Raw genomic sequence first — 55,976 nt, 5'->3', positions numbered from 1 at the left:
GCTATGTTTCAAAATGTCAATTCTATTCTACTCTACTTTGTGTTTTTTTTTATAAAGTTAAAACTTTAGCCATACTGCTTATGTTTATTTATGTATCCGGAATTATTACGAATAAATTCTAAATAAAAACATTTAAATTTAACGTGGAGTTTTTTTTACAAAATCACGAACTTGCGGCCTACAGAAGTTTGCCTCAAAATCACATTGCAATAGCTATATAAGCAATTAGCACTTATGTCGCAAAACAACTATCATTTCATAGCTGCAAAGGTCAGTTTTATATGGCGGTATATTTTAATGTTTGTAACGGTTATATCAATTATAGTATGCGCCAATGTTTACCCTACTGAAAAAAACTATATGAACCCATACGGCAAACCATATGGAATAGTATGGATCTATATGGTTCCATATGGCCAACCGTATGGCATGGTATGGATTCATACGGTTCCATATGGCTGAACCATACCGAGCCATACCATACACATATGGTTCCGTATAGTTGGATATGGCTGAACCATACGAAGCCATACCATACACATATGGTTCCTTATAGTTGGATATGGCTGAACCATACGGAGCCATACCATACACATATGGTTCCGTATAGTTGGATATGACTGAACCATACCGAGCCATACCATACGCATGTGGTTCCGTATGGTTGTATAGTCTAGCCCATACAAAACTATATTCATTCATATGGTCGCACCAGTACCATATACTCAACCGTTTACGTTCATATGACTGCAAACAATTCCACCTTATTGTCACGCGCGTCGCCGACCAAGCGCTCGTGGCCGAATGTTTATCATCTTTAAATCCTACGCAAGGGGCTCGAGGTTTGATGCCTGGGAGCGGGCGCGCCTTCTTGTTATTTCTGTAAATTTTGAGTTCTGGTAAATTCGAGAACCCTGTTGCTTATTTGTTGTTTGAATGTTCTATGGGCCGAACCTCCTACGCTGATTTTTTCAGGAGCCCACTTGTGTACATAAGGAGCTCCGTGTTGCGAGCCGGGGTCAGTCTCGCCCCAGCATTTGATTGGAAGTGGATATTCTGGTGGTAGCTGGCACACCAGGGAAAAAAAATGCCGGCCGTTGTCCCATATCGGTCTCGTATAAAACAAATTGTGAAAACAGCAATTCGAAGTTGTAAAGTGGCGCAGTGGTAAGGTGTCTGTTTCATAATCAGTAGAACACTGGCGACACTGGTTCAATCCTGTTACAGGTTCGGTGAAAAAAAAAAAAAAAAGATATTCTATGCAAACAAATTTATAATTTTGATAGGACCGCTAGCCGGACGATAGGTCTACGCCCTGGTGACGGACTCACAGTGAGGGAAGAAGGAACAACACAGACTCCTTTCTTTCCAATCACAGGATGGTTTACTGAAAATCCGATAGACATAAAACAAAACAAACAAAACTCCCGACAGCGAGGCACAACGGACCGCCCCACAGAGAAAGCGCTCAGGCGCGACTTATCATGGAAACACGGCGCTCGTTCAAAGAACATTTTCTGCAAACTCAAAGGAAGAAAAAAAAAACAATTAAAAGGGGGATAAACTATACAAAGTAATATGGGGGTGAGTGGCGCGAACCTGAGTCCGGTGAGTGATATGGGGGTGACGCGGCCTCTTGCGATGTCGACCGAACTCGGGAGGTCGATGTGCGCTTGGGTGCTGTCGGCGTGGCTCCTCGGCGCAGGCACTCACCCACGAACGCACACACACTTGGGCGCCCAAAGCAGCGCTTGGACCAGGGAGCCCAAACACCTCCCGCGCTCAGCCTTCCGTCGCTACCGCAGTCCCGCCCAAACTTCGCGTTGCGTTCACCCCCCGGCCAAGTCTTCGCGCACACTCCCTTGGCTCGGCTCGGAATCAAGCCGAGGTCCTCACTTTCCCAAATTCTAGCGGCAGACACCACTCTCCCTCGCCCCCCCCCCCCCCCCCCCAAAAAAAAAAAAAAAAAAAAAAAAAAAAAAAGTTTTTTCTGCAGTTGTAACAACAAAATACATTAAAAAAAAGAAAAAAGAAAAGAAAAGAAAAAAAAAACGTCCCAGGCAAGTTTCGCAGTGAGCCTACCCCAGCTAACCATAAAGCGCACCCCCACTCCGACATCTGGAAGCTATTCCCAACATTCCGGGAAGCGAGTCGCCCATCGCTACCAACTCTCCGTTTCACCTTCAGACCGAGCGCAGTGGACGCCACGAGCCATCCCAGCCGATCCAGCGCCGGGAAAAAGTCGCGTGACCTGCCGGTGGGGCGGGGCGACACAGGGAGCTCAAGGTCGCATGACACTCCCTCAACGCCACATTGGCTGGGATGGCTCCTAGCGTTCCCTGTGCTCGGGCGGAAGGTGAAACGGAGCAACCTCGCGAGAAATGTCTTCGGGACGAGGGAGGGGCCAGATGGCCATAAAACAGAAAGCGGGCGAGGCGAACGAGGCCCGAACCACCCTGCCGCTCAACGCGCGGGGCAAAGGAGCGTCCGGCGATCGGATGCGCTTCCTCGCGAGAACTCCAAAAAATAAATTAATAAATAATAATAATAATAATAATAATAATAATAATAGTCGAATTCTGTGACAAATCCCTATAACGCAGGGGTTTCCAAACTTTTTGGCCAAGGGGCCGGATTGGGGACCTCTCGCAGTCTCGAGGGCCGGAAAACAAATACATGTTATAAATCATTAAAAATATTATTAATAAGCCCTGATGAGCATTTAAATAGAGGAACTCAAGTTAGAGTAAAAACGAGAAGCAATCAAGGGTGGATTAATACATTTACTTTATTTCGAAATTCAGCATATAGGTAATTGTGACATACGATAAGTGTGACCCAGATAACCCACCAGGCACAAATCAAAGCGCATATGAACTCTGGAATATTCGCACAGATAAAAAAACTAACGAGAACGGTAAAACTGTGATGACAATATGCAATAGTTATCACACATGACTCATATCACAATATACACGCGAACGCAAAGAAATTTTAACGTAGTTACAGATATGAAGCAGGAGACTAAGCACGGTGAACCTGATGATGACAACATACGACTATATGCCACAAAACACTAAGCAGTATTTGAGCCGGAATGCATAAGATTTTCGACACATTTACTCGGACATGAGGTGCAGGACTAATGTGAGCGGTGTAGCTGATCCTTCGGCTTTATTATTTCGCTGAACTGCGGCTTCAAGCTTGATGAGCCAATAATTAGGAGGGACTTCAAGTGTTCAACAGACACGTTAGCTCTGTATTTGGATTTTACGTACTTCATCCTTGAAAATGTCTGCTCACAAAGGTATGTAGTGCAAAAAAGCAGTTTATTTCAGGTTTGGAAATTGCTCAGAGCCCAAGGATTTGTAAAACTGTATAAAATTTCCTACCTTGTAGTTTTCCTTCAGAATGTAGTTTGACTTTAAGTCAAACTACCATTCTGAATAAACTACAAACTGTAAGTCAAACTACAAACTAACTCTCCTATCGAAGTCAGAAAGCCGTTCGAAAATTTGCCTCTGAAGGTATCTGAGGATTTCCATTGCGAAGAATGAGGGGAATTCCACATCAGTCTCTGTACGGAGCTTTGCACAATAGGGGAAGTGATCCCAGGTCTGGTTTCACACTTGTCTTTCGAAGAGCTGTAATTTCACCCTGAATCCTTTAATATCCATGGATACGTCATGAATAAGACGTGTCTCGCCTTGCAATCTCACATTCAGCTTATTCACGTGCTCCGTCAGGTCTACACAGAACGACAATTTCCAAAGCCACTTACTGTTCGAAAGCAGCGGTTCGGGCCGCTTCTTGTCTGCGAGAAATTTCCTTATTTCTTCTCAAAGGTTGAAAAAACGCGAAAGCAGTTTACCGCAACTCAGCCATCGCACGCCAAACGTCTACAAACTCCGATTCACCATCTTTTAGGAATTCACGAAACTGGCTATGATTAAGCCCATGCGACCTTATGTAATTCACGGCTGAAACCACAGCTTTTAAAACACACGACATGTCCACATATCTCCACAGAGTGCCTGCTAAAGAATCGTACAGCCCCCCCTACCCCCCCCCCCCCCCCCCCCCCCCCCCCCAACGCACCGCTTGCGCGGCTGGAGCCGCGTTCGAGATTCTTCTATCCTCCGTCCTCCCCTAAGCTGACAGTGCACTGAAAGCTGCATACCCGCTAAACCAGTCAACTCCCGGTCTTTTGCCGCGTGATCACACCCTTTCGAGTGGAGAGCGAGATCTGGCGATAAGAGAAATGCAGTTGATTGGTCCAGCGAACACGCAGCTTCCACCGCACTGTCAGTTTTCGTGTGAACCGAGCATTCAAAATGCCTTTTTCGCTACGGCGTCGAGCGAGAAATACGATGAGGTGTTCTCTCTTTCCGGTATGTTCGGTGCTCGTCGCGCCTTCGCGTCTTTACGCGCACTTCTGCCCGCACTGGTAGCAGCGGGCCTATACTGGTAGCGGGCCGTGGGCCGGAGCTCAATATAAGCACCATGGCCAGCCGCGGGCCGGTCAGAAAGCCTCCGCGGGCCGGATTTGGCCAGCGGGCCAGGGTTTGGAGTCCCCTGCAACGCTTAATTTTCTTTCTTTCTTTCTTTTTTTTTTTTTTTTTGCTGAGGCATTTGGCGATATTTACAACATTTGTTTTCTACAATTAACAAAGAAAAAAAAAAAAAAAACGAATATTGTCTACGAAACTTTGCTGAACTAAACGGTAAGTGGAGGACAGTGGGGTAAGTGGAGGACGGGAGGCACTCACTTGATCGAATGACGTTTTAGCGAACGCCCACTAATGAGCAGCCGCAGACTGTCGCTGCGAAGCGGCGCGAACGCAGGCGGGGGGTTAACACGATCTCCAGTGATACACGCGCCGTCCGAAATTGCTGGCAATTTTTCCCCGGGCTGTTGTGCCAGCTGCCGCAAAATAGTCCCACCCGCGTTTCATCCTGCGGTTCTTCCGTCACCGCCGCCTGCGACGCTAGTCTTTTTCTATTTTGTTTTGGGCACAAGTTTGCCCCATTAATCGTTTAGTTTGCTTCTATTTTCATCGCCTCATCAATCGTCATTCGTGAAATTCTGGTGGAGGTGCGGGCTAACGCAGCCCATGAAGCGTACCCCTCCGAGGCTTCACAGCCAAAGCCCAGTCCCCCACTCAAGAGTACCATCCGCACAAACTACCAAGACCCAAGGAAGCCGCTGCACCCAAGGCCTAACCCCGGAATTCTGACTTTTGCCACTCAAGAACACGCAACCAACGAGGCCGACGATGGACAACCAGTTGTTGCAGACCCCGGTTGCCCCGCCGTCGTATACGTGCCTATCGCACCCCGGACTCCAACGCCTTTCTTCGGTGAGGTCCAAGAGGACATCAAGGATTGGCTGCAACACTATAGTGTTGCAGCCAATCCATTCGTTGTGGCGGGCTACGCTTTCATATATGAAAGCGTAGCCCGCCACAACGAATGGACGACTGAGCAGTGCCTCCACAACCTCTACCTCTCGCTTGAAGGCACTGCGAGGCACTGGTTTGATAACCACGAAGCCTCTTTCACTACATGGAAGTCCTGCCCACCGAATTGAAGCAAACGTTCATCAACCACCACCATCGACAGTGAACGGAGGACTTTCTCCAAATAGAAGGGTGCAGGGCCTCAACGATACCATGACCAGCTTTCTTGAAGGGGGCCTCAGTACCCGAGCCGATCCAGAGGCAGCTGAGGGAAAGAAACTTTGCGTCCTTAAGGATGGCGTGAAGGGTGAAATTTTCAAAGTCCTCGTTCGCAATCCCGACAGCCGTCGACGGTCTTGTGACTGCAGCCAGCAACATCGAGCGCGCGCTGTCGTCTTGTGCAAGCCATTACCATCGACTTGCTGGCGTGACTGCTCCTCCAATCGTAACATCTTTCCGACTGGACCTAACCAGTGCCGGTGCCGACAGACTTCGGGAAATTGTCTGCGACATCGTCCGGGAAGACCGCTGCTGATCGCCCGTCCTCTCTCTCACTCACCGAAGTCGTGCGAAAGGAGGTTTACCAAGCCTTCCAGCCTTAGGCTCCTGTCACCGTATCAGCACCGGAGGAGATCACTGATCAATTAGTTACGCCGCAGTGGTCCGCCGAACACCACCACCTCCGCGTCCGTACAAGGCAGCCCCCCGACATGAAGCTCCCTCGCCACGCAGTATCCCCGACACCAGGAAGCTTGGGCGCACGTCCGCCGAGAACAAGCTTTGTCAAGAAAGACTGACCTGTGGCGAACAGCCGACCGACGCCCGCTCTGCTACATCTGCAAGGAAGCCAACCACATCTATCGTGGATGCTCCTACTGCCGACTTGGGCTGCGTGGGTTCGACCTGGACGACCACGCCCGAGGTACGGCGAACACCCTCACAACATCGAAGAGTACCTCCGATGTTAGCCATCCTCACCTCTCTCTGTTGTGAATCCACCGCCTCTCTGTTGTGAATCCCGCTCACCATCACCAAGACGTTCAGCGTGTCCAGTGCCACGACCCCGACGACAGAGCCTGTATCCCAGGGACTCCGGGGCAGGGGGGGTCCAGATTCCCCCCAAGATTTCTCAGGACGGGGCTGAGGCCCCCCCTCCGACTTCGAAGAAACGCAAAGCTGTTTATTTATCTATTGTAATTACTCCAGTCAGCGAGGCGGCAGAAGAGGCCGGATCAACGCCAAATAACCTTCTTCCACTTTGCCCAACAAGGTGGACTGTCAGAATGAAGTCAATGAAAAGGTTCGCTGAAAACCTAGTTCAGGAGACACTGAACGAGCTGCTACAAACAGAATATTCGATTGCAGACAACAGCAGGGCCATTTTGAACGGTTATGGGAGGCTTCTGAAAATGTTTGAAACACTGCTAGGAATAAACATTTCTATAGCTATGTTCGGTCCATGCGAAGAGCCTGCGAGGGTACTGCAACGTTCAACGTTTTGCGCCGCAGGTATCAGAGGCAATGTCCCATCTGCGGTCTGATGTCGCGTTTGAAGAGTTGTGGGACTGCGCGAGCTCAACTGCAATGCGGCTAGTTTGAAGGACCTGCGCAGCGCAAAGCCAACAAAACCGCCAAAAAGGCTCAAAATGAGCAACAAACCTTCTTTACCAGTTGTGCTCGATTGCAAGGCAGCGTTACGGAAGGAGTACTTGGAGGCTATAGACTGCATTCCGAGTGAAACTCAACGGCGGTTTGAATAGCCTGGTATGAAGCAGGCTAGTAAAACTAGAGAGCATTTTAACGCTGATGGGGGAAGACAGTTCACTACAGATGACCTGAAAAAGGCCCTTGGAGCTGCATGCATGTGATTTTGACCTGGCCCGACTCTGCGCAGTTTTTACTTTTGCCGACTCTTTTAAGCAACCTTGATTCCCTCACAATTGACTTCATATTGAGGACACTACAGGCAAAATCCGACGAAATTCGTGACCTCCTGGACCAAGTCGTAAAATATATGAAACTTCTTCATTCTGAGCCTGCATCTGTCGCTTCGGGGGAGCGCTCGTTTAGTGCCTTATGCCGCATTAAAATGCATCTATGCAGCCGCATGATTCAAGGGAGGCTAACATGCCTCCTCATTTTGTGCATTCAAAAAGGAAGAGTGTCGAGCTCAACCTGGACGACATCATCAAAAAATTTGTCTCCAGGACCGCCGAGCGATGGGCGACCTTTAGTCTTCTTCGAGACGATCAACGCACGTGGCTTTGGGGCCTACATGTGGATCTGTTTCCTTCAGCACGCTTTTGTGCACATTTTCACAATATGCATTAAGATGTCATTGTATATATGTAATTATCTTGGTTTACTTGTTCATTTCATAGTGTGGATGTCTTTTTGAATGAGCATTTCAAGAATAATAAACGTGATTCTCTGCAAACTCAGTTTTGCAATGCTGTGTATCCCCGTAGGAATTTTTAAATTGTCTGAAGCACTGTGCGTAAGTGTTTTTGCCATATTAGTGAGTTTTGGTGGATCGTACCTAAAAGCTTTGAAGGTCAGAATGTGCATGCGCAAAAAAGCAGTACAGTTGAACCTCAATTTAACGAAACCCGATTTAACGAGCAAATTCGGATTCCCCGCGCAGCCTATCCCGAAGAATGTGTTTCTCGACTTTACGAAGTTCCCGATTTAACGAAATAATTAGGGGGTCCCGGCGACTTCGCTAAATCGAGGTTCAACTGTATTGCATTCTACGCGTGTGCATTTCTGACCCACAACTGTGTTGCGTACGAGCCATTAAAACTCCCTACTGTTGTTATAAAGCAGGAAGGAAAAGTGATTGCACATGCTAAGTAAGGAACTTCATGCAAATAATATTTGATATTTTAATAAACAGTAAGTAAAAATAAAATTACAGAAATTTGGCTGCAGCCCTTGTCTCCTATAATAAAATATGCAAAAACAAAATGCTGACTTCAGCCCCCCCACTCAAAATCTACTTCCGGAGCCAGGAAAACTAGCTGCGGCAACGCCTGAAGGTGGTGTTGCCGAAAACGATTGAAGTCAAGAGACTCCAAGAACGCAGGAGCACATCCACTCTTCCGAAGCCACGTATCGCAATGACGCTCCTGCAACAGTGCGCAACAACCTAAACGTTACTGAGGGCCACGACGCATCAGCACTTGTGGACACCGGAGCAGACTACACAGTTTTGAGTGGGAGACTCTCTCACCGCCTTCAAAAAGTGACGATGCTGTGGGATGGGTCACAGATACGAACCGCTCGAAGACACATCACGCCTGTCAAAAGATGAACTGCTTGCGTCAAAATTCACGGCGAGACGTGTCTTGTAAAATTCGTCGTTCTACAAGACTGTGCCAGAGACGTCATTCTCGGCATGGACTTTGTGTGAATACGGCGCCGTCATCGACCTTGGAGAGAACAGATTGACGTTGCGGACACCTGTTCCGCCTTCAGAAAAACCCCAAACAGCGTCAGCCACCGTCCGAGTATCTGCCGACCACGAAAACCTGCCGCCACAATCATGTTGTTGTACCCGTCGTAGCAGATTCAGCTATCTGCGGAGAAGTTGTTCTGGAAGGCAACATTCAATTGCTCCTGGGAAAACGAATAGGCATCACAGGAGAAATAACTGAACTTCAGGATGGGCGCACTGCGGTCCTCATGACGAACTTCCGACAAGAAACGCAACACCCCTTGAAAGATATCACTGTGGGCCATGTCGAGGAACTCCGGAACTAAGCCGAAATCACCGCAAGAACTGAAGAGTCCTCGTCACCTCAGCAAGACAGTATGTCTCCCGCACAGCTCGACATTGATCCGAGCTTCCAGACCCGAAACGACGGCGCTTGATTAACCTCCTCGCCGAATACCGGGATTGCTTTGCGACGTAGTCGAAGGTGAGCAAAACCACCACCGTTGAGAAGCACTGCATCATTACCGAGGATGACGTGCTCCCTGTGCATCGGTCACAATACCAAGTCTCCATAAACGAAAAGGGGGTCATTCAGGAGCAAGTACATGAAAATGCGGAACAACGATATAATCCAGCCTTCAAGCAATCCGTGGGCCTCATCAGTAGTACTGGTTAAGACGGAACGCTTTGGTTTTGCGGGGACTATCGGCAGCTGAACACAGTGACGAAGAGATATCTATCTACTTCCTTGCATCGACCAAATGCTAGACCGGCTGTGTCACTCTCGGTATTTTTCATAGATGGACTTGAAGAGCAGCTACTAGCAGATCGAAGTTGACAAACAGGACCGAGAGAAGATAGCCTTCGTCACGCCGGATGAACTGTAGGAGTACAAGGTAATGCCCTTCGGACTATGCACGGCGCCAGCAACTTTCCAGCGTGTCATGGACACCGTACTGGCGAGACTGAAGTGGCAGACCTGTCTTGTCGACCTCGACGACGTCATAGCGTTTTCAAGTTACTTCGACGTGCACTTGCGACGACTCCGAGCTGTTCTCCAAGCCATGCAGTCCGCCGGACTCGCACTCAAGCCGTCAGACTGTTCTTTCGCCTCTGACGAGTTGATGTTCCTAGGCCACATGGTTAGTAACATTGGCGTCTGCCCAGGCCCCAAGAAAACTCGTGCAGCCGCGGGACTTCCAGCGCAGACAGACAAAAAGGCCATGCAAAGATTCTTTGGACTTTGTGCCTACTTTCGACGTTTGTTTGGGATTTCGCAAGGATTTCTGCACCGCTCACAAACCTTACGAAAGATGCCGAGATGTTTGAATGGGCCGAGGAGCAACAGCAGGCATTCGCAGGCTGAAGCGAATACTCTAGACTTCTCCTGTTCTTAGACCCTTTGAATAGGACGCAGAAACCAAGATTCACACAGAAGCTAGTAGTGCAGGACTCGGGGCGGTACTGGGTTAAGTGCAAGGAGGCACTTAACCCAGTACCCTTTGGTACCGGGTTGCCCTTTGGTGAACACTTTCAACTGATCTTACAAGATAAACCTCATTGGAGTTTTGTATGAAGCTGCAGTACTCTAGGTGTTGCAGGACCAAGGCTGTGAAAGGCACCTAAGTGTGTTATGGCCTGTTCTACTAGGCATGCGAAGTACAAAATTCAGCGTTCCACACGTTTTGGACAAAATTGTTGACATGCTGTGAGAAGAAATGTAGCTGAATGTTTATTGCAGACCTTCTCAATGTTGTTCTGCAAACCCTCGTGGTTTCTGGGGTCACCTGATAAGCGGCACCAACATCCGGTTGTCCGTAACAGCAGTGGAGTCGATTGCAGAGAGGCATTATTATGATTAATAAATATGTTGAGAACAATTGGACTGGGCACACTGTCTCACGGAACTGTCCAGCACTTGGGCCACTGGAAATGATTCCATGGTATGTACTGCACTCTGAGCGACTCAACTTCAAGAGTTCTAGTATGCACACATTTAATTCGCGTTAATGAGCACCAGTGGCTCGCTGGGCAAGCCGTAGGACTCAGCTTTCACGAAAGGCGGGGCAGAACTCGCAGCATAACAGCACCTTGCCATGCTTGTGGGAGGTTCATACTCCAGGTTACGGCGTCGCCAAAAGGGTAATCGGAAAGGTACCAGGACCAGCACAGCTCTACACTTCTTAGAACGATCCTTTCTGTAAGCAGTGTTCTCCACTGTATCAATCGACAAGGTGACCGCCATAAACCGAATCGTGCATCCACGTTTTACGTACCGCTAGAACCGTCGTGGGATGAGTCTCGAGAGTGAGTAAAGGTGCATCAGCTTATTCGGGACCAAGTGCCCATTTTGAGAATTACACTGAGAGTTGAAGCAACACAGAAGGCTCGCGTCTCGCAGCGTCACCTGTAGAATGACCGTTCGGAGCGTCGGGACACTGTGAAGGTAACACCATTCACATCGAAGAGCTCACCACTGAAAGGGGGTTACCGAGTTTTTAAGAGCCACTAATCGTAGTAATCGCATTCCAAAGACGCCGGGTTGTCGTAGATTGTCTTTCACCAGCTAGGTCATGTAGGGCTGAGGCCAAGGCTGGGGGATCCGACGCCGGAAACGTGCAGGAACCAAGCAGACGACGTGAGGCTCGCGGAGTCCGAGCCACGATCCGAGAAGCCCTAGTTGCAGCCTTGCCTCCGAGAAGACTGGATATTCTTTCCGGCGGGCACACAATACTTAGACAGCACGCCTGCGGCTGATGCGGATCGCAAGAGGTGGATAACAGGACGATCAGTGAACAGCCAATAGGTCCAGCACGGCACAGAGCACAAACAGAGACGATTGTCGCCGCCATGTTAAAATAAAACGAGGCTGAGCCAGGCCAAGCTTTAGTTTAGTACACGCATACTTTATTACAAATAAATATATAAATGTTGAAACAGTTTTTATTTATGTTTAAAATTTGTAATGTAAGTCGATTAAAGCAGGAACATTTACGTTGCGTCAAATGAGTTTCGTCGTAACACCTGTCGTCAAACCAGCGAACGTCGCCGCATCGCCATCGCCATCGTCACCAAAATCAAAAACAAACCAAGCTGCAAACTCTCGGGCCACCGTATTTCGGGCGGTTTCAGGCCTTTAGGCTTACGGAAAAACATCGAAGAACGTTCTTGAAGAAACAAAGTGTCCCAGGTGCCGGCGTGCCCATAGAGCCAGCTGTGGGTTTCAGTCTACTTGGTGAGTACTTTTCCAGCCCTTTCTTTTCGGAGCGTGTATGGCGTGTTCTTGTGTGTGCAGGCAGCGTGAAAGCGGACGTGTGCGGTTTCTTGTCGCACACATTCTTTGCGCATTGGATGACCCTCAAGCTTTTTCCAAGCAAGTACCGGAACCGACCTGTCACTGAGCGAGCAGTCAAATGGCGGGAACGGACCCAGAGGCAAGTTCCCACGGGGGCGTGGGGCGCCGAGCGAGGCGCTTGGTGAGTGATCGGGGAGCTTTATCTCTTAGATCGGTGTTCAAGGCTTGAGTCCTGCAAATCGGGTGGCGGCTTGGTTTTGGTACCACCTAGCTAGGCGGTGTGTTTTGCGGAACCCATGACTGCTGAAGGTACCAGTTTGCGTCCTAGCGCTCGTATTTGCACCCCGTTTGTTTCCACTGTGGGAGGTCGGATCCAAGTTCGATTTTCGTCCTGGGAAACTACTCGAAATATTGCGTGACCTGCGCCTTTGGAAGTACCGTCTGTATTGGTGACGTTGCTTGCGAAGAGTATAAGGAGTTATTTTTCGACTGTGGCACGGACTTTTTATACAAAGTGCTGTATATGTAGCGCTCATTTACTAACCCTCTGGCAATACTTTATTGTGAAGGTCGGGAGAAAAAAAACGCGCATTGAGTAGTGCCAAAGAAAACAGAAAAAAAAGGTGTTCCAAACAACTTGAGGAGACCATGAGCTGATTTTCAAGCTACTGCCTCCTCAGTTCATAAGCAAAGTAAGAAATCACGTGGTCTTATTTCACTGGAACCCAAAGTTTTCGCAGCAGTCTGAGAGTCGGCGAGAACAAAGCCTTTGATAAAATTCACGCTTTACATTTTTGCAAGCACCAACAGCCAAAAAGTATAAATTACGTGTAAGCGATTGAGCGAGCGAAGAGACAAGCAATGGCAACCATTTTGCTATCACTCAGTCAGTCTCGCGACAAGGTAATCGCTTGAAAGCGACGGGAGCAAGCAGTCAAGTAATTGAGCGACATTTTCTAAAAATCCAAAAACCGAGCTACAGTGACAAGTCTCAGTTGCTCGTCTCGTTGCTTGCTAAGCCGCTTACATGCGTTTCAGCCTTTATTGTGCGAATGCGAGAGAGACGTGCCATGAGTGAGTGCTGTGTTGCCAATCATTTCATTTAATTTATTTTCACCTTAAGGGCATGGTCAGGATTCGTGCAGTGTGCAACTCGTGCACTGGCACTTACGTGCCATTGTTATACAAATAAAGACAAACAAGAAAAGGAAGCTCATTATTCATACACAGTGGCAATAAAATACTTTTAACAAGAAAAATGAATCCGTAAGCTTGCTAGAAATACTTCTGGGATTACGATGGTGGATGGTAGGCTGTTCCAGTTGCAGATGGCTTGAGAAAGGAAAGACTGATTGAATGCGTTTGTGGAACTGGAAATACAAGATGATGTTCATTCCGGAGGTGGTGATAAAGAGTTCTTGAGGTCGGGGCAATGATAGTCGACTTTATGAAGGAGGCAGAGGCGAGATAGCTTTATGCCGAGCTGCAAAGAATTCACTTCTAAGTACCTCTCCTTTCAGGGCTATATTGCCATTTGCTTACAAGTGCTGCATGGGCCTCGTGCACTGGCACTTACACGCCAGTTCCAAAACTAACACAAACACATCAGGGGGTTTTAGGCGGGTTAGCCATCCTACAAAATGGTGCTGCTCAGTTAATTTATATCAAGTTCAAAATGAACAGCACTCTTCATTGATGGCTGATTCATACGACGAACTGATCCACACAAAGGAGCACACTCACAAACGACAGGCAGGACGTACCAAACATGTTCGCGGCCCCACACTGCTGAGAAGCTCTAACATTGTGCGATCACACTGTGACACAGTTGTCACAAATCGAAATCAACATTTTCTACTTTAAAAAAAGAACTCTGCGCCACTGTTACGTGCAGAGGGAGACTTAACACAATGATAGGCTTAGTGCGAAGCACCATTAGCTTTACTAAACAAAGTCATGATAAAAACACAAGCGTAGTCCTACTCGAGGAGACTTTGGCGTAGAAGCGACGAAGTCCTGGGCTCGCCACGGGGCATTTGGAGACGCCTTCACTCACTCCGTGCTTGCGCCTTCAATACACCACAGCCACAAGAAAGTAGGGGTGCCGCGAACTTTTGGCAAACCGGATTTTTAGGTCGAGCATTTGGGGTTCGACTGTGTCAAACCGGTTCGACAAACCTTCGAAACTTTTAACCAGATTTGACTTGTTCGACTTTGTGTACAGCGTGGCAAGACCATGATACAAGCATGTCTAGGTCTACAAAAATTGTGTTTCACTCAAAAGGTTATTTTAATTTTATAAACAGTTGCAAATAAAATAAACTAACTCTAACTACTGAACAAGTTAATAACTTACTTTTTGTACTGTATTAACTGGAATAACCAATAGGTGCTGCCCTTAATTCATCCCTTAGCCATCACCATCCAATCCGAAGCCAACTGGCCAGCATGTCGCGCGTGCGAACAGCAGTCGAACATTTTTCTAACTTTTCGCAAGAAGTTGGAAAAAGTCGAACCTGGTCAAACTCGAATGTCGGCTGGTTTGTGACACCCCTACAAGAAAGGTCTTGCTGGCTGAACGGTTCATTGGAGATGCAAAGCGCTTCCGTCGTTCTAGACACGATTTGACAGGAGCTTTTTGACGCAGATGAATACCAGAATCTGCACCGTGTCAGCCCGGCAAAGTTCCTCATACCAACTTTTTTGATACGAGAAATGGAATGAAAGAATGTTTTGTGGCAATAGTTGGGGTCATTTTGCTTTAAAAGTCTTACTTCCAATTTTCAGAAAGGCACAAGCATTGGAGACCAGCTGCCTCCACGATCATGCCCCCCTGCTTTCCTGGTAGTTGCTGTCGGTGAGTAACCTGAGCCATTGGCTTTTCTACCTTTCTAATAGAAATGAATGGTTCTTCTACACGTGCTAAAGTGAGAAGTATGCTACTGCTATGTTTTTCAGTTTTGTAACCCTTTATTTCCTCAGACCAAAAATTTTTCTTCAGCTTGGTTCAGATGCCCAATACATTCATGGAATATTGTGTCCAGAAATTTCAATTGTGCATTGTGTGTATGTGTGGGGGGGGGGGGGGAGTTTACTTCGCTGGTCCATTTGGTAGACAGGACGTTGTGAGAAAGAGAAGTGTAGATAAAATACAAGTGCAAGTTTTATTATGAAAACCTTTTATTACGGGACTGATGAAAAAATTAGAATATGAAACAATATGATGTCCTGTCTTCCTTTTTCTTGTTACTTTCTGTAACCTAGTCTTGTGACTTAGAATCATATACTACTCATCATCATCATCATCATTTATTTTCCTTGAGGGCCCGTGGGGCATTATACAAGGGGGTGGCAATAGAACAAAAACAAATAGAACAGTAAACACAATTATAACACTGTAAGCTAGCTAGGTCGGTTAGATAAAAAGAGGGTAATGGCTTCAACAAATTTAGTAGTATCATTAATACAAACGATGTTATGAGGTAGCGAATTCCAATCCTCGATGGCCAATGGTAGTGTGGAAGTCTGGTGAGAAACAGTTGATGATCGAATTGGACGTAATTTACATAGGTGATCTAGACGCGGGAAAATACGATGGGGAGGTGATAGCAGTGATTCTTTGAGGTGGCTATTGTGATAAAAAATTCGATGGAGGAGAGAAAGGCGTGATACTCGGCGGCGAAGGGAAAGTGAATGAAGGTTAGCTGATTGGCGTAATCCTGATATGCTGGTATATGGTGAGTAGTTGTTATAAATAAAACGAAGGGCTCTGTTTTGGACGGATTCTAGATTATTTGCAAGGTAGGACTGCCATGGGGACCATATAGATGAGGCGTATTCTAATTTCGATCTTATAAGAGTAGTATACGCTAGTCGTTTTACGGAGGGTGTAGCAAGTTTAAGGTTACGGCGCAAGTATCCGAGAGAACGGTTAGTATCAGAAATAACAGAAGTTATGTGAGTAGTCCATGATAGGTCAGAGGTGAGATGAACACCCAGGTACTTATAAGATGAGCATGCTATTACTTGAGTGTTAGAGAGGTAATACGAAAATGGTGTGGCACGCGAACTGCGGGAAATCGACAGGGATCTACATTTATTGAAGTTTAATGTCATCTGCCATTTTTCACACCAATGGATTACAGACTCTAGGTCTTCCTGGAGAGCATGATGATCATGGTTTGAAAGAATGGGTCGGTAAATGACACAATCGTCGGCGAACAGCCGCACAGAAGAAGCGATATTAAGGTGGAGATCATTAATATAGATTAGGAACAGAAGGGGGCCCAGTACGGTTCCCTGGGGGACACCTGACGTTACGGTAGAGGTGGGAGATTTTACGTTGTTAACGGAGGAATATTGCTTACGGTTAATTAGGAATTCAGAAATCCACTTAACAACAGAGGGATGAATATTAATATCGTTAAGCTTTGTTAAAAGACGTTGGTGGGGTACTTTATCAAATGCTTTGAAGAAGTCAATGAAAATGGCGTCGGTCTGAATATTCGAATCAAAGCTTGAGTAAATATCAGTAAGGAAGGCGGTTAGCTGGGTTTCACAAGAGTAAGATTTACGAAATCCGTGCTGATGTTTAAAAAGAAGGTTATGAGAGTCAAGAAAGTTTATTATATTTGAGTAAAGTATATGCTCCATGAGCTTAGATGGAACACTGGTGAGAGAGATGGGACGGTAATTACTTATTAGTTGGCGATCACCAGTTTTGTGAACAGGTATTACGTTAGCTATTTTCCAGTCACGTGGAATTATGGAAAGCGTGAGCGATTGTGAGAAAATGTCACAGAGAAAAACAGAGGAAATATGTTTAGTGTTTATTAATACCTTCGAATTAATTTGGTCATCTCCAGAGCTCGAGGAAACCTTTAGGTTTTCTATTGCTTTCAATACACCTGCGTGGTCAATTATGATAGGATTCATCTGGGGGTGAGTTAATGGGCATGAGTCGGGAACGTTTAGCAAGTCTTCTTTTGTAAAGATTGATGTGAAGAAATTGTTAAGGTAAAGAGCGCTATCTTCGTCTGAAAGTGGGATGCCGTTGTCGTTAATGAACTGCAATGGAAGAGACAGAGCTGGGTTGACCACTTTCCAGAACTTTTTGGGTTTATTTGTTAAAATGTTGGGGAGGTCGTGAGTATAAAACTTAATTTTGGCATCAGCAATGGCGGTTTTGTACGTTCTAGCACACGCATGATATGCATCCCACGAGGCTGCATTGTTGACAGATTTCGCTCGTTTATAAAGTCGCTTTTTCTTGTTAGCATGACTATGCACCGTTTTGTTATACCATGGGTGACAGTTATCTGATATGATGCGGGTCAATGGGATGAAGCGCTCAACTAAGTGGGATAGCTTATTTTTATAGAGCGTCCAATTTTCATTGACGGTTCTTTCCTCGAGATTAACAGAGAATGATTGGTAAAAGTCTTCGAGGCATGCGTTGATAGACACATAGTCGGCCCTCGCGTAGTCGCGAATGTATTTGCAATAATGTGATTTTCGAGGAACAGCGAGAGAGAGTGTTATGTCGATGACAACATCGATGTCGATGACTACTACATAAGATTCAATGACATGGAAGGTACTGCAGCTCCTTAAAACCTTAAAAAACACATGCAAAGGAAAAAAAACATTGTTTTTTTTTTAAAACAGCCTTGATGGAAAAAGATTGCTTTAGAACAAATTTACAACGAAAAAATACAATTTTTAGAGCTATATTTATGGCGCAAAACGAATTTGTAGTTGGCGCCCGTGAGAGCCGTCGCTGGTCACGTGTTAGACCTGTGCACCGCCGCGCTGTGTCGCCGAAGCCACGGAGACCCGCTGCCGCCGCATGCTGAGCACTGTGCGCTGCCGCTCCAATGCATTTCTCCACGGCGGCGCCGCCGTCGTCGTGCAAGTTTGTGTGCTCTGGGGTGCCGCCGCAGTCATCTTACCGGTGTACAGGTTTATCACGTCTGCTTGCGCTTTTTCAGGAGCTTCCTTTGGGCTCTAAAAGTAACTTATTAATCTTTGTTTTTTGTTGCACTTCAAACGAAGATGAATAAGTAACTTTTCGAGACCATACGAAGCATCCGAAAGAGTGCAAGTACCGTAGAATACTGTGCATCCGCCCACACCACACTAAGCGCCCATTCCCAAATTTGTAGAATCTGAGAAAATACACAAAGTACATTTATATGTAAAATTGATGAGCGAAGAAGGGCGCATCCCCGATTTTTTCACGATTATCTCCAAAGTTTGAGTGGGCGCTTGCTCGGTATTTTACGGTACCATGTGACAAATAGCGGCCAATCACGTGATAAATAAGGGCCACTTCTCCGCGGTGCCCGCGGGCGCCAACTACAAATTCGTTTAGCGCCGTAAATATAGCTCTAAAAATTTTTCTTTTTCGTTGTAAATTTGTTTTATGACTTCCTTTTCCTAATCCGGCTGTTTAAAAAAAAAGTTTGCTTTCTTTGCATGTGTCCTTTAACTGTTTTAAGCAAGCCTAGTTTTCCACCTAGAGCCGTTCCCTAGGCATTTAGGAGGAATGTAGCACGTCCACGCATTCTACCTTGCCCCTTGGCTGTTTTGGACGTCCCAGGCCCGCTCCGAGCTTATTTTGCGGTGCTGCTGAGAGATGGCAGCACGCATATTTTTATTGTACACGTTTTTAAGGATGGCGACCGATTGTGGAGTCATGTGCGGCCCAAGCCGCACAAGCTTTATAGCGAGTTCGTTTCACACGCACTGGCACCGTTCGAGTTCTCTCCCAGAATGCATCGCACTCACAGAGTGTTGCACGGAAAACTGGACTCAAACGAACTCGCCAAATGCACCGAGTGCAGAAGACTGATGTTGCCGCCATCTATGTTGTAGAAAAGGTACCGACTTCAAACCGAAACTAGCGCCTTTCTGTTCGGAGTGATGCGTGGGAATGCGAGAATGCAGTCGGCTACCAACGTTTATCTACAAACGTTGGTCGCTGCAACCTGTAGTTTATAGTTGCGATGACTTCAAGCAGCTCGGCTGCCGTAGAGATAGTTACAGACGGCGTAAATTTCCGCACCCAGTTGTATACAAAGCAGCTGGTTACGATCTTTCAATTAAACCGTTTACACTGAAGAAAACTGATGATGCTGTCCGAGCAGAAGCTTGATCCGCTTGAGCATGGTATTATACGTGAACCACTGAAAGGGTACGGCTTAAAACTAGCCTGTTGGAATATCCAGCAAAACTGGGACTTTCGATTTGGATCGTCATTATAGGTGGATCAGAAATTAGCCTTGGTGAGGGCGTCACTTTCTCGAACAAAATACGACGGGGCAAGTTAGCTGACGTAGGTAAATGTTAAACATGATGATGTTGCCCAATCCTCGGGTAAAGTTACCATCTTTAGCTTTCTCTGATGCTTATTGGGCAGTCAGAGGTTTCTGCTGGGGGAGTTTTGCCGACAAATGTTAAATTTTCCACCCGCACACGGATGATGATAGACATCTCGGGGGCCGCTGTTACATTTGTTCTGAGCATTTCTTTACACACTGGTATATTTCAGCGTTTGTACGGCAACAGAGCGATTTAAAACCTGCAAATAAATCACGGGTTGTCAATTACTTCCTTCGGGAAATAGCAGAAGCTCACAATTCAAGCTCGCGTTTGATTTCGTGGCCCGCGGGACGCGATTTCTATCAGAAAATCTACTTTTTTTTCCGTTCGGTTCCGCGACACATCGTAGCAGACGAACCCTCGTCGTCTGCTCCCGCTCCTCGCCGGCTCCGCCGGAGCGAGGCATGACGGGATTGCATTTTGGCGCACTCCCGATTTTCTCGGTGCAGCGAGTGCATGCACGCGTGGGGTATCAGCGCTGAAACGAACTCGGAGAGTGCAACCACTCGTGGAGTGCCGGCCGAAACGAACCCGTTCCACGCTGCGAGTGGGCACGCGTGACCACGAGTGCCGTGAAACGAACTCGCTATTAGAAAAGGGAAAAAAAAAAAAAATTTAGGATGAAAAACTGTAAAACAAAAACCGGTTAAGTGGTTAAGGTGAATATTGTGCGACATCATTATGCAGTTTCCTTGTTTCTTCGAGAATATCTAATTGGATACGAAACACATTTTCATGACGTGCAGGCAACGTCAAGAAAAATGTTAAAGGAGCTGTGCAACAATTTCAGGGCTTTGCTTAAATAATTGTGGAAGTTGATGCCTGACACTTCTGCAGTGAACTACAGAAAACAGATTTTGCCTGGATACCCTAGTTTTTATTTAAAACAATGAAAAAGATCAAAGTTTTTGCCGCCTCTCAACTCGTACATCGTCTTCCGGGTCACGTGCGCAGTGACGTCACTTGAGTAGGCGCGGGGTTCCGGAAAAGTTCTCTCTTTAGAGCCATCAGCGAGCAGCGAGAACTCATCCGCTCGCGGCCGCGTGACCACGTGCTGGCGGGCGCCCCGCGAAATATACGGTGAAAGGAGGAAAGTCGCATCTGGGTCCGGCCATACCCGTCCTTGCCCGTCCGGCGCCGTCCTCTTCCCCCACCGGCTTCTGGCGGCTATTCGCGGTTTTGTGGACCTAGGATAGATGGCGCCACTAAAACTCAGTATAATAAAAGTTTTGTCGATGATACCAGGGTTTTGAAGCATTTATATATATGTTGGAACGACAAGATTTATGGAAAAGTTAACTTTTATCGAGCAGGTATTCGCAAAACTTGCTATCTTTTTTACAACTACCCAAGTGACGTCACGCCGCTTGTTCCTCATGGCCGCCGCTCGTGGCTGCAGGTCGGGAAATATTCTAAGTTTTGCCTCGCTATTACGCGGCGGAATCGCAACATTTCGATGAAAGGAGGTGTGTTTTCTGCCATTTGTGACACAGTGAACAATATCAAAAGCAGGAAATGCCAATTCTTTCAACGTGAAAATCGTTGCACAACTCCTTTAAGTGATTGCAGACTCCGCAGTCCATCTATGGCTGATTTACACGACGTGCTAATCCGCGGATGAGTTTATCAAGTGACAAGACGTCCATGGAACGTTAGTCCCCCAAGCGCATCCACACTAAAGAGACGAGCAGGCGACAGCGAGGACATACTATACCTATTCGCAGCCTTGCAATTTTGCGAAACGCCTACATCGCAGTGTGGCACTGTTTTCCAAGAGCAGAAGTGATGTTTGCGACTAGGATCACGGTGCTATCATGAAAAGGAATCGTTGTGTGCCGCTGTTACATACCAAGTGGGCTAAAACATAGTGGCAGGCTTAGAGCGAAGTGTCACTTACTTTACTAACGACATGACACAAGTATGATCCTGCTTCAGGAGGCTTCAGCGTCATAGCGATGAAGTCCTGGGGTCGCGGAGAGGCATTTGGAAATACCTTTACACACTGCTCGCTCGTGCACCACTCTTCAGCACAAGCCATAAGAAAGGTCTTGCTGGATGGAAAACTGGGTGGATCTGCAGGAAAGATTGCAGCATGCTAGGCGAGTTTTGACAAGCTTTTTGACACCAACCCGGAGGAGTACCAGGACCTGTGGCGTGTCAGCTGGGCAAAGTTCTTGCAGCTTCTTTCACGCGTGGAGATTTAAGAGTGGCGCGACAAAGCAATGATCCACTCTCTTTGTTTGACTGATTTGAAAACAAAAATATTCGTGAGCTGTTGCTACTCTACCATAAAAACGCTTTTCGAGAAACTCACTTGCCAAAAATCTGCGATTAAGAAGGCACTCTGCCCTTTCAGTATGAGTGTCCGCGGACGAGGGACAAATCTCAGGAATAGCCTACATGATGGTAACTTGACAAATGGTGCACGGATGAAAATTGCAATTCGATGTATCATGTGAATTTGCCATTATTTGGCAATTATCCTAATATGATCAGTTGATCCTAATTAAGAAAGAACAATTGTTCTCTGAAACAATGTAATGAAAGGAGGTTTTTATAAATAATGCCTGCTCATAATGGAAAAGGCTTGGTGGATCAGAGACTTTCCATAGATCAGATATTACGAATTGCAGGCGTATGCTTAATTGAGAGAAGAGTAAAAGTACAGGCAAGGGTGGTGAATTGCATACATAACTAAACCTGAGACACCGGAAGAAGGACGCGAAAAAGAGAACATCAAACACAACACGTCTCAACCACAGCTGCATTTTTTTTTTACTTCTTAGTCGGTGGGTTGACTTTGGCCAGTGTGGGAACGTTGAGGGCAGTTCTTTTTTCCCCCTTGCTGACAATCTGGGGGTGTGACTTAGTGTGAGGGTTCTTGGCATTGACTGCGGTTTACCCCTATAAAATGGTGTGGTTTTAGAATTAACCTGCAGCTGTGTTCGAGACATTATGTGTGTCGTCCTCTTTTTTGTGTCCTCCTTTTTCCTTCTTCCGGTGTCTCAGATTTAGTTATATATGCTTAATCCATGCTCAAAGTGAAGACATGAGCTTGTGCTGGCATTGCCAACCTTGTGTGCATGGTCTATGAAAAGTGCTTAATGACTGTGGTTAAGAGAGAGGAGTTTCTGCTTTCAAGAACAGCATGGGGTGAATGGAAAAGTGTTCTCACAAACAATGAATTCTCCGGGTTACCCACTCAGTCTAACCGAAGGCTGTAGGATAAGCATTTTGAATTCTTTAGGATTTGCCAAGGGATAAAAAAAAAAATGCACAGAAAAGTAGGGGGAGGAGAATGGCACAAACATTTTGGGGCTTGTGTTCTTACATTTGAATTTTTTGTGCAGGAAGCATTAAGGCCCGTTCACACTCTTGCAACTGAGTACGACCATGAGAGACGAGACCGGTTTTCAAGCCACTTGCAATCTCTTAGGACCAGCTGCGTTCTGGCGCATCCCGTCCTAAGAACTCGCAAAAGGCTTAAAAACCGGTCTGGTCTCTCTCAATCTTACTCGGTCACAAGAGTGTGAACGGCACTTTACTGAAGCAGCACTTCAGTCACGGGGGCAATAAGTCATTGCTAGTCAATACCTGATTCCACTGATGCATATCAGGCAAACACCTCTTAAAGGGCCCCTGGAAAAAAAAAAGTTTTTTGAACAGTCTGATAAGGACACTCGTGCCAAAAAATAAATTTTATGCGAAAATAATTAATTTTTTAGAGCAATATTGACGGCAAGAGATTTATTTTAAATTCTGCGCGCAAAGTCCATGACGTCCCGGAATGGTCATTCGCTCTCGCCACCTCAACACGAAGGCGAAGCTGATCTCCCTCTCCTCTACTCGCTCAAAGTGCCCAGAGGAAACAGGTGGAAGGGAGGTGACTACCGACTAAATTGCGTCTCGCGCCGTCAATATTGCTCTGACTAATTTTTTTTTCACGTAAAATTAATTATTTGACACGTGTGTCCCGACAAGTCTGTTTAAAAAAAAACATTTGTTTTTCTTTTCAGGGGCCCTTTACTGAAACAACTTTGCTCTCATTGTTCTAATTTAACACTATTGTGGGAAATGACTTTCAGGAAGCATGAACTGCAAAATTCGCTCGTGAAAAGGATTGGTAATTTTTAACAAGATGCTTTGTCTCTTCCAGTTGTACCAAAAAGTGCATAAGGGGTGGACGTTACTTAACCATCATTTCGATCCTGGGGACATGGAGTCATTGCTAACCAGGGCCGGTCACTGCTAGCCAAAACAAGACTTCATAGGTGCATATCAGGTTAGTACTTTTTTCTGGTATTTATTTTTTTATTTTAACGAGACAACCTTGATATGCAGAACAGTAATTCTTTCAGAATATACATAGTTTCTAATTTCCAGAGAATTGAGCTCATCTTTCTGAAGTTCCGAATCAAAAGCACAGGCTGTAACCTATTTTTGCCAAACATCATGCAGTTTTGTTGGTTTGCTTTTCATAATGAACGATTCAACTCCGCTGGTGCAAGGGCATCGATAGATTTCTGGAACCATTAAACACAGATGGAGCACCTTATCTGGCGTGTGGCTTGTTAAAGGGATACTGAACCGAAATTTGAATTTCGCGAAATAAGGCTCTAGAGGCGTTGAACAGGACTCTACGAACTCCAAAACATTACTCGTACATCAATGTCTCAAACAGATCGCTGCACTTTTGGAAAAGAAGGGCACGATCAAGCGAGGTCTTTGACATCACTGTCCTCCGGGAGAATTTGAGAATGAGGGGAAGCGGCCTCGCTTCTCTCCTCCTCGCTTCGGTTCACCAGCTTGACACGGGACGTAGCGAGGAGGAGACGGAATGAGAATCGTGACGTGCCTTGTCTCGTCGGCCTACTCGGCCGGGCACTTCTTTTCTAAAAATATGGCGATCCGTTAGAGATATCGCTGTATGAGTGATGTTCTTGGGTTTTGCAACGTCCCGCCTATCTGTCCAGCCTTGTTTTGCGAGTTCGAAATTTCAGTTCAGTATCCCTTTAACCTCGAGGTGTATGTCCTATGCCTTCTTCCAGGTGCTGGGCATGTTGAGTTTGCGATCCTTTACCCTTACTCCGAGTGCAGCAACTGTACTCTGTGTTTCACGATAACTTGACGAGCTGTGGAGGCTGCGGCCTTCCCGACCCAATAAGAGCGTCGAAGCAAGGCACGTGACAGCAACCCCATGGTTGAGGTCGCTGTCGAATCGCTTGGTTGAGATTGCTGTTGAATCGTTTTTACGAATCGGCTACAATTGCTGAAAAAGTAGGTCCCGTAAACAATTCCGGTAAAGTGTAAACACATTGGAATCTATATAGAGATCCCACTGCATCGCGAAAATTAGAACCCGCGAATTATTTCAAAACTTCAGCTTCGACCTTAATTGCGAAATATGGAGCCCGCGAAAAATAAGTCTGCAGTAAGCACAAATAAAGTTATTTCCTTATGAATTCCAGGATTTGAGTGTTTCTGGCTTACATTTGTCTAGTCTAAACTAAAATTTTGTGCTTAATGGACTGCAGGGATGACTCACTTAACTAAACGTTCCTGTCCATGCATAGAATAATTTATTAATTATACTATACTAAGATTATGTGGCTACACTTCCATTAAAGGTGTAGGGAAACGAAATTTCAGCGCTCATTTCCTAGCTTTAATGTGTTGCCAGTCTTCCGTTGGAAAGCAAGATTATGTGGCTACACTTCCATTAAAGGTGTAGGGAAACGAAATTTCAGCGCTCATTTCCTAGCTTTAATGTGTTGCCAGTCTTCCGTTGGAAAGCACAAGAAAACTAATTTTAGAGCTAAATAAACGACTTTCAACGTGCACCTGGTGGATGCATTCTGTTATGATCGGCCACCCAGAGAGCAGGTTCGGCTTCCTGGCAGCGCCATCGACCTCCCATCGACTGACCAGAGTCTCGGGCTCGGCATTCTGGCACCGCCGAACATGCTGACCGACGCGGCGTGGGTGGGGTGCAGCTTCCGAGCGACGCCGAGCGGGCCACCCGGCACAGCGGGAGCTGACCCCCCTGACACCCCGCTGAGAAACAGAGGCCCGCTTCCTCAGCCTTCGGACCGGGTGCTAACGAACAGAGACAAGTGGAGACGTTTGGGTCTCGGCGTACGATCGGGACAGCTGCCTGTTCCTGCGTTCTTCTGGGAAACGGGACGAGAGGGATGCTTGGACCGGGGTGTGACCACGTGGGAGGTCTGCGTCCCGGGAGACTGCAGAGATGTCCCGTGGTGACGAAAGTTGTATGCTATGTAAGTTGACGAAAGTTGTATGTTATGTATTTTCCGTCATGCGGTGATGTATTGCCTTGATAAATGTTTGTGATTGTTTTCAAAATGTGAAAGTTGCAGAAGGTAGATGATTTTAAATATTAGGTCAGTCATAAAATTTAAGTCAATAGACCCTTTTCCAACGTCAGTGCGAACGCCTGTCCGCCATTGCTTGCTCTCATACTCTGAGCATACAGTAAAACCTCGTTATAACAAAGTTGAAGGAGCAATCGTAAATATTTCGTTATAACCATTAGTTTGTTATAGCCAATGTCCATATCTTCCCTATTAGCAAGCAAGGGGAATTACGATTGCTTTGTTATATCCATTAGTTTGTTATATCCCATTTTGTTATAACGAGGTTTTACTGTATACTGAAAGCGAGCCCTGCGTCAGCGTTCAGCGAGAACTCGGATCCAGTCACGCACTTCGTGAGCAAGCAGTACTGACAGCCATTGTTGCTTGAAAGACTTTTGAAAAGGGTATACTGACTAGATAGATATTGTACAAACTATTTTACGAGAACATGTAATGTGACTGTCGGTCTTGTTTACATTACTTTCAGATGCCCGTCGGAGGTGCGTCAGCCTGTGACCAACTGGGAAAGCAGATGCAGCTCGCCTCAAAGAATTGCCTCATTAGCATGCACGAGCTACTTCAAAGTCTGAGACTGGAGGACAAATAAACGAGCCTGCGGGTGGAATGCATGTTCACAATTTCTCGAAGTTCGAGCATTTCTCTGTGCATGCACTTTCTGCTATCTTGCATAGGCTTTAAAAGGAAAGTGTTTCCGTGCTGAACTTCATGTTTCACTGATGAGTGAACCATGTGGTTAATACGATCGATATACACCAATACGCGGCTCTGACGTCACGTTGCTACGGTGGCGCTGCTACTGTTAGGGCGCATGTGCAGACGCTTTACGTCACGTGAATGTCGTTCTTGTGCACATGCAGTGCTTGCACCTCGTGTAGAAACTGAATTTGTTCACACCTCGTGAAAGCTTGTTGGTAAATAGTGCGTTGGCCTATAGATCATATCAACGATTTAAACTGCATGAACAATATCATCCATAACAACCATAGGCCATACAAACCATATGGACCATACAAACCGTACCAACCCGTATCAACCATATGACCCATACCAACCATATGACCCGTACCAACCGTATGAACCATATGACCCATACGAACCATATGACCCGTACCAACCATATGACCCGTACCAACCGTATGACCCGTATCCCATAACGCTATATGAAGACCCGTATGGAAAATTCATATGGTTTTTTTCAGTAGGGTATACAAGTTAAAATTACATATATATGAAGTAATCTAAAAAACAGTGTTGTTTCTTTCGTTTTTAAGCTGTTTTATTGACTGTATATATGATCGAAAATAACACAATAAATATTCATTGACATTTTTGCTTTATTCTTCAGACAAGTAAATTTTCTAAACCTCTGGCTGGTAGAGAGTGCTTGCGTAGTCACAACGTTACTAGCAGAATGACCATTAATGGATGTCAGAAAAACCTTCCCACCCTGGTTTATTCTTCTTACACTAAGGAGAATATTCCAAAATATGACAGAAGGCAAAAAATAACAACGTAAGGTTTTTCTATGGTCGCACATAGTTCCAGTGGCGTCACGAGGGTCAGCGGCACCCAGGGCGGTAGCCCGCCGCGACACCACCCTGAGCGCTGCTGCACCCAGGGCGCCCCCCCCCCCCCCCCCCCCTTTCTATCCAGTCAAGGGCTGCAAGCCCTTGACTGGATAGAAGTGCCGAAGGACAGGGACAAAGTGAAGGAGGTAACGACAACACGGGTTTGTGAAAGAAACAAGATGGAAAAGTTCAAAGGGTTTCATCAACTGAAAAAATAGCGACATCGAAAAGCCATGCATCAGACGCACTGCAAAGGTCACCACAACTGGCGAGAACTGAAGTCTGCTCAGGTCACGAACTTGACTGCAGGAAGTTATTTTCGAAATTCACGAAAATCAGAGTCAAAGAAACGGCTGCTTCTTTCGACTTAATAACAAATATGATTGTTTTTTTATATTTTATTGACTAATAAAAGGTCATTTGCTTTCGCGCAACATCTCTTTTTATAACTGTTGTTTTTTTCTTCCTGCTTCACGAATATTTTAAGCTCACACAACTTTCCTACATAAACTGTCGTATCGTTCCGCCGCATTCGCACAACACAACCCTGCTGGTTCAAGGGAAGATCTAATCCGGTAAGAGTTTTTTTTACCTAAAAGGTACCGAGATATTTTGAACTCTGAATTTCTCGAACCACGAGAATCTCAAGTTCTGGTTGAAATCTATGGAGCACAGCAGATAAGAATGTTAGATCGCCACCTGTCAGTTGCGCTGTGGCTCCGAATGCATGAACGTTTCTTTATGTCTGTATACTTTGTTTCACACTAAGTTATAGCGTAGCCCACGCTAAGACCCTATGGAGCCAATCACTAAGCGATAAAAAGTGCATCGTTACGAAGCTTGTCGCCTTTATGCGTTTGCTGCCCCAGGCTAGACAAATTACGTGCAGAGAATGCGCCGCAATCCTGGGGTTTCTTTTTGTGAGCGATTGGTTTGATTAGTTATAGCACATGCATCAAGGCGACGAGCGCCATGACGATGCATATTTTGCGCCGGATTTTAGCGTTGGTTGTACTCGGACTTAATGCGAAACGGAGGGTACTAGGATAATGCGGTGCTCAAATTCGTTCGATTCTTTTGCAGAAATTGTGGTGACGTCAGAACGGCGAGCTCTAATTAGCTCTGATGAAAAGATAGTGTGTAGACCTCAAAGCAAGGTTCCTTCCGGCCTCCCCACTATCCTTCAATCAAAACCAATCAAAGCTCGGCGTTCTGATGTCACCACAACACCTGCAAAAGAAGCAGACGAACTTGCGCTCTGTATTGCATTGATCAAATGTGCATGTGCAGCTTGCGTAACCGAGAAGAGATAGTCATCCATGGTTACTGGGGTCGCGGTTTTTAAATTACTACTTAGTTATATAAATATTAAATGCAGGCGCATAAATGTGTTAGCGGTATTCTTGTGAAAAGATAATCCAGATGATACTAATTTTTATTTTTGTGACATTTGCATCTATATGTAGGCTTGGCAATGCTGTTGCCGATCCGGAAACATGACTTGCAATGTACTTAATCAAAAATAAAACATGCGCACCTGAAGAAAGAAAGTTTGAATCGGCCAAACAGTGAGAGCTGTCATTGGGTTGATGTGCGTGAACCATTGAAACTAGAGAAGTCAGTTTACATTATGGCTGTACAGTGGTATTTAATGCCCTTGATGCATATAGTCATTAAGGTGTAGCCAATGGTTTGTTTCACAATCCTTAGACCTATCATACTAAAAATATATACACCCCTTCGACCCATCTCACTGCATATTATAGGAAGCACCATATCACATAGAATACGTAATTTTTAACAAAAAACGCACAGGTTAATTCGATGTTTGGCCCATGTTTGTTTCTTATACTTTTCTCGTCAGGTGACCAATAAGGGGGATTCTTTTCTTTCACTTGTCTTTGTTGATTTTCAAATTTCCGATATACAAGTTAGATAAATGAAGCACGCAGTGCGAATGATTTTTAATGTGTTTTATGTGTGCAATACGGGTGGCATATGGTAAGGAATGCTGTCCTGAACACCTTAAAATAAAAAGAAAAATAAAGTACTGAGTTTTCAAATTTTTCTTTGGGTTCTTATAAGGCATTTTGTGGTATGGGCTCTGGGTCTATGTCTCTTTTCCGGTAGCGCATATTTTTATACGCACATACTTAATTCAATCAAAATAGAGTAAACGTTTTCTGCGCATTTAGTTTTATCCGATTTCTGACGGCTGGCACAATTTATATATTCATTTATGATTAATTTCAAAACACTAGTATTTCTTACAAGGAATATAATAGAACTGGCATACAAAAGCACTCTTACAAGAGTGGGGTCACACTTTGGCAGGATCTTGAACACAAATACTAAACAAACACATCTGTCAAAATCACGCTGGGAATATCACATTTTAAAATAATGCTGTGTGTACAAAATAGGGAACATAAATATAAGTTCCAGCAAAGCAGCAACAGTGATAGCGCCAACTTTTATCAAGTTATACAAATGATGAGAGTTGGTCTAGAGATGAAGAAACGTTCTCACAATCAACCAGGTAAAGTGTTCCAGTTGAACGCTACTCGTGAAAAGAAAAAAATATTTGTAAGTGTCCACTCCATAGTGGCGTTAAATGATCGTTTTTGAGTGTGTAAATCTAGTGTTAGTTCTGGTTGAAATCCAGAACTCTTTAATGGTCGAAAACAAGAACTAGCGAACTAAAATCAGATACAACACTGCCTTTCAATGAGATACATTACTAACTGTGATAACTTGCAGAATAATTTTTTTCTTCTTTCCAGCGGAAATGAGGTCAATCGTTCTATGGGCTCTGATCGCCTTGGGAGGTGTGCCACTTCTCATAGGAGCCGCTAACCAACGCCACCATTATGAAGTTTCATTTGATAACGGTAGTACACATTTTCATTTCTCTTTCAACTGATCTTCGGACGATTTAATGGGTGTAACTGTTAGTTATCCATGACATATTTAAATTGTTATAGTTCCTTATTTAATTAATAGTTGAAATACTAATGAATTAAATTATTTATTACAGTACTTTCAGGGCCAAAATGCATTTTCTGTAATGAATGAGACGAAAATCTGTAGTAGGAATACGAAAAATATTAGCAAAATCTATAAACCAAATAAAATAATTAAAACAACAAATAAATCCCTTGTAAGCTTTTAAAATTTGTAGACTACTTTGATGGGTGTCATTCTCTATATTATTCAGTGCTTAGAACACTGGTGGCACAATCATATAAAAACAGGCGCACCCTTTGCACTTACCATTCTTGCCCTCTTTTTCTTTTTATAAATTCCCTTCCTGATTTAAACCAAGACCAAAACAAAAATAAAACCAAAACAAATCTTCTATACCTTTTCTCTAAAAGGTTTGCTTTCATCCTTCCAGTATGTAAATAGAGCTCGCCCAAGTCATATTCGTTTTTTCATGATGTATTTTGCTCTTATTTGGCACAATATGTTATGTCCTGAAAAAGATTGCTTTTGTGTTAGCCTTAAACCACGTGCAATTGGGAAGAAATAAAGGTACCTTTTGTGAACAATGCGAAATATTCGTTTCTCTATTGAGTTAAGTCATCAATCAATTCGAGTGAGGATGGGAAGTTAAATATAAAATAACGAACTGTGGGTGTTTTATCAGTGAGCTTGTCACTTCGCCAGAAACCAATTTTGATACATGCACACATTCAGAAAAGGTAAAAAAATCAAAAGACGTATTTAAAATATTTAGAAATTATAAAACCACGTTTCTCAATCACAGCTTATCAATTCTAACAGCTTAGGGTTTAAGCGTAGTGTTATTTTTGCCTTATTTTTTTATTTTATCTGAAAATGGTTGCAGGTAATCTAACCACATGTTGCAGATAATTTTGCACTGTTCACCTCATTGGTTTGCTCTGCCATTGCTACTTGCCCTTTGACAGATACGGATACTCTGCACGAGAGCAACCCAAATATGATTTCCCTCCCAGTACTATACTGGGAGCTTGGAAGCGTCATAGGACCTTTTGTGAGGACATTGAGCTTTTTCAGAATCGAAGTTTTTTTGGCAAAACTTTGGCGGCCAGGTACATCGAAGCTTCAAAGAGGCATCTTTGCACTTCTTCCTGCAAGCTTCCACTATGGTCAAACTTCGTCTGAACTTCACATGACTATGCCTATGTCACATATCGGCAACAGTTTAGGAACGATTGCTCTGCCAGCCTGGGGTAACTCCCGAAATAACAGTTCTTTGGGCCAAAATTTGACATTTGTCTGAGAATTCCTTACCTTAAAGGTGTTAGGACACAAAACTTAAACGGGTCGATCATTCTTGAAATTGAATGCTTATCGGCTACTTAATATATACTGTAAGTGTCGTCATAATTCATATAAATAATAAATTTACCTGTGGGTATCATTTTTATATGGTCACCAGGCAACAGTCTGTAGTCACACCATCGTGCCCATAAACCAAGCGATCATGAAGTGTAGATGTACGCTCTCTTACACTAGGCGCTCCCATACTCGGCCAAGCTCGCCCCGCCTTCATGGTATACGATTCAGTGTTGTACGAAACGGGGATCCAAAGAACTGAGCTCCTGGAACGCGTTCCATTTAGGAGGAACGAGGGAACGCAGCCGTTCAATTTTGTATCGGTGGAACTGGAACGGGAACTCGTTACATGTTTTACTGGAACAGAAAAAGTAACGGCGTTTTTTTTTCTTTTAGTGGGGTAACTTTTTTTATTTCAAGCAGGGAAATTCTATAAATATAAAAACAATATCTTTATGAAGAGGAGGATATCTTTAAAGTTTTGGTTACTTAACTTTGGGTTTATTTTGTGTGGTCCTCGCTTGGTAACAGTCGGGTGCAGGAGAGCTAGTGGACATTGTTTTTTTTTTTTCAGTGCCCTAGGCCTGCGGTACAAAAGGCTAAACTTTTAGTCAAAGGAAAAGACACAGAAAGAAGGATGTTTCAAACTCAGCTACTTTCTTTGCTTCCCCGAATCCTCATAGACCCAGAAATATAAGGCCGACTACAACCATCACTGAGCTTCCGCAAAGAGACCTAGCGTTACAACAAAAGGACCGGTTACCAGACATCGAACTCGCCCTTGAATCCAGAACATTAGTCACTTAAAATATAAACAAAAGTGAACCTTTATTTTTTTTCCCCTTGTCCCCCACCTTCAAACTGAACAGCGAATCCAACCTTCACGAAGAAAGACTTGTAGTTTCCAAGACTGACCTTCCAAACGCCCTACCCTCTTCTTCACTTGCTCATATTGTGGACAGCAACATCAAGCAGCAACTGTTGTTAATTTCGAACACGGCACTTTGATAGACTGAAGCGTGTGAGGTTGTTTTAAAACGCTTGTGGGGCAATGTGGGGTAACAGAACATTTGGCTCGTCTGAATCGGCCACCACAAACAGGAATATGGTTAAAAACTGCGATTTTTAAACGTGAATATGTCAACAAATAAAACTCCACTTCCGCTTGTTTTCTTCTCCTGGTGCCCTTCCATCACGGCATTCAAATTCGTGTGTTGCCATCTGATGGAACAGATAAAAAAAAAAAAAAAGACTTTGCTCGATCTAATTAAATATGGTAATCAGCAAAATTAAAATGTAACGTATGTGTAACGATACGTTCCATTTTTTAACTGCAACGGGAACGAGTTCTTTTTTTAGATATGGAACTTGTAACGGGAAGGCGTTCCAAAAATTCGAAAGAACGAGGAACGATATTTCGTTCCTTCTTATTTTTTACTCGGCTACTTTAATGCTATTTTCGCTCTCGCCCCCTTGCCCTTTGACCCTACACCCGGCACGCATTTATAACAACCATCGCGGTAGCGATCAGTTTTGAAGGCTCCTACGAAGCGAGTAGTGTCGTGCAGGGCGGAATGTCAAAGCACGATTTAAACCGTAATTTATATCAGACCCCTTTATTTGCCGTTTGTTTATAATTGTATAATAATAATAGGTTTATTTTCCAACAAAAGTTACAGTGTTGGTGGGGGCTTTGGAAAAAAAGCAGTTGATAGAGCTTGACTAGTCCTAAGTCCCCTTAACTTCAGCAGCTACAAGCAGCGTGCATGGAAAAAAGGAAATACACTGAGAACACTAAACAAAAAAGAGGTTGAACAGTCGGCAATGAGATATATGAAACTAAAGAAAATAAGCATACACTATAGCAAAAGGTCACTTGCATACATCGTTGAAGGCACTATAACAAAAACATTCTGGCATACACTATTTGAGAGTAGACAAAAAAGGGCACTGCCCCACAACATTCAAGAAAAAAACAGAACATCAGTCTACGTTAATTAATTGTGCAATATACAAATTACAAGCATATTCGCCTTTACAAGATATACGCAGAAAATACACACAAAGGCACCGTTCAATCGTGGCCGATTTGCCCAGAGAGTATCATGTCCCGCAAGGTACCTACCGATAGCGTGTCAAGTTCTATGTTGTGCATATGAAGGTAGTTAGGGACGGTCAGTAATGTGTAAAATGTGGTATAATGGCCGTAATTTGTTCTAAAAAGAGGCACTTGCCAGGGTTTCAGAATGCTCGTTTGGTGACGAGTGTACTTTTTGTTTCAAATTCGCCAGATGTTCAAGATGATGTTCATGCATTTTTTTTAATCATGTTTTGCGCAAAGGCGTTATCTATACACATCAAACATTTTAATTACACCAAGTAGAGTAAAAAGTGAATCCATTGGATATTTGAGTGGAACATTGCAAATTCTTCTTAATATTTTCTCTTTTTTGCAAAATGAATATTTCTTTTTACAGTTAGTAAAAGTAGTTGTGCCCCATACTAGATGACCATAGTTTATATGAGAATAAAATAATAAAATATATATTAACAACTTCACCTTAAGTGGAAATATGTGTTTATTACGGTATATTAAGCCAACAATCCTGGACAATTTGGATATAATGTAGTTAACGGGATCATCCCATGACATTGTCTCTGAGGAAAAAATACCGAATGTTTTAAAAGAACAGACTAATTCAATTCTAGAAGAGTTTAAACAAACAGTCTAGTTTACGTCAACTTGATTTGATCTATGTGCATTTGTTTTCAACTCAAGTTAGAGAATTATTAGCACGAAATATTTATACCAGGCAGAACCAGGGCAGTAAGCTGTGCTCTTCTGAGAAAATCGGAGCATTGATTTTTGCTGCTACCTTCCACTTTCGTCGTCAGCTACCAAACATCCTATTGCACGAAATCAAATCAGAACGGGAAAAAAGGAAACGAAGTATCAAAAAGTAGTCTTACTGCAAAAAAAAATCAAGATTTTTAGATAACTAAAAAATCAGGCCGTTTTTTTTTCTAGGTATGGCGAATATTAGACAAACAAAAAGTAAAAAAAAAAACTCTACTTAATATTTACTGTTATTATTTCTTGCGCGTTGTTAATTATCAGATATCAGATGGATTCTTCAATGAATCTGCCATTTTAAAATGTGGTGAAGAGTCAATATTATTTAGGTACTGTAATTTAAATCAAACTATTCCGAATTAAATAAGATAGATCTGATTAAAATCAAAATCATATGATTTTATATAAAATAAAAATGATTTTTTTTCCTGCGATTCTGCGATTGCGTGAAATGCATGTTTTGCGTTGGGCTAGTGACGTCACCGACCAGCATATCGTGGCGGCCTTTACCAATAGAGTAAATGCAAAAATCCCGCAAAAAAAAACGATTTATATAGAAAACTATACCGCTATTTACAAACAACTTTATAAAAAATATAGGAGCATACACTGGCTCCTAGCCGTACAGTAATCTCACATTTGTTTATTGGCATATCCTAACCCCTTTAGAAAGTTTCGAGTTGAGTTTAGGTAAAGCCCTTCTACGGCCCAAGTACAGATTGGATTTCTTAGCCTTTATTCGTTAAACAAGTGCCAAAGATAGGCTTCACTGCTGGTAGTTTTGCTGTCATTTTGTTTCAGCTTAAGTCCAGGCGCTGCCGATGCTACCTGCTAATGGAACCAATCAACTCACGTCAAAACCCCAAGTCGCTGGGCCGCTCTTTATTATGATAGGTCCAGCGACGACATAACACGTAGGAGCCCCAGGATGGTGCGCTTCCGACGCCTTCCGATTGGTCGCGTCGGCTTGTAGCGTCGTCTGCGTCTGGGCTGAAACGAAACGTAGCATTTTCGGGCCTGAAACTACAAACATATGCGAGATAGGCCTTAGTCTTGTCCTTTCTTCGTGTGGCAACTTTTGCTCTTCATCGCCAATCAAGGACTAAGGCTTCGCTGCTTTTTTCCTTCGCTCAAATCTGACAGTTTGGCAATTATGTGGCGGGACGAAGTCTAGCCGTAGACACGCCTACAAGGCGGACTTTTTGTATGGGGTGGATCCGAAGTTCTCGCAAAACAAGTCGATTAATCCACAAAACTATCGCGCCATTTACAAAACACCATTGTAGAAAAAAATATAGACCTTTCCAACGGCAGTCTCGAAGGAAGCGATTTACAGTACACCGCCCTTGTTTTGAGAGCTTACGTCATTGTTGTCCGACTACGCTGGGCTATGGGTTGTCTGGTCACTGGGCTATAGCATCCTGCGTAGACGCAGTTCCGGACACTGGTGGTGCATAAATTGCCTCGTTCTATTTTTTTCTTTTGTGCTCTATGGCGAAGAGAATTTCTCAAGGTTTTCAAGAAAGCATTGCATTATTTTTGGGAACGAAAACGAACAAATGAAAGCTACTATTGGCGAGTTCATGTGCGATAGAACGAATGCCACTGGAAAGCTTGCTCTATTCTATGTTGATTATTTTACGGCGCCATACACTCACCCGTGTGAATCTACAAAGGTCTTAACTGCCGAAAACATTTTCCATACCACAGGATAGCCGAATTGCATGGGGATTCCCCAATCACAACATGAAATTGAACGAGTCTCATCAATCGAACAGCATGCATTGTACGTACGCCACGGTGCCGCGTCATCCGGACAGGATTTGAGATTGGTCTCAAATAACAGAGCATATCCAATATACAGTGTCGATGATAGTCACTTTACGACGATCGTAATGGATCCGGTTTGTCTTGGGGCACGTTTTGAAGAGTGCTGCTGTTTTGCACAGCTCCAAAGCAAATGAACGAACGTGCCTATTCCGTCCCCATGCCCCGGACTCTATAAGCCATTTTTTTTGCGAAGGTCGGGAACATATCCGGGAAGGCGTTTTGGAGATTGTCTCGACGTAAATACTCCTCGAAGAACGTCAACGGCCCGCGTCACGGGTTACTTGAAGTTCGACTTCTTTGTCCGTTTCCTGCGAAGGCCGAGCAGGCTACGAGCCCTGGTTCTCACAGTGGAAGATAGCACACACAACACAAGTAATCATCTTGCACAAACAAATAAATTAAAACCTTAAAACAATTAATGACGTTTACAAACCCCTGTAATGCCGAATTAGAGCGCAGCTCTTGAGGAGGAGGAGGGGAAGGTACAGAGAGGAGGCTATGCTCCACCTCCTCTCCTGCTCGCCTCCCATTTAGGGGAAAATTTGCCGCTAAATTTAGCACAGTTAGCAGGCAAATTTATCCTTAATGCACCGCGCGGTTACGCCGACACCGGTGCCGCTCAAGCCGGAAACGGGCGCCTAAGAGCTGCGCTGTAAAAGCCGGCTAACTCCGAATGCAAAATGCAGGTGTGGAATTGCACTGACCGGGTTTCCTAAGCCCAGGCGGATGACAGAAATTTCTTTCTGATAAGGGTCGCTCGATTCGTAAAACGGCGGCGGCCAGAGATCTCTTTTTGCAAGGGCTTATTAACTCGTAGTTTATTTTTGGTGTGTCCTAACACCATTAAAAAGCCTCAAGTAGCTCTTAGGTGAAGCCAAACGTCATAAACCTTCTGTGACCAGAGTATGGATACCCATGGACTTTATTCGGCAAAGAAGTGTCAAAGTTAGGCTGCACTGCTGGTAGTTTTACTCTCATCTAGCATATATTTATTTATTTATTTATTTATTTACATACCCTCAAGGCCCTGGGGGCGTTACAGAGGGGAGTGAGTGAAAAAAAAAACAAAAAACAGTAATAGAATACATGGAATAGGTCACGGGTCACTTTCGCAAAAATAATTAGTAACAGCACTTTTAAACACATCTAACGAGGGTAATAATATTAATAACGCCGGAAGGTGGTTCCACTCTGGTGATGTCCTAGGAATGAAAGAATCGTGATAGGCTGAGGTTCGAGAATGAGGAATGCCGACTTTGTACTGATGATCAATGCGTGGAGAAACGTAAGGTGGGACGAGGAAGAGCTTTTCTTTAAGAATGGGGTTAGAATTATATATTTAATAGAAGAGACATAGACGAGAACACTTACGGCGCAAAGAAAGCAGTGGCAAGGAGAGAAGAGATTTCATGGATGATACACTAGCTGTACGGTGATAATTGTTAAGTATGAAACGAGCACCGCGGTTCTGAACTGACTCGAGATGAGAAGTGAGCGTCGTATGACCAGGATCCCAGATTGAAGCTGCATACTCTAATTTTGAGCGAACCAAAGATTTGAATAATATTAGTTTGAGAGAAACTGGTGCTAGAGAAAAGTTACGTTTTATGTAGCCTAACATAGAATTGGCATTAGCAATGATGTGGTTAATATGAATATGCCAGGAGAGGTTAGAAGTAATATGCACACCGAGGTATTTATATGAAGTCACACATTCTAAAGAGACGTTATCAAGATGATAGATAAAAGGCGTAGTGTTACGGCGAGACACTTTCATTGTTTTACATTTTTTAGTATTAAGTGTCATGGACCACAGCTTGCACCAATCAAGAACAGCATTTAAGTCGTTTTGAAGAAGGAGAGAGTCAGAATCATTAGTAATCTTACGATAAATAACGCAGTCATCCGCGAATAAACTAAGCGATGATGAGACACACAACGGCAAGTCATTGATGTATATGAGGAATAACAAAGGACCGAGAACGGAGCCTTGAGGGACGCCAGAAGTAACAGAAGACACTGAAGAATTAGAGTTATTTACATGAACAAACTGCGAACGATTTGTAAGAAAACACTCAATCCAAGTTAGTATCTGAGGGTCGAGGTTGAGTTTGCTAAGCTTGAAGAGTAGTAGTTGGTGAAAAACTTTATCAAATGCTTTGCTGAAATCAAGAAAAATACAGTCAACCTGGGATCCATGATCAAGTAATGAAAATAAATCGTTAGTAAAGACGAGAAGTTGTGTTTCGCAAGAAAGAAATTTACGAAAGCCATGCTGTGAGGACTAGAAAAAAGAGTTGGATTCGAGATGTTTAGCAAGATGTGAATAAATAATATGCTCTAACATTTTACAAGGGTTATGGAAATGGGTCTATAATTGTCGGGGCAGTGTTTGTCGCCTGATTTATGAAGTGGAACCACCTTGCCAGTTTTCCAATCTTCAGGAAGGACACCAGTAAGAATAGATTGCTCAAAAATCTTAGTAAGAGAAATTGCACTGTAAATTTTAGTATGCTTTAGAAACTTAGTGTTAATATTATCAATACCACATGATGAAGACACTTTGAGGTTGTCAATCAGCTTAACAATGCCATCAAAATCAAACACAAGCGGGTCCATTGGAAAGAAATCATGATTAGGGTAAGTAACAATAGAACAGTTTACATCCCTAGAAAACGATTGAACAAACACCTCATTGAGGATTTTCGCAGAGTCATCCTCAGACATAACAATGCCATCAGAGTCATAAAGCAAAATAGCCTTGTCTTTCTTGCCCTTAATAACACTCCAAAACAATTTGACACTAGTTGATAACAGACGGGGCAAGGTTTGGCTGAAGAAAGTTTGTTTAGCGTCCTTAATTGCATTTTTGTATAAAGTTTCTGCGTTGTGGTAAACCGTCCAGCTCTCAACAGTGTCAGCACGCTTAGCAGTGCGGAACAGGCGTTTCTTTTTATTTGAAAGTCTTTTCAAGGCATTATTAAACCATGGGGACGTGGAGCTATTAGTAAGAAAGCGACGTGGGACGAAAGAATTGATAAGGGAATTGACTTTATTTTTGAACATTGTCCAATTAACCTCGACAGAGCGTTCGGAAAAATTGGATAGGAAGAAGTCAAGAAATTGCGCTAACTCGCGGTTTATAGCCTCAAAATCAGCTTTGCCATAATCAAGAAAAGAGTTATTCGCTTTTGCAAAGGCAGATACAGGAGCGCTTAGGTGAAAGTGAAGTAAACAGTGATCGCTGATGGCAGGTAAATACGTAAAAGAGGATGCAAGATCAGGCGCGGAGAAAGAATAAGGTCCAGCACGTTCTCAGAAGTTGCCGTAACACGAGTCGGCCTAGTAACTATCTGCGTTAACGAAAAATCGGAGCAGAGACTTAAAAACTCGGAACACGCAGCAGAATTTGAAGATATGGTAGGATATAGACCAGACCAGTCAATGCCGGGGAGATTAAAATCGCCCAAAAGAAACAAAGGCAAGGCAGGAAACCTTGTACGAATTGTATTCAGAGCGTCGTGTAAATCTATAAAAAAGTTTGCTGTGGCATTGGGAGGACGGTAGCACGCGCACAAAATAACCTGTTTATGGCTAAAACGCAAGCGCACGCCAATAAACGCAAGATATGTAACGATGTTGATAAGACAAGACTCAATGCTATCATTTACCGCGATTATGACACCACCACCACGCCTAGATAGCCTATCGCATCGATAAAAAGAGAAACGCTTCTCGCAACAAAAAATTTCGCTGTCGCGTACAACACTAGATAGCCAAGTTTCAGTGAGTACAACAATGTCGGCGAGTGAAGAATCGATGACTGAAGACAAGTCATCACGATTGCGAAGAACACTTCGAATGTTGGTGAAAAGCACTGAAAGATAAGGACTAGGATTGTTCCGTATCAAGTTATGTTATTGTGATGACGTTGACAAATCAACCACAGGGTCAGCATTAAAGGGAAGCTGAAGCGGTTTTAAATACGAGAAAAAACACCTGAGCCTAGTTAACGAGACCTCAGCCATCACGAATATCGTATTCGCTTGGTCATTTTCTGCGCGGATTAACCGGAACAGCGCCTTCAAGGTAGCGCCGAAGCCACGCCTCTCCAAAGCAGAGGGAAAGGGGAGAGAGGAGGAAGCCCGTCAGCCGCCGTCACAAAAGGACCGGATGGGGGACCCCGCCGCGGCTGGCCGCGCTTTCCTCGTAGGCTGCTCTAGTGTCTTTTTGAGCCGTCGTTGTTCTGCCGCTGCATAGCGCTTGCTTTTATCCGTTGACCGGTCATGCTATTGACTCAATCGCCTTACGTGCTAATTGTTCTCTTGTCTGTTCACGTGTTCGCAGAATTCTCGTGGCACCAAACCAAATGACTCGTGCTGTTGCACGGTGCCCTACTCGTGTGTAGCCGCCAGCTTTCATGAACAGCGCTCGTCGTCGTTGTTCTTCCCGCTTACCGTCTTTTCCACTTCGTCACCGAGATTTTAAAGGGGTAGGTGGGTTTGAGCAAGTACACCGTTTTTTGTTCGAAACGGGTTTCGGACGGCGCATATGAAAACTATGTATGTACATATGGGTTTGGATCTGAAGAAGGCTCGCTTGAGCCCGACGCTCTGCCGACCATCTTTGAAGGTAAGAAGGCAATCCAGCGCACTAAAAGTCACAAGCAAAGAGGAAACGTAACTGGATAGGAATTTTAGGTCGACGGTTCTAGAGAAAAGCTGTTACGTTATTAGAATTGTGCAGTGTGCTAGAAAAGCCGCGATCATTTAGCCGAACAGCGGGTTTCTACCGGCTCTCTTGTGTTAACCGCCTTATTAGTGTGTTAGTGTCGGTTTCTTATATTGCTGAAGTGACCATATTTTCCGGACCGACCCCGGCCCGGGAAGTCTGGGGAAAAAAAAAGAAAACAATCTTGGGTAGCCCAAGATTATTTTCTTCTGCTTTTAATCTACTCGGCTACCCAGTCACTTGGGAGAGGAGGGCTTGCTCTAATAAGTGGTCATGCAATTCATAATGCGACTTTCACGGTGCAACTTGTTTTAACATAAACTTTTTTTTTACAGTTGCTGACATTATTTGAGGCCACATATATTTTAAACGTAAACATAAATTTCGTTTCAAACGTTCATATTCTCTTCAGGAGAGCTTTGTGGAAATACAACGCATATGACCTTCTGTTCTGAATTGAGTTTTTTTTTTTTACAAGTTACGCAGTGTTTTTCGTATAAATTTTGTGTAATGCAACAATTCTTTGTGCCGTAGAAATGCGATCGGACGATGATAACGCCTGGTGGCGGTGTGATGCGGTAAACCAAGCTTGGTAGAAGTATGCGAATGTAGAGACCCAGGAAGCTTTCACGAATTCGACGTCAAATTAAGGGGTGCCGGGAACACATCTCCGCTTTTTCTAAAGCTATGATGGCGCCATAGTTTGTGGCAAACAAACTAAACGCAGCAGAGTGTACCGCTATCACAAGGATGGACCTTTTGCGCAGTTATTCACATAGTGCGCAAGGACATGGCGGTGGCAGAACGGCGACCCTATCTTATCACCCGTCTCATCTCAGGGGAAGCTCTCCCGTCGCCCGAAGCCGATTATACTATCCCTTCAAACAACCTCAGCTTTGATGAACAATGCAGCCTGCACGCTCACGCGTCCCGCAGCTGGCAAGCACGAAGGCCGATATGTGCAGAATTCTTGTCCTCTGACGACCGTTTTGGGGAGGGTCACGCTAATCCGGCTTGAGGTGTCCTGTCAATAGCACGCCGTTTATTGTCAACATTTTAGGTTGCAATAAATAGCAGTAAGTACGTTCCTGAAGGTACAAGGGAGGAAGTGGCCGAGTGGGCTAACGCGTCTCAGCTTGGAGCGTGGAGCGAAAGCTTACGCTGGGAACCTCCTGGGTTCGATCCCCGCCGCCCCCGCCCGTTTCGATCTGGATGAGTTTCGTACCGGCACGCGTTCGTGTGATCACTACTGCGTGATGCACGTTAAAAATCCCAGGTTAGCGGTTGTACCGCACTGGCTAAATTTCTCATCTACAGCTAAGAGACCGATTACCCGTTGAGGCGCATCTCCATCAAGGCTGTATAAACATAACGAGCAAGCCAATTTTTTATTCTGAAGGTACAAAGCCAGCCATCTCGCGTCCGCGCAAGCGGTTCCTCGTCTGTGTTTATTACTGCGGGGGGTCATTTTCCTACCTTGCCAACGGCTGGAACGCGTACTTTGTCACGTCGAGGGTCGTCTGGACACATTCCTCTTTCGGATTCACCGAAAGATTTCGAAAAATCAGAAGCCGAACCCGATTTACGAGAGCAGAAGACCCGGCGCCCAGCTACTTCCGCAAGCGACGGAGCAAACGAGAATCGAGATGGTCCTTTTATGACGTAGCGGCGCGTCACGCGTGGCTAGCCAATGGCATGCCGCTGCGGCGATCGCTTCTGATTTCTTGGCTTTTTTTCGCGTTTAAGGATTATTTTGGGTCAAATGGTTGTGATATTTGGACTCAGCAGGCACAAACACGTCAGAATCAACCATTAACTCATTTTTTTCGAAAAGCTCTTCAGCTTCCCTTTAACACGAATGGAACTCGTGCTCGGCGTGATAAAATCGTGGACCTCACAAACGGCATCGCTGGCCGCGCAGTAAGAAAAACATTTGTCATCAAAAAACACTTTGTTATAGCGTAGACTAAAAGACTGTGTATGAGCCTTAGCAAATTCGAGCAGCTTTCTTCTAGCAAGACGAGTGGCAGGGGAAAAATCCTCTGCGACGGAAGTGGCACTACCGCGCAGTTTGCCTCTGGAGGAAAAAACATGGTCTTTCGTTTTGAATAATGAGAATTTCACTAAAACTGGCCGACATTTACTGGGGTTAAAAACACGACCGAGCCTATGTGCATGGATGATACCCTCAGGGGGAACGATGATCTTCATTTCGTTTGCAATGATGTCACGCACTTTGCTTTCAGGTACAGCCCAGGTCTCAAAGTTTGAGTCGGGAACACCGTAAAAATATTAGATTATCTCTTCGAGACCTGTCCTCAAATTCATCAAGACGTGATCGCAGACTGGCGTTCTCGCGTGACAGGAAGGTTACAGTTTCTTTTACATCTGTCAACTCACGCTCCAAAATGTCTAAACTGGCTATCTTTGCTTCCACAGTACTAAGCCTCCCTTGAATATCGGTTACCATTAATTCAATTGACTCTTGCCCAGTCTTGATAGCTTGAATATCCTCCATGATTCGGTTCTGTCCAGCTTCAAAATTTGCCTGACGAGCGTTTAAGCCTCTCAGTAAAACAAGCATCTCACTCATCTCTTTTGTCTGAACTTCTTTCTTATCTGGGCCAGGATTAAGTTCAATATCACCAGACAGGAGAAGCTTCAGACCCGAAATACATTCGCAAGAACATAAAAACAGCACTTGTGGGCATGGGAACACCAGTAGAGAGAGGTTGTTGGACTTTTTACAATGCAAAGAGGGAAACGGACCAACCTGTACGAAGAAAAAGCAGAAAGCGTTAGCTGACTGCATGACTGGCTGTTCCACATGCCCACTGAAGGGCCGAGGGGCGTGCCGGCAGTTTAAATCCAGTGACGATGTCAATGTCGATGCCATTGGACTGCTGTGCTGAGGCGACGCGACGATTGGGAGTGCAGCAGAAACCCAAGGTTGCCAGGAGGAGTAGATGTCTGGTTGTGGCAGCACGGAAACTTGCGGCAAGCGCGCTCCCTCCAAGGCATACCACGGGCTTGATAGGGCCGGACAGCCGCGAAACATCGCCGTGAACTGTACGAAGAAAAAGCACAAAGCGTTAGCTGACTGCATGACTGGCTGTTCCACATGCCCACTCTAAATCGGCCTAAATCGACGAGCAAGTGTGAGTTAGGCCTCACTTCTGATTGCTCAATTTTCATGTGGCAACCTCGGCCCTTGATCGACAAACAAGTCCCAAATTTAAGCTTCACTGTTGTATTTTTTGGCTCAAGTCTGGCAATTTGTCCATTATGTGGCTAGACAGAGTCAGCTTTAGAAGGCGGAACCAGTTGGTTTGGGAGACATCTGATATATAATATTGAAATTTACACGAATATATTGTGTTAGCTTATTTTGTAACATGCCAAAGAGGTCATTTCCACATAAAAAAATACCAGGCGCTGTGCCTGTGATGCATAAATAAAATCGGTAACCAAGTATTATTCCTGAGCTTCGTGAGAACAATATATACGACAAAAATATTTTACGCAAAAAAAAAAAGAAAGAAAACATAGACCTTAATGCTTATTGCCTTTACTGAAACATTAACTGACTGGGTCAACTATTCTGAAGACGACAGCATTTTCTCCGGTTCAAAGGTTATCTTTTATCCGTTTCTCTAAAACCTTCGAAGACATGTCGTTAAAGCAATGCCGGTATTGTAGCGCGGTTTCTTGACACGTCATCTTTTAAGGAGTGTCTGTTTCTAGATGCAATGGCGATTTTACAACAGCTTCTCTGCCACTAAGGGTGCTTCTAATAAATTCGCAGAACGTGTGAACGTTCCGAGGAGAAGATTCAAGACGCGCACAGCACCACGAGAGGTTGCCCCTTTCTCTTCTCCTACGCTCGCGACGAGGCTCATCACGCACGACCTTTTCTGCACTGGCCAGATTCGAGGGATGCGACAACACAGTGTTGCACGAACGCCATAAACGTTATTTTTTTGTTTAATTTTTAGACGAAATTTGTGAATGTCCCAGACTGTTTAGCTTGGGAGGACCTAGCTAAATTTACACATGTGACTAAAGTCTAAGATGCAGTGGCGTCGCTAAGGTCAGCGGCACGCAAGCGGTAATCCGCGTCCATTCCCCCCCCCCTCCCCCCAGGTCTCGTGGCCCCCCCGCGAACCCCCCCCCCCCCCCCCCCCCCCCCCCCCCCGCTCGCCACCCGCCGCGACACCCCCCGGAAAGCTGCACCCGGGGCGGTCCGCCCCCCCCCCCCCCCCCCCCTGCCTTTTTCTTCCCATGTGGCGCCACTGCTAAGATGTAACAGTTATAATGTGACCGTTCATGTATATTTATGTTTTAACGTATTCTTTACCATTTATTGTGCAGGTACATGCAAGTACCGCAATCAAACACTCGACGATGGAGGCTTTTTAACATTACAGTTCCCATGTGAATTATGGCTTTGCAATGCAACAGAGAAAACACTTACCGTTGAAGGGTTTGTAATTTTTATTCTTACTGTTTGCAGGAAGCCACGGGATAAAACCGTAGCTATTAATTTACTTATGATCCGCGTGAATGTTTAATTTTAAATAGATTTATTAATCGTTAATCGTTTCGAAGATGTAAATATCAATAAAGATGTGACAATGTCCAGAAAAAGAAAGAAGGATAACCCTTTTCTTTCCTTAATTTTTGTTGCGTCAGCAAGAGCTATCAATACTCACTTTAGGTTACCAAGAAAAATCGGTGATTTGCTGGTACCAGCATTTGCAAATAGATTTTTGTTTAAAATAATATTAAAAATGTAATTAAATTGAATTCTTATAACTGAAATATATATTTACACATTGTTTAACTTTTTATTCCTTAAACAAACCAAGATTTTCTGTTCTATGGGGATTTATTCGTTTTTAAAAGAAAGCTTAACGTATAAATTACATACCTAATTCATTCCCATCTCATATGCAGTCTTTCAGCGGAAGTTTTAGGTATGATATGCAGGTGGTAGTTAAAATGAGGAAGAAAGAAGTTAACTACTCTACCATTTGAGGTGCCAATTTTATTATCCGCTGCGGGTCAGAGAAAAAAATGTTGCAGTCGGTCATGAATTTAGTCACAGCATTTCGTCGAACCAAACAAGTTGAAGCAAATTTCTTTATAGAAACTTTAACATGAAAACAATTAACTATTGTTTGGTTGTAGCAGTGCATTTGCACACAGGGTATTTATAAGAACAAAAGTAGATTCTTTTCGAGTTTCTTGAGCTTTAACGCATATTTTATAAGTATATTATACAGTGTATTCAAAATTAGCACAAATCAATAACAATGAAGTTTGTGCATTGTCAACAAGAACGCTTAACTCGTAGGGTGTTTGTTTTCACTCGTCTGGACAATGCATTGTTTCATACATGGCCGTTTCTAAATACAATAGGTTTATAGAAGTCCAATATTAAAATACCAAAAGGTGCAATTCGTTTTTCTTAGATGATAAAAACTAATCTTCGAGAATTTTTGGACATTGTGAAAAAATCCGGGAAATATTTGCAAACGTTGCACGCAATATAAAACGCTAGAAAGTTGGCAAACTTAAAATATATAGTACAAACACTCCAAATCTGGGAAAAAGAAAAGACAGAAAAACATAGAGGTGTGTGTGTTTGTCTGTCCCCTCTTTTTCGCAGTTTTGGGGTGTTTTTAAAATGTTCAACTACCACTAGCTCGTTTTCACCCTGACCTTCTGTTCATTCAAATATATATTCGTGTTGTTCGGGTTCCAAAAGTGTTTCTGTTTATTTTTATTCCTTTAGGTGCAATGTCAGACGCTATGGGAGTTGCATCCACGTGCACAAATATAGCAGATACTGGCCATTTTGCTGTCCGGGTCGTCCGATCTGCTAATGTAATTTCGAAGTTAACTGAAATTACCACTTCTGATAATAAAATATTTTCTTTAATCGGTACCGTTGTGACCATGAAAATCGACCGCAGAAGACTGGTGGTGGTGTTGCCATATACACAAAGAATGGTGTTGCTTTTAAGTTAATCATATAGTTATCGTCGTCAACCCCCAATTATGAATGCATTGCGATAAGTTGTATAGGTATACTTGTTGTTCTCCTGTACCGCCCCGCTGATGAAACGAAATGTACATTCTTTGAACTTGTTTGCTCTGTTTTACAATATGTAAGTTTACTCCGTCTCAAAGTGATATTTGTTGGTGACATAAACATCGACCTACTCGTTAAAAACACACACCAAGTAGAGTTTCTTACTCTCATCCAGTCTTTTGCGTGCTTCAACAGGATCAAAACTCCCATCCGTGTAACAGCCACTTCATCCCCATTATTAGACCCATGCATAACAAACTTCCACCCAGATGACGTACTGTCAGGAGTCATAACCGCTGGAATAAGCAATCGCATGCCCATTTTTTGTATTTTGCCTAGATTTCAAAAAAATTACTAATACATCTGTTTCACGCTTATACCGTTATATATAAGAAGAGGCGTTAAATACATTTTGTGTCTTATTACAAGAACAAAACTGGGAAACTGTCCTGTGCGAAAGAAATCCAGATAAGTCGGCAACCTATATTATGAAACACAGAAGAATTCCTATGATACATCTTTTCCTCTACCGTCGAAAAGAACAAATAGAAGAATTAGAAAGCCATGGATCACGCAGGAACGTTTCTGTAGGATAGGTGAAAAACATAAAATGTCCAATCGCTTTGTTCAGATTCGAGATACCACTATTATAACGGAATTCAGAAAGTATAGATATCGCCTGAACTCCGATATTCGAAAAACAAAAGAAGCTTTCTTTTAACGTAAGTTTGCAGACGCGCAGAATGATAAAAAAAAGGTATTGAAGCTGTTGACAAATTCATTAGACTTAAGCCGCGCCACAACTGCTTACCCGATTTAAAAATAGACGGCGAATCTTATCTGGGACTGAACTAGCGACACGATTTAACGCTCATTTCCTATCAGCTGGTGAATCCACGTCTGCAAGTCAGCCTGGTGATCACAGGAAGTACCTAAAAAACGATATTTCAAGCTCAATCGTTCTTTATCCAGTAACTAAGCACGAAATAATTATGTTTATAATGTCCCTTAAAAACAATTCAGCTTGCGGGGTGGACGAGCTTAAAGTAGCACCTATTAAATTTGTATCTAGCAGCATTTCAATTCCTCTTACTCATATATGTAATTGTATATTTGAAAGTGGTATTTTTCCTGATCTAATAAAAATAGCGAGAGTTTCAACAATCGACAAGGGTGGCTCCAAACTCCAAACATGATTTAGGAAACTATGGACCAATATCACTGTTGCCGTTGTTCTCAAAAGGAATTGAAAAACCAATTAATAATAGTAATAATAATAATAATAATATTCTTTATTTTGGGTGCCCAAAAACAACCATATCGGTCTTTTCCCTTGGTTCACCCACACAACCAATAAAACTAGAAAACAAATAAAAAATCCTAAACACATATAAAGTTAATAGACAAATGTGAGATTAAATGGTGACGGTACATTGTAACAGCTGTAGATATATCAAGGTGGGGTGGAGCGATGGCGTTATAGAATGACAGAATCCGAGAGAGAGGTGAGGCATTGCACAGTGAGTGGACATAGAAGCAAACAAAATGTCTGGTTAGACGTGAATGAACATGGAAGTTCACCTTTTTAAGGAGTTGCGGAGAATCAAATGTATCATTAGCAACCTTGTGCAGAAAAATAAAGTCTCGAACAGATCTCCTTGCAGACAGAAGTGAAAGTACATTTGAAGTATATGTTCATAATTATAGTAAAAGCACCTCTCAAAGTATCTATCGTAAACTATTCGGATAACCTTCTTCTGAACATTTTCGATTGTTAAAACCTGTGTCTTAGATATCGAGTTCCATATGACAGAAACAAACTCGAGTCGAGACCTCACGAGGGAATTGAAAAGGTGGATCAATGAAAGGGGCTGTTTAAAATTACGCGTCAAGCGAGATATTATTCAAAGTACTTTATAAGCACTTCCGACGAGTAAAGGCACATGATTTTTGAAAGTTAAAGCACAGTCAACACACACGGCAAGATCCTTTAAGAGAGGTATACGTTGTATTGGCGATCTTTCAAGATAATACCTAAGTCAGCAACAGTATGCCGCCGGCACAAGGAAATCACTTTTGTTTTTGCGGGGTTAAGCAATAATTTCAATTTACACCACTGAAGAAAGTTTAACACGTCCTTTTATAAGCTATCGCAATCCTGATGTGCATGAATGCTTTTGAACAACTTAATTTCAGCAGCGAAAAGTAAAAGCTCAGACGTATCTACGCAAGACACAATATCATTTATAAAAATCAGGAACAACAAAGGGCCCAGGTTTGATCCCTGAGGAACACCGGAGGTTGTAAAAAAGAGTTCGGAGAAACTGTCATCAACGCGAACAGTGTTACAGCGCAACGAAAGATAGCTGTCAAACTATTCACACAGCTCAGGACACACTATATGAAAACAGCTTGCGCAATAGTAACTGATGACTTTGTCAAACGCTTTAGTCATATCGAAGTATATTGAATAAACTTTTCTTCTATTCATAACAATTGGAGCAGGAAATTCTAAAAACGAACATAAATTAGTCTCGACAGAACGACCACTCATGAAACCATGCTGTAAAGGGGTTATTTTCTGGCGGAAATAAAAGGGCACTGGCATACGAATGAAAACCTCGGAAATCTTTGAAAAACCACAAAGCAAGGAAATTGGGCGATAACTTGAAACAAGAGATGCATCACCGCTCCTTAAAATCGAAACAATCACCGATTTCTTATAAAGTGATGGAGAGGTACTAGAACTGAGTGAAATTAAGTAAAAGGTTTCAAAACGTTTTTCTAAATACGATGTCATAATCAAACAACAGTATGGTTTTCAAAAGGGAAAAACTAACGAACTAGCGCTTTTGCACATTAAAGAGAAATAATACGTAATATTAAAGACCAACGTTTTACAATTGCTGTATTGATCGATTGTAGAAATGCTTTTGATTCCATCAAACATGACATCCTCCTTTCAAAGCTCGATACATATGGCATACGCGGGACTGCGTATAAGGTTATTACAAGTTACCTTACATCTCGTACACAGTATACGGTTTATAATAACATAAAATCGCCTCTAGGGTTAATAGAATATGGCGTACCACGAGGCTAGGCACTAGGACCTTTATTGTGCCTCGTCTATATGAATGACATCCATAATATACCATTTACCAAAGATTTAATACTGTATGCCGATGAGACAAACGCATTTTTTTCTGGGGCCAATCTTAGCGAACTAGAGACCACAATAAACAAATATTTAAGTGAACTTTCATCCTGGCTTGTATCAAACTGTTTATTTCTTAATACAGAAAAGACAAAATATGTACTTCTTTCCTCAATAAATCGCGCCTACAATACACACTTTGAACTGCAGTTCGAAAGAACTCTAATTGAGCGTGTCGATAATCATAAGTTTATTGGAGTGTGGTTTAACGAACGCCTCAATTGGAGACACAATGTAAATCAAATACGAAACGAAATCTCAAAATCAATAGGCCTAATTTCATCTGCAAAGCATCTTTTACCGGAATGGCTGAAGTACCAACTATATTATGCGCTCATATATATCAAGGTTTATTACTGCTTTCTTGTCTGGGGTCAGATAACAAAGAGAAATATCACACATCTGCATTTATTACAAAAAAAAAAAAAAGCTGTTCGTCTAATGCACAATTCTGCTTATGATGCACATACAGCCCCGCTTTTTGAGAAGTATAAAATTTTGAGCTTTGAACAACTCTTCATTTATAAACTTGCACTCTACATATTTCATGACCACAGACTTCAACAACCTAGCTATCCATCTGCATGCACTAGACCCGACCGCCATTACAACACTCAAAATGACAAGTATATATTCCCCCAAATCAGGACAAACATGGGCAGACAAACACTCTCGTTTGAAATTCCAAACTTCCTTAATACAAAGTTATCTTCATACGCTAATTACGTCTAACATATCACTAAACACATACAAATGCATAGTGAAAGAAACTCTGTTGTCCACAAATGTTCCAAACTGATCTGAAATATCTGGTTTTATCCTCTTTGCTATCTCAGCTTTTTTTAATGCTTTTATTGTAGTATTATAGTATAGTTTTATAGTATCAAAAATGTGCACTATATAAATGTCATTGATATGTATATTTTGTTATTCATTGCATTTTATTTAAGAGCGCTTCTTGCTTTAGTGTGCTCTGCTGTCGACGAGTTTCATTGCCTTTTTTAACATTTCATTTATGCAGCGGTTCCGAGGCCTCGTCAGACCTTCTGGTCTTTTTCCTCGGTACTGCAGACAAAATGTATTGTCTAGCAGACTGAAATAAAAACAAAAGCTCGGCATCGTTTTGACGTTGTCGAACTCCTGCGCAAGAAGCTGACGACTTGCTCTCCGCGTAAGTACCAAAACATGCTCATTCACATGCTGCACCCAGAATCGGTGGTATAAGAGCGTACAGTTCTAGCCGAAGTGCAATCGTATGTCGTTAAAACGGACCCCATTACAGAGACGGACCCCGTTATAAAAGTCCAAATTCCGGTCTCGGTAGTGTCTTCGTTGGGACTTCGTTGGTTTGGTGTCGGACTTGCACTGTGGGCCATCGGAGGGGTACGCTGCAAAGACCATGCGTTAAGCGCGAGACACATGCGCGAAAAATCCATCCGATCCGACGTCCGATCCGGCAGTACGACTGCCTGATCCGAAAAATTTGGTCGCTTCAGGTGTCGGATCGGCGATCCGACGTGCGTCCAACGCGCCAGATAGTTTCGCACGGCGGACGGATTGTCGGATGCGTCCAGCCAATGACAGCACAGCTAGCGCGAACGTCATGATGACGCACTGAGACTGGCGGGACGAAGCGAACGCGATAACGGGGCAGGCGAGGGGAAGCCGGACGCGTGAATCCCGCTGACCTATTCGAGAAAGATGGCCCCAGCAAAGAATGCACGCGCTATAGAGAACGAGCTCGTAATTTCGCTCGTGCGAGTTGAACCGTCAATCTGGGACCAGAGATGACCTCCGGAGTCCGCTGAAACGCTTGGATCTCCTGGGTCCTGGGCGGAGCCGAACGGATCGTCGTGTCGCATGTAAGGTCGGAAGCGTGTGTCTCAAACTGTCGCGTGCGGCAATTCGGAGCGGCGTTCGGACTGCCGGTTCGGACGTCGGATCGGATGGATTTTTCGCGCATGTGTCTCGCGCTTTATCCCACACCTCCACCAAAATGTCACGAATGATGAGGTGACGAAACAAAGAATAACTGAGGAAACTGAAACGTTTAATGGGGCGAACCTTGTGCCCAAAACAGAAAGGAAACAGGGAATAACAACAGAGCGTTGCGGGCGTCGAAGTCGGCGTAACAGCAGGATCAAATCCTCGGACGAGACTGACTACGGCTCGTTACGCAGATCACCTTCTGTAGACACATGGGCTTCTGGAACAATCGGCGTAGAAAGTTTGGCGCATAGAACATTCTAACCTCGAAGAAGCAACAACGTTCTCGAATTTACTAGATCGCGACATAACAAAAAAAAAAAGCAAAAAACAGAAAGGTTTATCCGCGGACAGGTATCGAACCCCAGCCTTTTGTGTGGGAGGCAAGCATGGTAACCGTTAGACCACGGGCGTGCTGCCTATTTGGCCAGCTGCGCGCGCGGCAATATCGAGTGACCTGGGTGCAGGTCGTGTGGAAAAACAGCCACGCACGGATGAGAGCAGCAGCTAAGTTAGAACTCGCCGAGCGTGTCGAGGAGATTGTTCTCGATCCATTACCAGTTTTTAAAGATTTTCTCCCTAAACAGAGGTGTTGCCACCATTGGAACGCCGAGACCTGCAGTTCGAGGTGGGAGACTTGGTGCTCAGGCGCACTCACCCCCTGAGTGACGCGGCAAAAAGCTTCACGGCCTCACTGGCCAACAGGTGGGATGGTCCATTTCGTGAAGGCAAAAAGCTTTTCCCGCTAACATACACACTAATTCACCATTTCAGTGGTGAGTCCACAGGACCAACTCATGTCACCGACCTTAAAGAATTCCACGTCCCGGAAGATGGCTTTTCGCAGGACTGGACCGATGCCGACGACGGCCCGGTCCCGGGCCCCCCCTCGCCGCCACACAAGCGGTACAACCTGCGACGCCGGTGACGGCTCAGAGAGGAGTTGTAGAGCGGTGGACAAGATTCTTCTTATTTTTTTTTTCTTCTTCTTTCTTTCGGGTTTCGAGCGTTGTACCTCGATCGTATAAGGAGTATTCACTGGGGGCCATATTTATGGGTGCTGTTTAGAGCGCATGCTCAGAACGAGGCCACATTAATAGGCTGCTAAGACCGGCAATCTTGAGGGTGCGGAATGCACGTTACAAAAGAACTGTGGAAGCTCGCCATCAGCACGCGCTAAGCAGTCGCGCACACAGCTATGACCGCCAGTGAATACTTCCTATAGGGAGTATTCACTGGCGGCCATAGCCGTGTGCGCTACTGCTGAGCGCGCGCTCGTGCCGAGCTTCCACAGTTCTTTTGCAACGTGCTTTCTACGCCATCAAGATTGCCGGTCTTAGCAACGTAGTAATGTGAGTTCGTTCTGAGCATGCACTCTAAACAGCACCCACAAATATGGCGTCCAGTGAATACTCTTTATATCATCCCACGGATCTGATCGCCTTTTTGAGGGGGGGGGGGGGGGGGATATTGAGCGATTGTGTGCCCACCCCAGATCCTTTATCCTTTTTTTTTTTTTGCAACATAGAGCCAGGGGTTACACATGAGAGTAACCCATGGCAATTGCTCGTTCTGATCCACGAAGATGGATCACGGGCAACGCCACCACCAATCCCGGGCATCTGGACGCCAGGGTCCCAGGACACGTGGCAGTCCGAATCACCGAGGGCGGCAACCGGCAAGGCCCTACCCACGGAACTGCGGCCAGTGGGCAAGACGTTCCACAGGCACCGGGAACTGCAACTGCCAGCGATGCCAGGAACGGCCATCAAGGACGACCGCGACCTGGAGCGCGCCCTAGCGCTCGTACAGCGCCGCCGTTCACACCTTCTGCGACGACTCCCTTCCGACGACGACCACGACGATACAGACATTGACATGCCGCACGCTTAAAGGGGCCCTGCAATGACTTTTTGACTGGTTTTTAGTTTGCACTGAACCTGAGCGTACTGAACGTAGTAACTTAATCCAACTTTTCTTTTCTCAAATTTCGCTTTATTTTAAAAGTTATAGGCAAATTAGAATTACAAGAACAAGCAAAAAATAACCTCCTTCATGACGTCGCAGGTCCTGGCTTGAGTGGCCTTGAACTAGAGGAGGAGTAGTGAGCTCATCGAGCGCACACGGCTGCCGCACTCCGTGTCGATAGCTCGAGAGGGCGCCACTAAAGCACAAATTGGATACGCTGTATGAAGCGGGCGGCCACGGCAGCTCGCATTGCTTTTGCTGCGCGACTAATCACTAATTCGGCATAACACTTCATGGGCCACAAACGACAGCAAACACGGGGTAAAGATCAGTTCAGAACGGGAGCCACTTCGCGCTGATGCACCGCCAAATGGCCAAATCGCCAGCAGGGCCCGTGCCGAAGGCCTTCGGAACGCCCGGAACCGGTCGGATTCTTGAGCCGGATGGATGGATGGATGAATACGGCTGAGCCCTTTGGATCGGGCGGTAGCTTACGCCACCTAGCCATTTTGTTTTAGCATTTAAGCTTAGAATATTTAAATGTGAAATCTATATTCACTCCGCAGTGCAAAGAAAGTGAGGCTATGAAACCCCCTTGCCATCAGTGGATAAGAAAATACCTAGTTTTCTCTCGATTTCTGCCACCATTCACTTAATCTTTGCTTGGTAATCTCTACAGTCTTGAAATCCACTCTCCCTTCGCTGTCTCTAAAACCCAATGACTTTATTAAATCTATGTTGTCTTCGGTAGGCATAGGGTGAAGCCCTTTACAGTAGAGTATCAAGTGCTCAGCCGTCTCGTCCTCCTCTCCACAAGCACTGCACACTGTATCAATTTCCTGGTACTTCACTCTGTATGTTCTGGTTCGCAGAACACCCGTTCTTGCCTCAAACAGCAATGAGCTTCCCCTAGAATTGTCATAAATGCTTTCTTTGGCAATAACTCTTTTGTTTAATCTATAGCTTTCCAGAGCCGTCTTTGTCTGCATTCCCTCTAGCCACCAATCTCTTTCTGTGGCCTTAACTTTCTTCTTAACTGAGACTTGCTCTTCCGTATCTTCGCTATAGCCCAAAAACTTTCCTCTTAATTTCCTAGTGCGCTGTCTCCACTTTGTGTCTACACTCCTCATGTATAAATAGCTGAAAACCTTTCGTGCCCATTGCTCCCCGTCCATTTGCCTCAACCTATCCTCAAATTCTACCTTGCTCACCGCTTCCCTGCTCTCAAATGATGCCCATCCCATGTCTCCTTGTACTCCCTGGTTTGGCGTTTTGCAATGTGCCCCCAAAGCCAGTCTACCTACTCCGCGCTGTTTTATTTCTAGTCTCGCATGCACTTCGGATTTCATGCATAGCACTGCGTTTCCAAAAGTCAAGCCAGGCACCATGACCCCTTTCCAAATCTCTCTCACCACCTCATACCTGTTGTAATTC

The 55,976-nt window shown here is 44.3% G+C and overlaps 1 protein-coding gene and 2 long non-coding RNA genes across 3 annotated transcripts; all 3 read left to right on the top strand.

The window, feature by feature from the left end:
* Nucleotides 1-12,331: 12,331 nt before the first annotated feature.
* LOC121838366 lies at nt 12,332-25,506 on the top strand. The gene is made up of 4 exons (XR_006078474.1): nt 12,332-12,371; nt 14,978-15,047; nt 23,730-23,855; nt 25,450-25,506. It is a non-coding gene; the product is annotated as an uncharacterized LOC121838366 (long non-coding RNA).
* A 288-nt stretch (nt 25,507-25,794) lies between these two features.
* On the top strand, nt 25,795-26,585 carry LOC121838365. Its single transcript, XR_006078473.1, has 2 exons — nt 25,795-25,851; nt 26,435-26,585. It is a non-coding gene; the product is annotated as an uncharacterized LOC121838365 (long non-coding RNA).
* A 3,739-nt stretch (nt 26,586-30,324) lies between these two features.
* On the top strand, nt 30,325-47,162 carry LOC120839199. The gene is made up of 3 exons (XM_040209465.1): nt 30,325-30,427; nt 45,646-45,757; nt 47,072-47,162. Exons 1-3 carry the CDS (start codon nt 30,325-30,327, stop codon nt 47,160-47,162), a joined length of 306 nt encoding a protein of 101 aa, XP_040065399.1.
* Nucleotides 47,163-55,976: the final 8,814 nt, after the last annotated feature.

This window comes from Ixodes scapularis, unplaced genomic scaffold (assembly GCF_016920785.2).
Source record: "Ixodes scapularis isolate PalLabHiFi unplaced genomic scaffold, ASM1692078v2 PGA_scaffold6__148_contigs__length_123643588, whole genome shotgun sequence".
NCBI lineage: Eukaryota > Metazoa > Arthropoda > Arachnida > Ixodida > Ixodidae > Ixodes > Ixodes scapularis.
This window is presented reverse-complemented; position numbering and strand designations above follow the sequence as displayed.

What these genes read in the sequence shown, in the direction of transcription:
- LOC120839199 (XM_040209465.1), top strand. Translation starts at nt 30,325, where the DNA reads ATGAGGTCAATCGTTCTATGGGCTCTGATCGCCTTGGGAGGTGTGCCA. An exon ending in TGAAGTTTCATTTGATAACG is followed by an intron (nt 30,428 to 45,645) that starts GTAGTACACATT and finishes TTTATTGTGCAG; the next exon opens with GTACATGCAAGTACCGCAAT. An exon ending in AAAACACTTACCGTTGAAGG is followed by an intron (nt 45,758 to 47,071) that starts GTTTGTAATTTT and finishes TTATTCCTTTAG; the next exon opens with GTGCAATGTCAGACGCTATG.